Source organism: Mustela nivalis (genome assembly GCF_964662115.1).
Source record: "Mustela nivalis genome assembly, chromosome: 16".
Taxonomy (NCBI): Eukaryota; Metazoa; Chordata; class Mammalia; order Carnivora; family Mustelidae; genus Mustela; species Mustela nivalis.
The window spans coordinates 52100713-52172801 of record NC_139035.1 but is presented as its reverse complement, the minus strand read 5'-3'; the positions used below and the strand labels follow the sequence as shown (position 1 = coordinate 52172801).

Genomic DNA, 72089 nt, shown 5'->3' with positions numbered 1-72089 from the left:
GATCACATAAAGCACACAGTGTCCAGGCTGGTGTGCTCCCCGGGTCCCCTTTCTCATCCTCCAAGGCCAGCTCCACGTGGGCTTGCTTGCCCTGGGGATAAGCAGCTGGGAGATGGCCATGCAATTGTACAGGTCGGGATCAGGGACGTCCTATATTGGGCCACTGTACCTGCCAGGCCTCGTAGATGAGCAGTGGGGCAGCAAGGTCGCCGTGTGCATGTGTATATCTATACCTACATCTCTCTGTCTTCTATCTATCTCATAATAAAATGTCCCTCTCATTTTAAGTGAATATTATTTCTTGAATTATTTGTTTTAGCTAATATTAAAATATCTCTCCAATTCTATAAGGCCACTGTTTACATTGTGAAGATGTTTCATTTCACTTTTACGCTATTTGTGTTTTGGGATCACATGGTTGGATCTTGTTTGTAATCTAGTCTGACAATTTCAGATGTTTGGACTTTTTATCCATAAAATGTTAATTCATTTAATTAATAATGTGATTGGATTCATGGTGCCACTTTGTTATTCGGTTTGTCTTTCTTTCCCCTTAGATTATTTCATTTTTGTTAAGAAAAAATTTTGTATGTCTCATTTTATTTCCATTGTTGATTTTGTTGTTATATTTTTTGAGGTTTTTTTCCTTAGTTGTTATTCTATAACTAAATATGCATCTGAGTTTATTACAAACTGCTTTAAAAGAAAAAAAATGAACTCTAGAAAGGTACAGCAAATTTAATAGAGTTCTATTTCTTTGTTCCTCTTTTTTGTTAATATTATATATTTTATATCTTTGTCTTATTTTATTTTATTTTATTTTATTTTTTGAGAAAGAGAGTGTGGACAAGTGGGAGGGGCAGAGAGAGAGAAACTCAAACAGGCTCCATGCCCAGCACAGAGCCCAACTTGGAGCTCCATCCCACAAACCCAAGATCATCAACTCAGCTAAAACTGAGAGTTTTATGCTCAATTGACTGAGCCACCCAGGTTCCCCCCATCTGTATTTTTATTTTACATTATTACTAAACCTGGTTACTATGTAATAATTATTAATTTAAACAATCCTAGTTTCAAAATACATTAGGTGGTCCTTATTCTTTCCTATAAATTTGACTTAGTGCCATTTTTGTCCAGCCTGAAGACTTCGTTCGTTTTTAGGGCAGATCTGACACTAATGATTCCTCTCTCCCTCTCTCTCTCAATGAGAAAGTCTTCATTTCTCTCCCTTTCACTCTTTTCTTTTCTTTTTCATTGGATATAGAATTCATGTTGTTTGTATTTAGCCAATGTTTAAAGTGGATTCTCTCATGCATTTCCTTAAGAGTGGATCTTTATTTTTTTCTGAAAATTTAATTATTGCTTACTCAGAACCTTAGAATTGCCATGTGTTTTTGTTTGTTTGTTTGTTTGTTTGCCTTTTACTTTGATCAGAGTTCCATTTCCTTTCTGATCTGCTATTTTGCGTATCTCTGGCTTTATCTAAGTTTGGCGTATTTTTGCTCCATAGGAAATTCTTATACATTCTTTGTCCACAATCATTTATTTCCCAGATCATAGTTTTCTGTTTTGTTGTGCCTTAGTGCCCCTTGTTGATTCCTCCAAATTCTCCTTCTTTTGATGACTCACACAACAGTTCACTGATTCCTCAGGTTATGGAAACATATTATGCTATCTATGGGACTTCAGTGAAGCCCCATCTATTTTGACTGAGAGTTGCACCCGTAAATACAAAATTGACTCACATTCTCTGACATTTCTCAGGTTTTATTCATTAAGAACATATGCTCTGTAGAAGGTCATAATATTTAAGCCTAATAATATCCTGACATTATCCTTGGCTTTGCCCGTGTAAGTTTATGTTTGTCAAGTATGTTGTGTCTATAATAATTACTGTAACCTAAAAGTATAGCATTAAAAATTTCTTATTTGTAATTTTGTAGAGATATACGGATGAGTGTGGTTGTTTTTGGCTTCAAAATACGGGATTTTTCAATCTACTTGCCAAGTTATCATTGCAAAAATGATATAATTTATGCATATATTGGCTAGCAAATTTAAGAGGTTAGAGGATTCATAGTTCCTGACACAACTATCACTAATTCCTAAGATACTTTAGTAGCAGAAAGACATTTAATCATTGTTGGAAAGTAACTATGGATGGCATATTATGTTTGGCAGCTTCTTTTAAAAACTCATTTTGATTGTGTAATTTTCTTTTTGTTCTTAAATCATATATAAATGTAACTTAATTTAAATGTAACTTAATTTTTTTTTATTTTCTAATTTTTAGATGACATACTTCATCCATAGACCAAAAAAAAAAACAAACAAAAAAAAGTAATAATTATGGAGCAAAAATTGCATTTGGCATTATTGCTGACTAATTATGATGCCAACTGATTTGGAAATGGGATTGAAGCTAAAAGTAGCATTTGTAATGGCAGCCTTCATTTCTCCAGAGCCTTTAGCCAGAGTTATTTTATTTAACAAAAACATATATTGCCAGGTATTGAATAATGGAAGAAAGAAGAAGAGGCACAGATGGAAGAAGAGAAAAAGGATGAATAGGAGGAAGAGGAAAAGAAATGAACGTGATCTTCTACCCAAGAGCTTGAAAGCTGACACGTAGAGGGAAGAAAGGACATAGTAAACAGGCATGAATTAAAAGTCTCAATTATTATGCAAAATTTCTCTTTTCATTGACCATTAAATAAATACATTTAATTAAATAACTTGTAATTAAATATTGGTAGTGAGTTATTTGTGATTTGTGACAAGATGGCTTGTCAACTGTTTTAAATAATGAGTAATTTGACTTTTGCAAGTAGTTTTAAATTGATTAATAATATGCAGATAATTTACAACACCAACTTTAGCCATAATAATTCAACAAAATATTACATTTGTGGACAATGATAGAAATAATAAAATGCTACATTTGCCCTTAACTCATATTTACAAACTTAAACGACATTGTGTTTACGATTTAGACATATACGTACATATGTAAAATGATTATATATGGGCCAATAATAACAACAAAGATTCAAGCAAAATATTTCGCCATATCCTCTTTTTAAATCACTGGGTGCAATCTACTTTTCATTATGGTTATTAAAACAAATAAGTCAATAAAGAACATATATGTGATGATCTTTAAATTATATATGGGCATATACATATATATATTTGTACTGAATTGATCACTATGTTTATGAACACAGACAATTAGTGTAATTTTTCATTGCTGCTCAGCACTGTGTTCAGGGACACATTCTAAATAATTTCATATAGCTTCCATAATATTGCATGTTTCTGTAGACAATAAGAGTTTTAAAATGTGATTTTAAACCGCATTTTTAAATTCAATCACAATATTTTAAAGGTAACACTAAGTTTCAGCAAATCAAATCCAGCAGAGATTTACTGAATAATGCACAGAACATCAATTTAACAAATCTATGTTCAAATTTAAAATATTGACCTTAAACCATGTTAAACTATCTGTATTCCAAGCGTGCAGATGTGTGGACTCTGAATGGCCCAGCTCTACGTTAACATGATTCCTCTGGCAGGTGGAAAGAGATACATCATTCTTATTGAGATGGGGAGAAGAGGTGTTGGGGTATGCTCATGCAATCTTTCTTGGCCAGAGTCTCCCCAGTCTTAGGTCACAGCAGTTACTTGGGCTGGAAGAAGTAGCCAAATTCTGAAGACTGATGAACCAGAAAGTATTTGCAGTGGTGCATGAATGGTGTCCAGGCCTTACAACACTGATATGTTTGTATTTTGTTTTTACGTCTCCAATATATTGGTTTGAAGTTTTTATCTTACTGGGAGAAAAGGGTGTACTCACATATACCCCAAGATCAATTCTACAATTCTAGTATGTCAAAGTTTTCTTCAATTGTTGGCCCAGTCTCTGATGAAATTTAAGGCAAGAAGGTCAGTAACTGGCTATGGTCTCCACTAGTGTGTGTTCCTGTAAAAGTGTAATAATCACTCATGATCCCTTTGTTCATCCTTAGTATAGATTATCTTCACTTCAGTCCCATTTCAGATGACCTGGCTGTTTGCTTCCTGAATGACCCAGATGTGATTAAAAGGATTTGCTTTTTTATTCACTGTGGTCAATCAGCACTCCATTGGATTCTACTTTGTTCACAACTCCCACAAGGCATTTGGGTTGTCCTCTCTGACAATGATTCTGGGCTTAACCATGTGACTTGCTTTGGCTGTGAGGATGTGAAAAAAATCAGGCATAAGCAGAAACTTGAAATGAGCTTTAAAAGTACGGTTTATCTTCTGTAGCTTTGCTTGAAAAACTGAGACTAACATTGGAGTAAGCTGAAGTTCATGAGTCACTTTTTGAGAAGAACTGAAGTGATCCAGCCAGCAACCAGCCAGCAGCCATCCAACTATGAGATACACGAATGAGGAAACATTAGTTCATCCAACCACCAGCTGATTTTTCATTTTTTAAAAGGTTTTATTTATTTATTTGGCAGACAGAGATCACAAGTAGGTAGAGAGGCAGGCAGAGGGAGAGGAAGAAGTAGGCTCCCAGCTGAGCAGAGAGCCCAACATGGGGCTCAATCCCAGGACCCTGAGATCAGGATCTGAGCTGAAGGCAAAGGCTTTAACCCACTGAGCCACCCAGGCACCCCTGATCTTTCAGTTTTCCACAAAGAAAAGGCCTTTTAGAAATCAGCTAATGTGATCAAGAGCACAAGATATGAAGACAGAAAAAGTCCACTGTGTAGAAAATTTGTCCACCATATCTTAAATAGCATTCAATGGAAAAATTATAATTAAGCAAATCTAATAAAGAGGAAAATGTACATATACTCATTAGCAGTTAATCAAATATGAATTATTATTGCCATACAGATGGGATGTCTTTATGCCCATTAAGACTACATTAAAAACATGTGATAACACGTGTACATTGATATGTGATAACATGTGATAACACAAACATTGGTATGGATGGGAAAGTGAGCACATTCACACAAAATGGGGAAAATGCAAACAAACCATTTTGGAGAGCACTTTGGTAAATTTTATCAAAAACTCTTATTCACTTCAACAATGGATACATTGGAATGGAAAATATCAGTTCTGCCTCATAAAACATTGGATTATATTGGTTTATTTGTTTTGATAAATTTTATACTACTTATTATACTGAGATTCAGCATATAAAGGAATTTCAATCTTTCTAAAGAAATACTTTTAGAAGAATATTTAGGTCTGAGGCAACATTATTACAGTAATTAAAAATTATTAGAATTAAATGTTATTTATAAATAATTCATTCACTGATTTAGTCATTCTTTTCACTTTAAGCTTACAAGAATATAGTTCTAGAATATAATGTGAAATACAGTATGTGCTTCCTACCCTCACATGCTCAGTAGGTTAGTAGAAGAAAGAGAAAATAAACATTAGTTGATAAATGTTATTTTGTGAGAAATATCATATGCTGTGGGAGCACATGAAGATCCTATAACCCAGTTTGGGGGTTAAGGATAGGAAACACTTCCTAAGAAAATCACAACTGATTAAGTCCTGAAAATGCCAATGTTAGTGGAAAGAAAGAAATGAAGCAGGAGAAAAAAAGAGACCATTTCTGGAAAAGTGGACAGAATTTGAAATGATGTACATGTGAGAGTGGCATAATACATTCAGAGATCTAAGTGCAGTTAAGTGTGTAAGTGTGTAGTGTTAGGATGTGTACAGAGGTGTACCAAGTAGAATCAGGATGAAAGAATTTGTAAGTTATATAAAACAGTTTAGACTGCATTCTCAAGTTAATGGTTAGAGAGTTTGCAAAATAAGTAATCTGGCTGAAACAAGGAATTTTGGGACTCCAGGTTGAAAGTCTTAGTTAAAATGAGGACAGTTTTGGAAGGACAACTGTAAAAATGAAGAAAGATTAAGACTTGAAACTGTGGTTATTGTTGGGGCGCCTGGGTGGCACAATTGGTTAAGCGTCTACCTTCAGCTCAGGTCATGATCCCAGAGTCCTGGGATTGAGTCCCACACTGGGCTCCCTGCTGAACTTCTCCCTCTGCCCCACAACCTGTTCTCTTGCTCGTTCATTCTCTCTCAAATAAATAAATTTAATTTAATTTAAAAGAAACTGTGGTTATTGTTGACAAGATGCTTTGTATTTCCATATAGAACCACTACAAATGATAAGAGGATATGTCTAGTCTGTTAATAGAAATTGTCATATTACTGAATACTAGTACAATCATTGTAAGCGAGTTATTAACTTCTAAATTTATTTAAATCTTATAAATGCCGTACTTACTATTTCTTTTTCTTTTTCTTTTATTTATTTGACGGAGAGACAGCTAGCGGGGGAATACAAGCCAGGGGAGTGGGAGAGGGAGAAACAAGCTCCCCGCTGAGCAGAGAGCCAAATGAGGGGCTCAATCCCAGGACCTTAGGATGATGATCTGAGCTGAAGGCAGATGCTTAATGATTGAGCCACCCAGAAACCCCTGTACTTACTATTTCTTAAAAATACTTTTGAATGTTATTCCTTCTCTATAAATTATGTATTTATTTACATGTGCATAAGCATAAACTTTTTTTTTTAAGATTTTATGTATTATTTATTTGACAGAGAGAAACACAGCAAGAGAGAGAAAACACAAGCAGGGAGAGAGGGAGAGGGAGAAGCAGGCTTTCCACTGAGCAGGGAGCCTGATGCGGGGCTCGATCCCAGGACCCTGGGACCACGACCCAAGCCAAAGGCAGATGCTCAAGGACTGAGCCACCCAGGCGCCCCAGGCATTTACATTTTAGAGTGGTTCACAATAATATTCTATCATACGGTCTGGCAATTCTGATACATTGCAGCTAAATTTGCTGCTTGTTTTACCGCTTCTCCTTTGAACTGACTATACAGTGGTATATGACATGTTAGTTCCCTGTTTTGTTTTGTTTTGTTTTTCCATATAAAATCAAAGAATGGTTATAGGAGAATCAAGATATCAAATATTTAACTTTTAAATTGAAGAAGGGGACCAAAAAAGTGGGGAATTTCCATCACATGGAGAAAGCTTGCTTGAAAATTAAGCTAACAGAAGAAGACAGGGCCAAGTAATCAAGGAGACAGACACAGCAAGACAGGTGAAGAGTTTTAGAACCGTCCACTAAATTTAAAGCCCTCATTCAAGCCACATATCAAACAGATTCCATTCGTTTACTGGATGGTAATGTAAGTCAATACTGTCTTTCATTCTGAAGTAATTTGTGGGACATTCCATTCATCACTATTTTAAAGTGTATAAATAAAATGCTTCAATACACATTTATTCTAACATTCCTCATAACACACGTCATATCTTCACTTATTCAAACTACGTATTCTGTGCCTATCTTGAACGTCTCTAATAATTTGTCTTTTAATTAGTAATTGTGGACTGAATTCAATTTCAACATTTAAATAATTTTTCAAAAAAATTCTAACATCAGTACTCATCACCACGTGTCCTCCTTAATATCTCTTACCCAGTTACCCCAGCACAGGATGTTCTATTAACTAATGAATCACCGAACACTATATGAAAAATGAATGATATAGTATATGGTGGCTAACTGAACATAATAAAAAAAAGTTTAAAAAGTATAAAAATTATAAAGTCATGACTTACATTTTTAAATTAATTTTTACTTAAGGGGCTGCTGGGTATATAAATTTAATTTAGAAGGGAAAATCAGAAATGAATCATTATGCTGCTTAAGAAAGGGAAATCATTGAATCTGTTTTCTTAGCAAAGTGAACTTGATGTAGTTTTTAAGCAACAGGGCCCACATTTTAAGGATAGTGAGAACACATGACACTGTCTGTTGTGATTAATGAATTATAACAGGGCACCCAAATCATTAGGATTCTCCATGAAAAATCAACAGCATGACATGGCAGACAGGAAATTGATAAACAATGTTAACATTCTTTGTGTGGTGTTATTAATGGAAAATATAAAGTCATTTGAACTTGGAAAATTTTATAAAAATAACGTTCAGCAATAATATACACATAAATTCTCAATATGAGTATATTGATAGACTACACAAAGTAAAGAGAAATAAATGGAAAACTTCTAACTCTGGATTTTTAATCAGTTTCCTAAAACAGAAAGATCAGCAAAAATCATGTGCTTAGCACTGAGTGAAATTCTGTGTCTAAACTTAAGATGAATGCACTAAGTACCCTTGTATGTCTTTTTCTGATAGTACTTCAGAGTTAAATTTTGTTCCTTTCAGTAAAAAAAAAAATATGATTTATTTAAAAATGTTATTTATTACCTACTCCATGTAAGCCCTTACGTTAGATATAAGGTATAAAGATATTAATGGAAATTCTCTTAACTTGAAAGGATTTATAGAAAATCATCAGGTACAGTAATAGCAGTATGAACAAAGTGGCACAGGTGCACTTAGGAGGAACCCTTTTGTTAGTGGAGATACCGCAGAACATGCATTTTTGAAAAGCAGTCTGTAAGCCCACAATCATGAGGGTAAGTGCAGTCAATTTTGTAAACATCAGTAAATGCAATGTGTATATAAAGTAATTTAAATACACTATTTCACATATTTCTATATGAATAAGTTCTTCCTTACTTTGGTTCTTTTGGGGTGTATAATGTAATTCATGTTAATTTTGCTGTTCAGAACCTTCATGCCTTAACATCTCTTGATTTGTGTTTTAAAGTCATTAATTAATTCATATTGATTTAAACATAAATCAAACATATTTATGTTTGTTTTGTTTATATTCTGGTAACATGACTAAAAGCATTTAAATGAGATTGGTTAATATTGTATGGAAGTAGAAATATTTCAGTTGGATCTGAAGAATTAGTGGAAAATAAGTAGGAAAATACATTAGGCATTCTAGGAAAAACAAATGAGAACTAGAGAGGCAAGGAGAAAATTGCCAGGTGAATGGTGATATTTATTTATCTATTACCTATGATCTATATCTATCTATCTATCTATTCTATATTTTATGTATTTATTGGTTTTAGTAACAGAAACTCAGTCTAAAACATTTGAACAATAAAGAAAGCCACTGATTCTCATACATCAAAACTCATTGCTAGGCAGAGTTTCAGTGCAAATAAGTTTAGTGTCTCAATCCTGTTTTTATTGTCTTAATTCTGTTTTTATAAACGCATATTCTTTCTATATCTATGTCAGTTCCTCTCACAGACAGTAGAAGGACATGGGGGTCATTTTTACTTTTTCAATTTTTTCTCATAAGATGAAGGGAAAACTTTCCAAGGCATCCCTAGGAATCTGTCCTTGAAGTCATCAACCTATGTTAAATCACACACGTTTTTAAACAAATCATGGCATTGTTTATTTAACTCTCCTTAGTTCAAGACATCCTTGCCTTTGGGACAAGGTCATTTCTCTAAATCACACCTTGCTGTTACTACTCCATGGAAGAGGGTGAGCAAATTTGGAAGGCTAACTACAGTGTCTAACATAGTGTCTGTCTTCCAGGAATTTTAAGTAGCTGATTTTGATTAGAAAAGTTTCAATATAAACTTAATATCTCACTAAATTTCCATTTTAGATGAATTCAGTGAATTTATGCTATTACATATCTTACTCTTAATGATCTAACACATAGAATTAAAAATATGGAGGTTCAGGGGCACCTGGGTGGCTCAGTGGGTTAAGCCTTTGCCTTCGGCTCAGGTCATGATCTCAGGGTCCTGGGATTGAGTCCCGCATCGGGATCTCTGCTCAGCAGTGAGCCTGCTTCCCTCTCTCTCTGCCTGCCTCTCTGCCTACTCGTGATCTCTCTCTCTCTCTCTTTCGAATAAACAAATAAAATCTTAAAAAAAATATGGTGGTTCATGTAATAATTAAAAATCACGTTTTAAAGAACAATAAGGGAATGTTAATTAAATTATTTTAAAATACTATGAGAATATGAGAGTTGGAGTTTCCATTGTTGTGTTTCTTGAGAGTTCAATGACTGGTACTTGTGATTATGGCTCAGACAAAACTAGTTGTTCTTACAGTAATAGGTATATCAACCAGTTGTGGAAACTGTTGTGCAGGGGTGGCTCAGTTGGTGGGGCATCAGCTCAGGTCATGGTCGCAGGGTCCTGGGATCAAGCCCCATGTCTGGTTCCCTGCTCAGCAGGGAGTCTGCTTATCCCTCTCCCTCAGCCCGTCTTCCTCCTCCTGCACATGGCCATGCTCACTCTCTCAAATAAATAAATAAAATCTGTAAAAAAATAAATAAATAAAAAGAAGTTCTTGTGCATTTTTTACTTTTAACAAGAATAACATCTCAAAAATGGTTTAATTTCCATGCTTAAGCTCCACCCATATTTTCATTTTGATTAACTTTTGCATTATACTTATGAAAAAAAAAGGGTTAGTCTATATTTTCCATGTCTGTAGTCACTATCAAATTGACTTGGTATTCATATTCTTTAAATTGATACTGTCCAATGGTGCTATCATCAAGAAGAAAATGTTGACTAATCTGTGCTGCCCAATATAGTAACTACAAGATATTTGTCTACTGAGCACTAGCAAAGTGGCCAAGTTATCAGTGCAATTGGGAAGCATAATACATCATTTTATATAAATTAATATTTTTTAATTAATATTTTTAAAAATAGAGTCTCGAGTGGCTAGTGGCTACCATGCTAAACTAGCATAGGTTTGCATTGAAGAGGAGATGTTTGGAATACCAAGTAAAGTACCTTCAAGAATGCCTTATTAATATATTGGAAATGACATGTAAAACAATATTAATGATCTACATGTCATTGGAAGAAGTATAGGAATAACATGAATGAGAACAAGATTATATTATGCTTTTCATTATGAGCTATATTTTCTGACTATAACAAAACATGATGTCATTATGCTTACATTATAATAGTAACATATAACTAGCATCAATAATTAAATCCACAATGCTTGCTACAAGTACAATAAAATGCCATCTGCATCATTTTAAGATGTACACTTACTGTTTATTTATTTATTTATTTATATTTTTTAAAAAATGTAAAAAGATTTTATTTATTTATTTGACAGAGATCACAAATAGGCAGAGAGGGAGACAGAGAGAGAGGAAGGGAAGCAGGCTCCCTGCTGAGCCAAAAGCCCAATGTGGGGCTCAATCCCAGGACCCTGGGATCATGACCTGAGCCAAAGGCAGAGGCTTTAACCCACTGAGCCACCCAGGCACCCCTCACACTTACTATTTTAAAAATGTATTCTCTTTACAAACTCTTTTCGTGCATTGTGCATTTCATAACACTGGATTAACAGTCATTCCACATATAATGTACATTAATGTGAGAAACTAAAAAAAAATCCAAGTAACTTCAGTTCTCTGTGTATGTAGATACTCAACTGTTTGCTGGTGGTATTTATACTAATGTTGACTTAGTCCTATGTTGTTAATGTGCTCACAAACATCCACACATATATCTTAGAGTACTACATTCTATTTTCTAAAGACAAATCCTATTTGAATTCCAAATATTGATCTCTTGACAGATTTATAGCGTATGTTCGTTAATCATGTTCAATAATATCTAATTTTGTTTACAGTACTTTCACTATAAAACTTTATGGTGATTTTTACCTCTAGTATGACTATTAAACACAATTGAATTAAATGATTAAAAATTCAAAGCACCCACCAAACAGAATGGTTAACTGAGACTGGAACCCTGCTTTGATAGTTTTTTTTATGTCTTAGTTTCTTCATTCCTCTTTTTATTCTTCTCCATTCTTAAAATGTGTAGAGTGTTTTGTTTTCCATAAAAGAATACAGCATACCCAGCTATTTTTTTTTCTTATATAATGTAAACTACTTGACAATTAAAGCCAGTGTACGTAAGTGTCTTTCTGCATTCATTTAATATTGTGCATATCTTTGTTTCTGGATTGTGATGCTGATTCTATAAATCAACACAAATTTAGCAGCATGAAGGAACACATATTTATTACCTCACAGTTTTGGAAGTCATGAATCCAAGCAGGCATAGCTGGGTCCCAGGGTCTCACAAGGTGTCAGCAAGACCATAGTCATCGCAGTAAACTTCAGGGAAGAAACTGATCCCAACCTCCCCAGGCTCTAGAACAGAAGTGTCCATTTTCCTGCTATCTGAGAGCCAGGATCACCCTCCTCCTCCCGCGCCTGTCCACCTTCCTTGGTCTGTAGTGGGTCCTTTTTTCCATTTCAAAGACAGTAACAATGAGTCAAGTCATCATACTTCAAATGTCTCTGAGAGCCTCATGAGCCTCATCTTTCCTTTGCTTTCCACTCCCTCTGAACTCTGACTGACTCTTCCTTTTTTAAGGTCTCAACTGATTATACAGGGTTGACCTGGATCATCCTGGCTAATCTTCTGTTTTAAATTCACCTGATTAGGGACCTTAATTCCATCTGCCAAATCCTTCTACATGGGTGCCTGGATTAGTTTTTAATTGAATAAGGAAGGGATAGGAATATTAAAAGAACACTTTTAGTTGCCTACAGATATTTCTAATATCCATTCATAAGGGAAGGGGTGGGTTTTATGTAATAAATGCTGATCATTGACTAAAGTTGATTGCTTTGCACTTTAAAAGAAAAATATAGCTAATGGTGGCTACTCCATCAAAAATGGTAATACCTTAATAAGTCAGCAGACACAACTAATTATTATGTCATATCACAGCACCCTTGATATAAGTAGAAAAAGTCCTATTTTACTCTGATTTGGAACAAGGATAGAATTCAAAAACCTTGATTACCATAAAACTAAAGTTGGTTATGTAATTTGTTATTTTTGAGGGCCATTCTGTATGTGTCAGTATGCTAATTTCTAGGGATAAATCAAATACATCTCTACCCTCTAGGCACAGACAAGTGACTTTATGTATAAATTTAAATGGTCATGTTTTATTGAATCAGGACACACTAACTTATTGTTAATGACTTTAAACCTGCCCTTTGTATTAGCAGTTTCAACTATGCTGTCTGCTTCCCTTAGAGCATATATCTAATTGTCTTCATGTGGCAGAACTGATTTTCACCACTTGCTCAAATATACATTCTCCATAATTTAAATAAATAAATTCTAGCAAACCGTTAGTTTTTTTTTCTCTTCATGTTTACAAAATTTGGAAATGTGCTTTTTAAAATTGGCATATACAAGAGTTTTTAGTCTTCAGAATCAAAAGAGTGAGGAACCAGCTCATATGCACATAAAAGGATTATCTTATACACATACATAACCTTACATTTTCTTGATATTTCAGGGTTTTTTTTTTTTAAGGTGTTTGGCTCAAACCAAAGAAAAGATAAAAATTACTTTTAACATGTACTCTGAGATAAAGGAAATGTTATTGTAATAAACTCTAGGCAACACTGAGTTCTAGGTAATATGTATATTACTTATTTTGATGAAATTGTAGAGAGCGATATTACATAGTTAAAATAGATTACATTGTTAATTTTATATTTTCATTTTTATGAATAAAATTGAGAGGATGAGAATTTAATGTCAAGAGAATCATACATTTGAATTAAAAAGATTTTAAATTCTTTGCCCTTACTGAATTATTTTTTTAATATATGATTTTAAACAGGCTTTAAATTAATCACTTGACACTATATGATAAAAAACTATTATGTATTTTCTTATTGATGCTTTTTAGAAACTAAAATAAAATCTACATATGATGGGATTACAGTACTACTTTTAAAATTATCATGAACTTAGTGGTGACTAAATTCTATAAGAATCTTTGGAGAAATAGCCATAAAGCAGAATAAAATCTAAAACTTTTTTCTTTTGTTTTCTCAACATATCATTCTCAATCATTTTTCAATGCCTTACCAATATAGACTACGCCATATTGTTTGTGGTTGGCCAAGATTGTACACTCTGAATGTTAACTTATGCTAAGTTTTCTAGGCATGTTTCAAAGATATTAAGAGAATAATTATAACTCTTTCTTATCCTTGATCATATCAAGGATTTTGATTTTACAAGAGTAGCTCACTGGCATTCTAGTTTTTATGATCTGATAGAAATGGAAGGAGAAAAATTAATGGGACAAACTGAATGCAATAAGTGGGTTCTGGACCTCAAGCCCTAAACCTAAATGGACAATATCCTTAAGCTCCTAGATAATGTGTCAGATAAGAAAGGAGCCTTTTCTTGAGGCAAGAAAGAGTTAGAAGAAGGAGCTCAATATTGAAATAGTATTTAAATTTCACCAACCAGGGATGTATGTCATCTGTGAGATATCAAAGTTTGCGAGATATGAGCAGGACTACAGTGATAATGAACAATGTGTGGGAACTCAACATAAGGAAAATTTCAAAATTCTCTTTTAGTTGGGGCACCTGGGTGGCTAAGTCAGTTAAACATCTGTCTTCCGCTCAGGTCATGATCTCAGGGTCCCAAGATCAAGCCCCACATCAGGCTTCCTGCTTATTCCTGCAAATTTCTCTCTTGAATTATATCTGTCATGGTTAATAGGTTTTAGAAAATTAAGATTATGTCAAAATAATTGCAATCTATTAGTTACTTTGAAGTGTTTGTTAAATTACAGTCCCCATTCATAAAATAGTCATTGCCTGCTGATTGATGTTTACCTTTCTTTGTTTGACCAAATGGTTCTGATGCTAGTTATTCCTTGATGTGGCTTCAAAGATCAGGCTAGATTATTTTTTATTTCATTTCAAGTATAATAATATTATTTAATTTTTAAAAATAAGTAGAGTTCTTAAGATAAAAATTTGGGAATTTAAGTCAGAGAAGCTAACCTAAAATAGCTAATGATCAAAATTTGCAGCTGGAGTGTGTCCAAACCAAAAATACCTTCATTTGAAATAAGCACCAAACTTTGGATGTAACCTGTAGATCCTTCTCCAAATTGCCATGTGGAGCAGCAATTAGATATGCAAGTGGCAGAATTTCTAGAGACATGTCCCAAGATAAATGAGATACATGTAGAAGATTATGAGGAAGTAAAGACTACTGGCAGGTGTGCCCCCGTGAGAGACCCCTGGTAGTACCACACCTCAGGAATAGAAATAAGGGTGTCATTTTGAACCACTTAAAATCAATGTTTTATGAACTATCCAGAAGAGAGAAGATCCTCATGAAGAGGGCAATGAATGTGCTGTCTGATAGTTAGTAGCTGTAATTCACTGTAATGTACTTTGTAGAAATAAAAATAATATGATCAGTCTTGATCTTGAGTTCTGTGGAGCAAGACATGCATGATGTATAACTAAGAAGTGATTGTGGTGTATTAGAGCCTAGAAACTAAAAATTACTCCAGCCATGTTTTATTTGTATATTTGTTTTCTTTTATCTTAAATAGGGTATTCCACATACAGAAGCCACCCTTTATCTGGGCTTCATTTTCCAAAATTTTAGTTACCCACAGTCAACCGTGGCCTGGAAGCAGAAGATCCCCCCTGCAACCTATTGTTAGCAGGTCAGTAACAGTCTAACACGAAGTCACAAGACCCACATTATTAACCTTACTTCATCCTGTCATGTAGGCATTTTATCATCTCACATTATCACAGGAAGAAGGGCAAGTACAAGACAATAAGATAATTTGAGAAAGACTAGTTCACATAACTCTTATGACAGTATATTGTTATGATTGGCCTATTTTTAATTATCGTTTTTGATCTACTGTGCTTAATCTGTAAATGAAGCTGCATCATAGGTATGTATATATAGGGAAAAAAAAACATATATAATAGTAGGTTTGGTATCACCTTTGACTTCAGACATCTGCTGAGGGTCTTGGAACATATTCCCTAAGAATCTGCTGAAACTACTGTAGTCAGTGCAATGCTGTTTTGCAATGTTATCTTTGCAAGTTTTGACTATTTATTTCACTTTTCTGAAGCCCATTTTTCTGAAAGAAAATCAGCTTTGGAGCTGAATATGCCAGAACTTGAAATGACGTTGTTTACCTTACTTGTTCAATAGTTTTAGAGAAGTCTTATAAAACCTCTGGGCATCATTTCCCTTATCTGAGGAAAGCTAGCATCCAGCTCTCAAATACCTCAAATAAGTAGATCACAGATATGTAAGTTTCTTTGTAATGCTGTGGGTTCTTTGTCTCATACCCTAAATCTGGGTTAGTTTTTGATTGCTTTTAACAATAGGTCATAAAGGAGGGATGTTCTATGACTTCTTTTTGTTTGTTTGTTTGTTTGTTTTGTTCTCTGTGTGTGTATGTTTTGTTTTCCTTTTTCATTTCTTTCTTTTTTGTTGTTGTTGTTGTCTTGCTTTGTTTTGTATGTTTGTTTTTGTTCTATGAGTTTTGAGACTACATCACAAATGACAGAGCTTTCAAATGATCGTCTTGGTATTGTCAAGAAAGTCCCCTCTCTGAATATGCCAGCTCAGAACTCAGCAGCCATCCTGAGAGACATCCAAACCACATGAATCAGAAACATGTGTACTCCATGTGAGGGTCCGTAGTCAAAGGGACGAGACTGATACAAAGCGAAGGTCAAACAAAGCTTTATTTCACGCCAAGTATCGAGGATCAAACTGACTAGTCAGGGCCGTCTCTTACAAAGAGATGACCCTTCCCCACTTCACAGACTAACTTTTATAGAGCAAAGGCCATGTGGATGAGCCTGGCTACACACAGGTGGCCAATGAGATTACAATTTACCTTAGTAGATATTTGAACTAGCCTATCACCTTGGTTAGAATTGGCACCCAAAAGGCAGGGCCCACTCTCCCTGGTAGCTAGGGAGACAGTATGTGCGCTCCATTGATTGGATGTTCCCACCTGGCCTGACCTGACCTTGTATCTGGGCTTTGCAAGTAAGTTCCTCCAGAAGGGGCAGGGTCAATTTAAGTTTACTGCATAGGGTCAATCTAAGTTTACTGCATAAATGACAAAATGCTCCCCCTGGCCAAGTAGGCCCTTACACTCCAGACCAGAATCTAGCTGAGCCGATTCTTTAACCTTCTCAGCCTAGCTGGCAGACAGTTGATTGAAGGACCTGCCATCAAAGTGTATCAGCTAGTCTCGAGGATTTCAGCCATCAGCCATTCAGTTCTTCCCAGGGGACCCAGGAATTTTCTGAACATAATACAGTGGTTCTTTTTTTTGCCACTAAGATGTGACTAACTTATATCATTATCGTAAAAAGTACTAAATTTAAGGGAACAGATTTAACAAATTAAAAACACATTACAAATGTATTATGAAAATAAAATACATAAAATTTTATGAATAAACATAATAGAGTGGACAAATAAATATAAATTTTAAAATCTGAATTGTGTTCATTAATGAATGATTGGACCATAGGAGGCTATTTAAAAATTATGACAGTTTAGAAGGTGTCCGATTATTCCAACTGGAGTTATATTAGGCAGATAGCATTATCTTGTGCCAATTGCTTGTTAGTGCCATTTTCAGAAACAAACCCTAGACTAACTGGAGAAGTAAACAATATAGAATGTGTAGTAACTATGAACTGAGCTTCTCTCTTTATTCTGAATGTCATTTGTTTACCTCCTGGGGTGGGGTGGGGATAAAACTTAGCTCTTGTACTGAAAGTAGGCCAATATATTGGAAATAAAATTCAAGAACTAATGCCCAGGAACAAATTACATTCCACACTGAAAGTAAGGTATGCCAACAGAGAGCTGAGATGCATATTATTCAAGTGTGCAAAATGACTTCATGAGGATTTTATAAGAGATGAATACTAAATTGGCCAGACTACAACAGGCAAATCGTATGTTAGATCAGAAATAGACACTTTAGTTTCATGAGTCATTGGCTTGGAAAACTGTCTTAAAGGTATTAAGGAAGGAAAAGAAAAAGAAGAAAAAGCACAATAAAACATAGAATATCTATCACAAACTCTGTCAGCAGGGGTGAGAAAAGCATGATGCATGGAATCGTAGAAACAGGGAATTCAATTTATCAGGAAAAACTTTTCATACCTGGCACTTTTTTGACGCGAAAAATTGCAATAACAACATTTTCTCCCTGAATTAAGATCCCACCATCTATGAAAGATAACACAGTGATCAAATATTATACATGACATAGTTTTAGATGATGAAACTGATATTTTAAAGTTAAAACTTTTCCACAAAAAGTTATTTATCAATTATGTGATTAATTTCTCAAGTATAATATATTAAAACAAAACATTTAAACATATATCATTTTATCAATAGTGTTAAAGTTGAGTAATAAACTAACTGTACAGTTTAAAATACGCTTCTGTTAATTCGATACAGTGATCTGAAACTTAAAAAAAAACTTTAAAAAGTATATTAAAATCACGGTAAATATATATTTTCACTTCTACCACATTACAACCACAAAACTATATAGAATACAAATATACATATCTACAAAGTTATCATGTTTTCAAATTTATTTTATTTTCCAGTTTTATAGAGCTATAATTGAGAAATAAGGACAACATTGTGTTTTCATATAATGTTTTATATGATTTTAAGTGATTACCATCATCAAGCTCATTAATATAACATCTTCTCACATATAGTTACCATTTTGTGTGTGTGTGTGTGTGTGTGTGTGTGTGTGTGTGTGGTAATCTACTTTCTTAATACCCACACTTATAGTAAATTTTAAGTATAAAATGTATTTTAGGACCTCTTATAACTCAATAGGAAAAACCAGACATTTCTTCAAAGAAAGCAGATAAATAGCCAGCAGTATATTGTGGGTGTTCAATATCACTAATCATCAGGGAAATGCAAATGAAAACCACAATGAGATATCATTTAGCAAAGATGTAAAGAAAAGGGTACTCTTGTGCATTGTTTTGAAATTGTAAATTGGTAAAGTCATTAGCGAAAAGGGAATGGAATTCCTCAAAAAATTAAAAATAGAACCTTCCATATGACCCACAATCCCACTTCTGGGTATACATCTAACGGAAAGAAAATCAGTATCTTGAAGATATATCTGCACCCTCATGTTTATTGAAGCATTATTCACAATAACGAAGATATGGAAAACAGCCTAAATTGTCCTAATGACTTCGTCCTAATTGCATGGATAAAGAAATTGTGGTGTTTAGATATAAAGTTAGATTGTGAACAGTGAACTCATATGCAGGGAGCAGGGAATTTTCTTAGAAGAATGTAGATGACGGAACAATTCCTTCCAGTGTGAAAAGAAGTGAGATGAAGACATTCTTAGGGCAGGGAGAGTTGCTGACAGAACAAAAGGTATGTGAAGATAGATAGAACTATAAGAGTTTTTGAGGAAACTAAATAATGGTATATAGAAATGTGAGGGACAAATTTCAGATAAGTCAGTGGGAAGAAACCGCTTTAAAAAAATTTTAGAGGCACACCCTTATTTGCTAAGCTGAAGAGATTAAGTGTAATACTCAAAAGATTTGGAAACTCTGAAGCTGTGTACGGAAATAAAAATTATAAGTTTACACATTGTTAGAGTACTTGGACAGAATGCAGAAGAGTACTTCCCAGGTGGCTGGTGCTCCCCACAGTGAACTATGGAAGAAAATCTACTGGATGGGGAAAGAAAAATAACATGACTACTGTTCACCTATATAAAAATAAGAGCGAAATATTTTCTATTTTTTAATTTGTTCATTTTATGGGATTGACTTTTCTTTAAACAAAACATTTACAATATTATTTTTAACTAAAATGAGGTGGAAGCTTTTTGGTATTTGCCCATAGAGTTGAAAACCTATGTTCCTGCAAAAACCTGCATACAGATGTTGATAGTAGCTTTATTTATAAGAGACAAAACCTGGAAGAAACCAAGATATCCTTCATTCAATGAATGAATAAATAAACCATGATACATTCAGACAATGGACTATTATTCAGTGCTAAAACAGAAATGAGCCACCAAGCCATGAAAACACAAAGAAGAAACAAATTTTCATTACTTAAGTGGAAGAAGCCAGTCCAGAAAGACTACATGCCATGTAATTCCAATTATATGTCATTCTGGAAAAGTTAAAACTGTGGAGACAATAAAAAGATCAGCAATCCTAGGGGTTGGAGACAGGATACTAGGGAGAGAAGAATAGGCAGAGCACAGAGCACTTTTATGGCAGTGAAAATACTTTAGTACATTATAGGATGACACATGCTATTGGACATTTGTTCAAACCCATGGGATGAACAACAAGAATGTATCCTAATGTAAATGTCCAAAGACTGGGTGGTAATGCTGCCTACATGTAGGTTCATCAGTTCTAACAACTGCCCCACTCTGGTGGGCAATGCTGAGAATGGGGATGGCTATTTATGTATCTGTGTAGGGTTAGGGGTATATAGGAAATCTCTGTGCTTTTCTCTTAATTTTGCTCTGATCTTAAAAATGTTCTCTTTTTATTTTAGACAGAAAGTAGATTAATTTTGTCCAGGGTAGACATAAGAACTGGGATTTACGCACAAAATACTTTCATGATTTTCCCTCCTCTTCTTTTCAGACTTTATTTTTTAAAAAGTTTCAGGGCAGAAGTGGGTCGGTAGGTTAGACATATGACTTTGGCTCAGGTCAAGATCTCAGTGTCTTGGGATCAAGCCCTGTTCTGGGCTCCCCACTCAGTGGGGAGTCTGCTGCTCCTTTTCCCTGTGCTTCTTTCCCTCCGACCCTCAGCTCATCTCTCTCTCTCAAATACAATTTTAAAAAATAATTTTTTTCTTTTTTTTTTTTTTTAATTTTTTTTTCACTGATCAGAAGCTTACTAATTTTATTTTCTCTTTTTAAAATACTTTTCTTGTTAAATGTTTCAAAGTATTTTGAAACTTAAAAATGTACAAACGGAGGGTTGCTGGGGGAAGGGGGGTTGGGAGAAGGGGGGGTGGGGTGATGGACATTGGGGAGGGTATGTGCTTTGGTGAGTGCTGTGAAGTGTGTAAACCTGGCGATTCACAGACCTGTACCCCTGGGGATAAAAATACATGTTTATAACAAAATAAAAAATTTTAAAAAATGTTGTGTTTTTTTCATTGATAAATAAATGATTTCAGTTTTTTTGGTAAGCACGTTGTTGTGGCAAATAGCTCTTAATGTTGCAGGAACTTGCAGTGATTTCTGGAACAAGAACCGTGCCTCCTCGCCTGTCTCTTCAAGATAAAGATGTTATTATTATTATTTTTTTTAAATAATGGATGATAAAGCATTTACCCAAAAAATCTTGTGCTCCCAAGAGAATATTTTTAAAATGAGTGGAAATGTTTCAACATTATGTGATTTTCTTTCTAAAAATTAGTAGCTGACATTTCACTAAACTTACAGAACTTGTCGACAAACACAGTAGATTGAAATATTCCCAAATTAGGGACATCGGCAGTTGTGTAACAAACTTATTATAAATATTGTAACAACATTTTTTAGAAATTCAAAAACTAAATGATATCAGGAGAGAAGAGAATTGATTGCCTTAAAATAAATATAATCAGTCTAATAAGGGCAGTCAATGATGCATTTTTCAACTGTTTAACATTCAAATCTAGTTTTTTAGCTTTTTTTAGAGTCAGAGAGGTATTCTGTATGAGACTATAATAATGGATACATGACATTGTGCATTTATCCAAAGCCATAGAATTTTAGAGCAACAAAGAATGGCCCTTAAGGATGCAAATAAAAAAAACACTTTAGGAGATTGTGGATCTCAGGAAGAAAATAAAAATGTTATAAAGCAATCCAACTGTATTACATATATGAAATTGTTTCATGGAAGGGTGTGGGGGGGAATGTGCTTGCTTAAGTAACTTTGGAAATAAATGAAACCTGAAAGAGTTGAGGGAAAAGGAAATGATGGAAGAACTGTACTCTGGCTTCTGAAGTTATCTTGAGGGAGTCATCAGTTAACAAGTAGAATGCAGATACTTCTATACATAAATACTTCTATACATAATATAATAAACAATTAAGTAAGTGGATGGCAGATGATGGCAGATGATAAGAGTCACTCCTCTCCCTGTTCCAGTGAAAATTTACATATAACCAAAGAGAAGGAGAAACATTCCAAATAATTTATGTAGAAACCACACTCCAGGAAGAGGAGTGTGGCTCCTTTCTTTAAGTGTAAGTTAAAGCTGCACTTGGTGACTTTCTTTCCAAAGAGAACTGCAATAAGAAAAAACAAAAAAAAAAAAAAAAAAAAAAAAACCCACAACAAAACAGTACATTTCTAGGGGACAATTTGACAAACACTCTCTCCGCCAGGCGATCACAAGATCAACATTATTAAGTAAAGCTGATACTGTGTACTATTGATGTAATGAAAATGACACTATCTCTGTGGTCCTTCTCCCAAAAACACATAACCCCAGTCTAATCATGAGACGAGAAAAAAAATGCACAGCAGATACCAGTTGAGGAACATTCTACAGAATAGTGACTAATGTTCCTCTGAACTGTCATCAAGACAAGGGATGTCTGAGAAATGTTTCCCAGCCAGGAGGAGTGTATGGAGACATAATGCTAAATGCATGACATGGAATAGAAAGGTTACAGTAGGTAAAAAATAGGCATTCTGGACACAGGATGAACTTTAGTTAATGATACTATATCAATATCGGTTCACTATTTGTAACAAATGTATCAAACTAATTTAAAATATTAAAAGAGGAAACTGGGTCTACATATAAGGGAACATTCTTTACTACCTTTGGAATTTTTCTAAATCTAAAATTTTGCTGAAAGTAACATTTCATTTAAATACACTACATGGGGTGCCTGGGTGGCTCAGCGGGTTAAGCATCTGCCTTCAGCTCAGGGCATGATCCAAGGGTCTTAGGATGAAGCCCCACCTCCTTGCTCAGAGGGGAGCTTGCTTCTCCCTCTGCCCGCCTTCCACCAGTGCTCTTTCTTACTATCTCTCTCTCCTCTCAAATAAATAAATAAGACCTTTAACAAAAAGTTTAAAAATTGGAAAAAAAAAAACACATCCATACACAACTAGACAAAAATAAAAATAGAAATGAAGTTCCACTTATCATGAGTTTATATCCTATTTTTGGAGACAGGTTATCAACAGATATATATATCAACATATATATCAACCAGATATATATGCATATATATGATAAGTATTATGAGAAAATTAACAGATGTAAAAGAGAAAAGCCAGGATGCTATTTCAGGGAGTTTGATTAAAACAGACCACTTCAAAGAGGGAAAATCTAAATTAACTGAGTTGAAAATACTATCTCAGATATAAAGTAAGAAAGGAGCGTGTCACAGTGGGAATGATCAATCCTGTCAAATGCCACTGAGAAATTTAGAAAGGTGAAAATTTAGTACCAACTTCAGATTTTTGACACTGCTGGAAAGGACAGTCGTGCCCAGCCTGCTGACCCTCGCATGGTTCCCTAAGCGGGCCACGGGCCTGAACACTTTTTAATGTGAAGATAAAAATCCTTCACAGCTTGTGCCAAGCATATTGCTTTGTTTGGGAATCTCTTTCTGTGTTCTGGGTTTGATGTGCGTATCTTTGTTCTTCTTAAGAGTGTGTGTCCTAGGGCACCTGGCCAGCCTCAGTGCTCTATATGTTCCCAGCAGAGAGGGGATGGGGTTCTTCACCTTAAGCCCAAGAGGTCACTGGGGACCAAAGCTTACTATTGAAGTTGAGCTTTATCTGTCTTCTCTATGCAAGTAAAACATCGTTCCATCCAGGGCCTATGTGAGTCATGTCTTTTTGGTGACCTCAACATCTGCAAATCATACAATGAGTTGACTTCTTAGAATGGCAGTTGCTGCAGGTAGATATTGTTCTGCTCTTTGCTCTTCTTTGTACAGTGGGGCGCCTCTGTTAGAGGTGGGAGCCAGGGTCACGGCTTGACAGATGTAAGTATGTGACTCTGAAAAGAATGGTTAAAGCAGAGTACTGGGGACAATGACCCGGCTGGCAAGGGCTCTAGACAGACCTGGAGGTGAAATGTGTACAAAATCGTGAGGGGATAAGCTGAATCCCATAAAACCTACGCAACAAGGGCCATGTTTTTTACACATGAAGGTCTTTTTTCTGTCATAAGGCATGCTCGTTTGCAGTGTTGATTTCCAAGACACCAATGTGACTGTGTTGTCACAGTGCTATTAGGAATGTGAATACTTTTCTAAGTGGGATGGTAAGTCACTATAATTTTATTTTTGTTTGTTTGAGAGTAATATTTAGATTTAGTAACCTCAGGATATACAATGCATTTTGTGATTAAAAAAAGAAAAAAATAATAAAAGTGGATGTTTGCAGACCTGTTGGGAAAACTGTTGGATTGGTCAAGGAGAGCCGTCATTAGATCACAGTATGTTAATGCGAGTTGGGCTATAGAAATGTGAAGGGGACAGTAGCTCTTCGGAACCTAGATGGCTGATAAACTCAAACAAAGAAGTCAGAAAAATAATGATCCTTTTCAGCCATGCTAGTGTAAGAGGACTCTTTTACACTCCAAAGTATTGTTAGTTATAGAGGGGAAAGTCTTGCTCCATTTTAGACATGATTATGGTAAGTTTCCTTGGTAGCACCTAAGTGAAGGAGAGTGGGCATATATGGTTTTGAATTCTGGACAGAGATGTAGGTTTTTGAATGTTAGGCATATCAGTTGTTATTAATACACTGGGGAATGAGTTTGCCTCATAGAGGCAGTACAGTGAGAAGGGAAGATAGTTTGTTCTAGGAACACCATGACTGGGCCTTGGAAGAACAAGTGAGGTATTTGGGAGGAAGACCACAAAGAATGGAAATCAAGTGGAGAGAATATTTTAAAAAGTCAGTGAGAGGACAGTCATGAAAAGTGTTGCAAAAATCAAAAATAGTGCTAAAAAACCTGTGCTCGTGACTTAAAAAAATAGAGGTCATTAATGTCTCTGTTGAGAACTTGGGAGTGTGCCAAGATGTGAATTTAGTCTCTGTGTCTCTCTATTATCTATCTATCTGTCTGTCTATCTATCTATCTGTCATCTATCTATTATCTATCTGTCTGTCTGTCTATCTCTTGTCTATCCACCTACTAATCTATCATCTATCTTCTCTCTTCATCTATCATCTTTATGAGTGGGTTATAGTTGCAAATGCATGTTAGACTGACCTTCTCAGGGATCCAAATTATTAGCTTGCTCGAATCACCTACTTGTCCATCCTTGTCTTCCTTGCACAGTTGGATTAAAATCCATTTTAGAGTGACCACCGTATCTATGCAGTGTTGATATCTGCCTTCCACCCCACAACAATTTACATAACACTGAAGTTCAGAGCTTTGGCCTAGTTTTGTTATTATGTACACAGAGATTTAAAAACAGTACAGAGTGAAGCCATAATATCCTTATTAATAGTTTTATTATACTCACTGGATTCAATTACTTTTATATCCTTTACATTAACCGGATGATCTTCAGAACCCTCTAGATATTAATATATATGTTCAGACAACCCATGCATTGGAAAATAAAATGAAACAGTTCATGCAAAACATACTGCAGATACAAAATCCTGGAGATTATCACTAAGAAAATCGGTGAGCATTCTTTAATTATTTATTCCTTCTGATTTAGTATATTTATTTAAAGTTTGCTATGCACTTTTAATGTTAATTTAGAGTTAATTTTGTTTTAAATGGATTATTTAAATTTTCTTGCAAAACGTATGATGTAGCTATTACTATTGCCACCACTTGACAGAAAAGAAAAAGAAAGTAGAATAAGATTAAACCAGATGCCAATTACCTAGTCACCCTTGTTATCTCCTCCACACAAATTATGTTTTTAAAATTGCCATTCTTCTGGCTATTCATTTCTGGTTCTTATATTGAAATGCCTGTTTTTTGAACAATTGAACATTTTGCTTTCTACATATATGCAGATAATTTGCAAAAATGGCATGATAATAGTCAGAGAATATCTGCCGCCTAAGTGTGTTCCTGGTAACATATTGTAAATGTGTTGTGTATTATTTAAACAATCTTCCGCATGATATGTGGATTTAATAATTTTATACATTCCCCTCATTGTTTAAAAATCATAAAACTATGCTATAAACCTGAAATGGTCAATTTGTCTCAGTTCTATTTCTTTTATATTCAATCGCAGAGAAATAGTTCTAAGCCATCTGGCTGCTCAAAGAAAGTGAAAACTTGCGTTCTATTTTGTGTTCTCTTTTGATAGCAAGCTTTGCTTTTTGGTTTATGGAGCATATTGCAAAATTTCAAGCAATGGATAATTGCAAATTACTAGCAGCAGGTGCACAGGCTATTGACTTACTAGTTTTATAATATAAAAAATGCATTAAGAAAATGGCTAATTTATTATCATTGACTATTCTCTCCTATGAGTACTTATCATGACATTTTATGAGAGATAAAAGTTTCATTTTAACTTGTCATTTGTTTAACAAGCCAAAATATCCATGATGATTTCTAAGAATGAAGGAGACAACATATATGTATAATGTCGTTCCTGGAATATAGTAAAAACTCTAAGGAATGGAAGCTGCTATATTTATGTATTGATTCAAATGATCAAACTATTGTACCTGTTAAATACTAAACACACATACCATAACACAGTATAAATACTTACCTTTTTATTGGTTTTATCTCTTACTGCCATCACCAAAACTCATCAGGAAAAAGTTCATATCCTTTAAAATACATGTATGTAAACTTGAACAGAGAACAAATACTGAAATGCAAGAATGTTGTTTAGAATGGCAAACAATAGGATAAAGCAAATTCTCAATATTTTTTTCCCCCAATAATCAAAGTGAACGTTGGATTCTAGTGGGTTTAAGCAAATTGCAGCCGAAATCTGATTTGTGGGTGTGGGTGTCAGGGTTTCCTGTCCCACCAAAAAGCACTTTTTTGACACAGCAGTGTGTCTCAGAACTCCATTCAGTTTTAACAATATCTACACAAAGATTCCACAAGTAAAAGATCACTGCGACTGAACTGCCCCCCACCCCAATATACCTTCAGAAGCCAGTTCCAAGCCCAGGTTATTGGCTTGATTCTGACCGACTGGGTATAAATCAAAGGTTCCCACGAACCCTTTCCTTAATTCCACTAGCCTGCTAGAACAGTTTATGGAATTCAGAGAAACCTTTTACTTACTAGATCACTGGTTATAATTCCTTGTAGAGGTTATAATTCAGGAACACCTAAATGGAAGAGGGGCATAGGGCAACGTATGAGAGAAAGGCCTGGAGATCGGGGTCCTCTCCATTCTCCCCACATCTGCATGTGTTCACCAACATTGAAGCTCTCTTAACCCAGTCCTTTTGAGGTTTTTATGGGGGCTTCATTACAAATGCGTGATGGAATAGATCATTGGCTATTGGCAATTGATTCAACTTGCAGCCTTTCTCTCAACAGGAGATAGAGGCTGGGAATGAGACTGAATATTCCAACCCTGGAATCACACAGTTGGCTCTCCTGGCAAAGGGCTCCTGTTTTAAGTGGTTCCAACATCACAAAACACACCTCATTAACCTAACAAAAGAGACCGTCCAAGCTCTAATCACTTAGGAAATTCCTAGGGTTTAAGAGCTCCTACCAGAAAGGAAACCAAGACCAAATACATACTTTATATTATAGATTATAATACCACATAGTATATCCAGATTAGTTGCAATTGCTAATTTCCCATCTACAAATTCACCTTTTTCTTCCAGTTTTATTGAGAAATAATTAACATCTATCACTGTATAAGTTTAAGGTGTTCGGGTTGATGGTTTGACTTATATAGATTATGAAATGATGACCTTAATGGGTTTAGTTAAAATCCATCTTCTCATAAAGATACAGTAGGGAGAAAAGAGAAGAGAAAAGAAGAGAAGAGGGAAGGGAAAAGGGAAGGAAAGGAAGGAAAAAAATATATCCTTATGATGAGAAACAGGATTTACTGTCTTAGCAACTTTTCTCGCATATCATACAGTCCTGTTATCTATCACCCTCTTGTTGCACATTCCGTCTCTTGTACTTATAACTGGAATTTTGTATTTTTTTTTGATCCAACTCAATAAAGCCTATCAAAATAGAAGTAAGAAAAGTATACAAGAGAGATAACCCAGATATTCACTCCTATTTATGTTAACATATCATTAAGTATTTTATTCAATGTCAATATTTTACTGCACTTCTTCTAATTTTGTACCAAAATAAAGCATCACATCAGTACATTAACATGTATAAATAATTTCTATTTTTTTTTAAGATTTTATTTATTTATTTGACAGAAAGAGTCAAATAAATAAAGGCAAGCAGCAGAGGGGGAGACAGAAGCAGGCTTCTTGCTGAGCAGAGAGCCTGATGCGGGGCTTGATCCCAGGGCCTGCGGACCTTGACCTGAGCCGAAGGCAGTCGCTTAATAACTAAGCCACCCACGGGCCCCAATATAAATAATTTTTTAAAAATATATAAATAATTTAAAGTCCAGGGATGAAATTAACACTTTTCTCATAAAAGACAACCTAAAACCTCCTATTCTGTTAGGTTTAGTTATGTATCATCTAGCACCACTTCAGTGCTTAATTTACTATACTTTCAATACCATTATTGATCTTAGGTATAACGAGAGCTTACTCTGATCTTCGTCATCAGGCTTCACTATCATTTACCTTTTTTTTTTTCTTTCTAATATATTTGAGAATTACTTTTTGTCTAGTTCCACAAAAGTACTTTGGGGCTTAAATGAAAATGACACTGAACACTGATCCTATAAATTAATTACTACTAATACCATAGGGCCTTTTCCCTGGACATTGCAATTATTTTAACAGACTTGTAACTAATCCTTTGTGTATGTGTATGTGTGTGTGTGTCCTTTCTTTCTCCAATGGCTTCTCTTCTGATTCTGGAAAATAAAAAAAGAAATCCTTATGATGGTTTAGAGTATCAAGTGAGTACGGCAGGTCTGATTTCATTTCCTGCTGTTTCCTCTCTTGCTTACTCTGTTCTAGATAAAACAGTCTCCCTTGATGTTTAAATGTGTCCTAATCCAGCAATGTTTACACCTCAGTATTTCTCTGCTTGCATTCTCTTTTCTTTTCTTTTCTTTTTTTGTTTTGTTTTGTTTTTAAGATTTTATTTATTTATTTGACAGACAGAGATCACAAGTAGGCAGAGAGGCAGGCAGAGAGAGAGGGGGAAGCAGGCTTCCCGCTGAACAGAGAGCCAGATGCGGGGCTCCATCCCAGGACCCTGGGATCATGACCTGAGCTGAAGGCAGAGGCTTTAACCCACTGAGCCACCCAGGCACCCCTCTGCTTGCATTTTCTTTTGTAGCATTGTGACACTGAGGTCGTGTCCAATATTTGTTGTTAATAGTTCATCCATCTCTAACAGTATCTTCTCTACGATTCAGTTTTAGTTTCCTCCATGTAATAGTAATACCAAATAAAATGCTTATTTTACTTATGAATATGCTTATTTTCTGTCCTCACTAGAAGGAAAACTGCATGAGGGTAGCATTCTTTGTCTCTTTTATTCACCAGTGCTTACCTCTGTACCCAACAGGTAGTAGTCACTCTATTAATGGTTCTTAAATGAATGTGCACAGGAATGTTTGAGAGTAAAATCATGTCTGAATGAATGGATGGTGTCAGGTAAAAATAAAAGTAGCTAAGACATAATGTGCTAGTAGAATGTTTTGATTAAAGTAAGATTTAATAAAAATTCCTTTGAAATAAGATTATTATATATGATCTATAAAAGTGCTTTTGAAAGATTAAAAATATTTAAAATAATTCAGTTGTTAATTAATTTATCTATAATATAGCAAATATCGATGGACTCTATAAAAATTATATTTTCATTAGGAGTCAATTATATTCAAATAGCATATACTTAATAAACAATTACACATTAAACCTAGAACATTAGCCTATTTTTCAACATTAATGTAGGTCTAAGTTTCCATGATCAATAGACAAAAATGACTTCCTCTCTTTCTCTCTCTGTTGTCACTAGCTGAAGTTAGTCCTATTCTCAGCAGTTTTATGAAGAGACTCTGTTGGGGAGAAACTGAATTCTCCTAATAATTTCCCAGTAGAAATAAGGAACTCAGGCCTTCAGCCAATAGCCATGTGAGGGAATGGCTGGTCCCACTTCAGTCCTAGTGAAGTCTTTGGATGACTCACTGAAAAGTTTGCACCAAAACCAATGAACTAAACTGTTCCACTTAAAGACTACATAAGATAATACATTTTTTCAGCCACTAAACTTCAATAATTTGTTGTACAACAATGAGTGATTAATAAACCCTGTTATAGGTAGAAGCAGTATTATCCCTTTCTATAACAGGCTGAAGTTGAAAATAAAATCTTTCCAGTCTTGCATATAATTGAGATAAAAAATCACTTACATAAACTTGTTTTTGTTTTTTTTCCATAGGTGAAAAACAATTATACTTATTTTGTCCCTATTTCTGTTTTACATGAAACATATCATTTATCAGTGGAAAAATATACTTTCTCAGATGATTCTTGTAATGCTCTTCACGGGCCTGGAAGGACAGAGGACAAAACTAAGTCATAAAAATGCACGTGATCCTCCCTATTTTTGAATTATGTATTTGTGAATTCACTTACTTGCTAAAGTTTATTTTTAACCCCCAAATCAAAGCTTGTGGTATTTTTTTTTTTTTGGTCTTTTAATTTTTTATTTTTTATAAACATATATTTTTATCCCCAGGGGTACAGGTCTGTGAATCACCAGGTTTACACACTTCACAGCACTCACCAAAGCACATACCCTCCCCAATGTCCATAATCCCACCCCCTAAAGCTTGTGGTATTTTTGAGGTCATTCAAGGACATGTTCAGAGTGGTGAACGAAAGAGGAGGAAAAAAAAAAAACAGAAATGAGATGGTTCAACCAAAGATTGAGATTCTAACACATTTCAAGAAGATAAAGCTGTAAGCATGACAAGTAAGTTTGGGTTTTGAGTCTCCTAATTGTCTTGTGAAATCCTGGATCTGTCACGTCTCCGGCAGAGCAGTCCCCTCAGGGTTCTGAAGAGCAGGGTCGGGTAATATCCAGAGGACAGATTGCCAAGAGTATTCAGTTAGACTTATGTGTGGACAAGGGCTGGCTTCATTCATAGTTCAGTGAGTCAGTGTTGTTATTGTAGCTGTTAATATTATTCTTAAAATCTTCACTAAATTTGTGCTGTCTGTAAGACTGTGTTATTCCAAATGGTGACTAGTACGGCTCAGTACGCTTCTCAGTATTATAAAGCAAATAAACAAAAACATAACACAATTAGTTTTCATGCCCCTCCTCAAGGAAAATTTACATGACTCCTGTTTATCGGAACATTCCAAAGTGTATGTGATAATTCTTATATTTTTAAAAAAAGAGTAAAATTATTTGGGAGAAAACTAAAGTTTTTATACTTTTATTTAAATAGGTACCTCATAAATAGGCATTTCTATGATAACCAAACCCCCCAATTTTTCATATGGCAAAAGACATACATGTTTCTCATATAATGAACTGATTGTACTGGTGTTATAGTTCCTACTATGGATATTATCAGCATCAAATTATTTTAACAAAATAAAGGAAAAAAAAGAAACCATGTAGAATGATAACTCGTGGGGAATCACAGATTTAAAAGGCAAAAAAATAAAAAAAGAAAGGGGAAAAAAACCCCCAAAAATTAAAAAGCCAACAACTTACAAATTTAGCTGAGAAGTGAAAATCAGAGAGTAAACTGGCGTTTCTTCAAACTAAACCCCGTCCTTAATGCTAAAGCACCTTCATTTTCCATAGCACATTCAGACAGAGTTTCATAAAAAGGCATTTCAATTTAATTTAAATTGGCTGAAACAATCAGATAGCTTTTTCTCTCCTAAATGACTTGCTTTTGCAATGGATGTAAAAGCTATTAGCTTTTTTTTTCCTCCTAAAAGTAGGTATGAGGTATGAGGATTTTGTCTCTTGAGATACATTCTGATTATTAATAAAGAGGTTGTGAAAATTGAACATGACTTTCAGCCAACACAGTAACACAGATTTTGTTAAGTGACAAGTGACATTAAGAGCCCTTGAGAGACAGGTTTCTGTCAGAGGAAGGAGATTCATGTTGGTGTAAAGGGAATAAAATATTTCCATTAGAGAGAGGTTTAATTTCATTTCTTACCTAAGGATTAGAGTAGACTAAATAGAATTTGTTGTTCAAGAAATTGTTATGACATCTGACTTTGGTAAAGTCCTGTCTGACTTCTTGGACATAAAGAATACCATGATCCTTTTCCATTTTCCTCAAATTTTCAAGTTTCTTATTCAGTTTCTGGCTCTAGTCTCTGCCTTGTAATGATGACATAAATATTTCCATGTTGATTATCTATTTCCTTTCATTTCTGTTGCTGCAATATTATTAAACTCTACAAGAATGTGATGGCACATTCAGGTGTCATGCCTCAGACCTTTTCATTGCTCAAAAGTGCCATGTCCCTCAAATCTCCAGTTTAATCACCAACTTCTGTCTTTCAGTCTTTCTTATATCAGCTCCTTTTCTTTCTTCTCAAATGCCTGATGTTTCTGTTCTTGACACCAGGTTCTGTGTCCAACTAAATTACAGTAATACAGTTCATAATATAATATATAATCTCCAACTAAATATATATATATATATATATATATATATATAATAATCCAACTAAATTACAGTAATACAGTTCATAATGTCATCATGCATTTGCATCTGGAATTCTTTAATCCACCACATAATCCCTGATATTTTTGCATCAATAATGTCTTTTTATTTATTTATTTATTTATTTATTTTTTTAAAGATTTTATTTATTTATTTGACAGAGAGAGATCACAGTAGGAGAGAGGAAGGGAAGAGATCACAGAGAGAGGAAGGGAAGCAGGCACCCCGCTGAGCAGAGAGCCCGATGTGGGACTCGATCCCAGGACCCTGAGATCATGACCCGAGCCGAAGGCAGCGGTTTAACCCACTGAGCCACCCAGGCGCCCCACATCAATAATTTCTAACCATCAGGATTCTGTATTGTTGGTGTTGAGTTTTAGGAGAAAGTAGACAATTTGGTTAGTGGAACCTACTATATTTGACTTTTTCAAATTCTTTGAGCTTTTTCTTTTATTCAGGAATAGTTAAAGTCGTTCCTTATGTTATGCATCTTGAGATGATTCAATTCTCACTTCTGTGAAAATGCTCTAAAGTTGATAGCTCTAATTTTAATTTTCTAATGAATTTCCCATATATTGGATCCTCCCTCTCTCTCTCCTCTCTCTCTCTCTGTCTCTCTTCTTTTTAGATAGATAGATAACCAGCTAATTGATTAATTAAATCTAAAAATTAAAACCAAAACAAAACATCTACTCCCTTCTATAACCAATTTTTACTACACACAAACCAGTATATTTTCTTTTTTTAGATTTTTAAAAAAATTTATTTATTTGACGGAAAGAGATCACAAGCAGGCAGAGAGAGAGAGAGGGAGAAGCAGGACCCCCACTAAGTGGAGAGCCCAATGTTGGCCTCGATCCCAGGACCCTGAGACCATGACCAGAGCCAAAGGTAGAGGCTTAGCCAACTGAGTCATGCAGGCACCCACCAGTATATTTTCTATAAAACATTTAGACAAAATAATTCATTGGTCCATCCACTTATTTGTTCTTTTATATGATTATTTCCTTACTCAAAAATATTGGGCACTAACAAGCCAGTAACTGTCCTAGATAATATGACAGAAAGATTAATAAGACATACCTGTACTAAATGACTTAATAGTCTAGAAGATCTAGAGTTAGGTATTTAGAAAAGAATCATAGCAAGTTTAGTAATAACACCTCACCCAAAAATGTTGTATAATAGGAATAGATCACAGAATGCAATGTATAGAATAGAGAATGCAAAGTGGAAGTAAGTAAAAGAACACAATCAGAGGTGTGGATGTAGATAATATTTTTAGAATCTATTTGTGGAGAATTGGCTACATGTTAGCTAAGTGATCACCAGTTACCCTAAATAGACTCAAAATGTTATTTTTTTTTTTTTTGCTGTCATCTGTCATATTGTTTGAATCTTCTTGTGTGTTCCCCTAACACTTAGTGTACATCTCTGTAGTTACCACATCTAACTGTAATTATAGATTGATAGTACCTGTCTTTGTGTTCCATGAAACAGGTTATTGATGTTAATGAGAACTCATGGTTGACTTTATATCTCAGCATCTAATTCAATGATTTGAACACATTTTATGTTGTGTAAATGTTTGCTGAACAGAACCATTAATCATCCAAGTTTCTATATCCTAAAGAACATGGCTTCTAAGGTCAAGGTTACAATACCAATTGTTGGATGTTTGACTCAGTTCATTTCTAGCACTATATACTTGAGCAATTCTTTGAGCTGTCTTCCTCAGTTTCTTTACCTATGAACTGGAAAATGACATTCTTCTAGGATTATTGTGAAGATTAATTGATTTGAGCATTAACAGACCCTAACAATAGTCAGTGCTACATAAGATAGCTATTTTGTTATACACTTTCTTTGTAATTTTAAGTAACTTCTACTCTAGTTCACACACACTCACACACACAATCTATTTTCCCCTACGATAGTTTTCAACTGGATTTTGTACCAGCACTTCTCTCTTCTTTTTTTTTTTTTTAAAGATTTTATTTATTTATTTGACAGAGAGAAATCACAAGTAGGCAGAGAGGCAGGCAGAGAGATAGAGAGGGAAGCAGGCCCCCTGCTGAGAAGAGAGCCCGATGCAGGACTTGATCCCAGGACCCTGAGATCATGACCTGAGCCGAAGGCAGTGGCTTAACCCACTGAGCCACCCAGGCGCCCCAGCACTTCTCTCTTCTAATGTATCAGTCACACTACTATAAAAATTCATGACCTAAAACCAGATAGAACCAAATAATTTTCATCATGTGATTTTATATTGACAACAATTCCATCCCTTTCAATCTAGTACTCAAGGATCTCAATGAAGTATAACAAACTCCTTTTTTTCAAAAATTATTAATTTTTAACAAGCTTTATTGAATTTTAATTTATAGACCATATAATTCGCATACTTGAACTGTCCAGTTTGATGTGATTTTTAGTGTATTCATAAACAACTACAACCATCAGCACAGTCAATTTTAGAACATTTTCAACACCTCAAAAATAATCCTGCAACACTTAGGTATCTCTTCCCCACTCTTTCTCAGTCCCCACCTAGCCCTAAGCAAACACTAATCTACTTTCTATCCCCTATTCTTTCCTAAGAATGGAATCAAATAGTCTGTGGTCTTTTATGACTGAAACTGACTTCTATCAGCATACTGTTTTCAAGATTCATCTGTGTTGTAGCTCGTGTCAGTTGCTTTGTTACTTTTTATGGTTGAATAGATCTCTGTTGTAAAGATATACCACATTTTATTTATCCATTTATCCTTTGATTGACATTTTGGTTGTTTCCACCTTTTGGTTACTGCGAGTAATGCTGCTATGAACATTTATGTACAAGTTTCTGTATGGGAATATATTATTATTTCTCTTGATGATATATCTAGCAGTGGAATCGCTGGGCCATATGGTAACTCTAAAAGTTTGAGGAACTGCCCGACTGTTTCCCAAAGCTGATACATCATTTTGCATTCCAGCCAGCAGTGTATATGGGTTCTGATTTCTCTCATTCATTTCCAACGTTTGTTGTTATCTAGTTTTTTTTAGTTTAGTCATCCTACTAGATTTGAAGTGGTATCTCACTGTGCTTTTGATTTACATTTCCCCAATGACTAATGATGTGGAACATTTTTTTTTTATGCACTGGCCATTTGTTTATCTATCATGGTCTTTAGAGAAATGTCTATTCAGAACATTTGCTCATTTTTAATTGGATTTTTTTTCTTTATTACTGAGTTAAAAAGTTTTTATATATATTCTAGTTACTAGTCACTTATAGGATATACAATTAATATTAATATATGTTTTCTCTAATTATGCAGTGTTTTTTTCAGTTTCATTATGGTCCTTTGAAACACAAACCAACCAAACAAAAAGGTTAAAAATAATTTGGACCAAGTCCACGGTATCTATTATTTTCACAGCCAGGTAAATTTGTGGTAAAATAAAAAAATCACTTTAATACAGTAAACTTTAAAACAATTAAACTTAAAACAAAAAGAAAAAAAAAAGCCATTTGATCCCAGGGAATCCAAGTGGGATAAACTTACGTAGGCATTTGAAATTTGCATAAAGAACAATTAAAAACAACAGCAATGTCCTTCCTACCTCTGGTAGATAGTCATGTTCTACCTGTGGTCCAGGTATCTGTTCACATAGTAAGGGTGCCCGATGGCCCAACCGTGGACATTCCCACACAAAGAGCTGCCATATAAAAACGGTGACCACGAACAGTCAATATCTCTGTGACCCAGACAGAGGTTTAGATGTTGTGGAGGGGAATTATTTGGTTCTAACTGAGCCACTAAGGTGCCCCTAGAATGTCACTTTTTGTACTTGGTATGGAAGAGCAGATAAACAATACCTCAGGTGAAGACAAATTAGAGTAAGTACGACTTAGCCTACTATCATATTCCTTGGCTTTCCTTTCAGATTTACCATAAGTACCAAACTGAAATTCAGATCTCTGGTCTCGCCAAGGGAACAATCATTTGCTTTCTTTTTCTCACTCTATTCAGTAGCATGTTATTGATTTTTTAGAAACAAGATCTTGCTAGCGATCATGTACACTTCTCATAAATATGTATCTTTTAGAATTATTACTGTTAAAAATTGCTAAGTGTAAATAAATAATTACATTAAGCAGATTAAAAAGAAAGAGGACCTTTAAAGATTGTGATTGTTTTTAGTTCTACAATTGTTTGCACAATTAGTGTTAACAGTTCTTCTAGCAACTTGGCACTCCTCAAATATTCTCTGTTGCTTTTGTTTTGCCCTACAGTAAAGAGAAACCATAAACAATGAACAAGAAACAAGATTAAATCACGATATTTATGGCATTTGGATCAATAACTAGCACTCTTAAGACAGAAAAATCAACCATATAAAATAGTCTTTCTAACAAGATTGTATGTTGTTCTTGAAAACATAGTTTTTGATACATTAGGGACGCAATTAACAATAACTAAATGTCTAGTGTTACAGAAAACCCATGTAGAATAACAACAAAATTCTATAACTTATGTGTTTCAAAGGGGGATGGTGAATTTGGAAAAGCTGTCCATCATCAGTTATTCTAGTTACTTTGGATAATATTGTGCCTATTTTTATTTAAGGCAAACACTACTGGTGGTGAGTTGATCCATATACTTGGATGAGTTAGAAAATGCCTATATGACTCTATAGTAGTCTAGAAGTAGATTCTAATTGGATTAAATGCTAACTACAGACCTAGACAAAAAAAAATATAATACTATTGTTAATAGATAAGGTTTTTCTCGATGCACAGTTTCCTTTGTTCTCCTCATTTCACTAATATTATAATATACCTCTCTCATTTCAAAACATTTGGCCAACCAGGCCATTTTCCCTTGTCTTGTACCCTAAATCATGAAGGTTTTCTATTTCCTATAACAAATTAAATGTAAGTCAGGGTGCTATGATATTATTTCTCTCAGATCTATTTAGTAAGTATGATATTTCCTTGAGAAATGGCAAGCTTTGTTCCTGTTAAAAGACTTCTAGGTTAGAATGAAAGAAACGAGTATTTTGTGCACAAAAATCGAGTGTACAGATGAAACCATACCAACAAAAAGCTAGACCAAAGAATCACTAGTGAAAAGCAACAATAAAAATTATTTAAACACCATCTTAAAGACAAATCAACTAACTGGCTGGTCATGAAAACTTTTCCACTGGGCCAGGACCTAGCTTATTTTATATTTTCCCTTACCTTTCTTTCTTTTTGTCTGTGTAATTTAAACATTTAGTACTATTTCTCTGGCAAGTAGTTTGTTTCATTTTTATACACCTGGCTTCTTTTCATTCATTACATTGTATCTTAATGGTGGACACTGTGAGATGTTCTCCAATCACTCTGTTTGCATAGGGTGACTAAATATTTCTTTTGATTTTTGATTGACAGTATCTTTATTAATTTCATTTTTCTATTTTCAATTTTGCACTTACATGTCATTTGTTTATTATAGTCTTCTATTGTATGATGACTTTCACAAGCAAATTTATTGTTTCACAAATTTATTTGTGAAAGTCATCAATGTATACTAGTTATGAGGCATTAAGGATGATTTGTCTTCTTAGTTATTAAGGCATAACACATAAACTACCATACATGTATGTGTGTATGAAGCATGTGATATGTATGTTTATGTGTATGTCACATACATAAATGGTACATATACATATGTATATATATGCATGTGTGTGTCTGTGTGAGTGTGTATATGATGAAGACAGCCCCACATTTCACTGATGTGTTCAGAAAACAGATGATATCTTTTCATTACATTATTAATTTACTATCCTAAGCTAGAAGAAGGAAATACAGAAAGATATCCTTGTAATCTAGAAATGAGATGATATATCTGAAGCAATTAAAATGGAGATTGAAACCAACCATTGCAAGAGGTATTAGTTGAGATGATTATATCAAAGTCAGGATTTAGTTGTATGAAAGACACAATTTCCAGTCAGAGGGCATATCAGGGAATGATACTGAAATATCTAAAATCATCAAGGGAATAATGTTGGAAAATCATAAGAATAAGGTTTTATATTTCAATCTAATCTAACAAAAATGTAAAGCTGAATTAAGCCAACTGTTCGTAAGATTGTAGAAAAAATTTAAAATTGCCATATTGTTGATCTTTTTAGATGTAGGCATTTCAATGGGTGAATAGTGGCTGTTAAAAAAAAAACAACGGCTAGAAATATCCAACATGACAACTATTCTATACATATCTGTAAATCTTTTAGTCCTCAGACAACTTACATATTCACATAATCTCACTATTTCTATTCCTGAGTAGTAGATGTATCCCAGAAATATTATCCTACTGTTCTCTGGGTTCTCTGCACAAGGATGCCTTTCCATGTTACTAGTGACATCAGGGATTCATCAGTAGTCTGGATTTCCATCTGTGCAAGAGTCAAAGTAAAATGTGGACACGTACTATGAAGAGGAATGCAGAAGCAAGCGTTAACAGGTTCTACTAAAGCAGGCTGGTACAATCTATAGATAGATATTTAAGAAATAGTACCAGCCCAAATTATATATCCACTAGGAAATCAATAAACAAAATGTCATATGTTCACATAATGGAGCACTATATAAAAATAAAAAGGAATGAGTGCCAACACGTTTCTTTGAAGATTTTATTTATTTATTTATTTATTTATTATTTATTTATTTATCTGACAGAGGGAGACACACTGAGGGAGGGAACACAGGCAGGGGGAGTAGGAGAGGGGGAATCAGCTCCCTGCAGAGTGGGGAGCCTTATGCTGGGCTCCATCTCAGGACCCTGGGGTCATGACCTGAGCCAAAGGTGGCTGCTTAATGACTGAGACACCCTGTGTTGACACATTTAACAAAAAAGCCTTATGCTAAGTGAAAAATCCAGACATAGGAAACTATATATGATTCCATATGATAGAAAGAGAAGATATGAAATTATGGGTGATTAAGAGAAGTGAATGGCCATCTGGACCTTTCTAAAGGAACCGGTAAGAGTTGTGTAATAGAAGATCTTGTGTCTTGGGATGCTATGAAAGAGGAAGGTATTTGTGATTTTCCTCTGATGTTTTTTTAATGGCACTTATTGACAGTTTCTGTATGTCAGGTGAAATGTTACGGCACAATTGCTGATGCAAACATGATTATCTCCAGAGTTACAGCATAGTGGTTCCTTTTGATATTAGGAAATGATATATAATTCGTTCTCAAGCTGGTGCATTTTGGCTGCCTTCCACCTATTTCCAGAAGTAAAACGTGCCTAGTGAGTATGTGCTGGTATCAATTATCGTCCTAAATGCATTAAAGAATGTGATATCACTGCTTTCTCCCTGACCCAAGGGGAGTCTTCATTGTAGCGCTATAAAAATATTGGGAGTGGGTCCCAGAAAAAACTTAGTGTGATATACAGCTTATATATTGAGTTATTTGTCTATGATTCTTTTTTTTTTTTTTTTAAGTGATAGAACAGCACCGGTATACATTAATGGAGTGAACTTCACAATATATGTAAGTCAAATCACTATGCTGTAGACCTTAAACTGACGCAGTGCTGTATGGCAATTATATCTCAATAAAACTGAAGGGGTGCCTGGGTGGCTCAGTCATTAAGCATCTGCCTTCAGCTCAGGTCATGATCTCAGCGTCCTGGGATCGAGCCTCACAACAGACTCCCGGCTCAGCGGGAAGTCTGTTTCTCCCTCTCCCATATCCCCTGCTTGTACTCCCTCTCTCACTGTCAAATAAATAAATAAAATCTTAAAAAAAAACCTGAAAAATTATACCAAAAATTGGATGGAGATAATCAACATATGGTGTTTTAAAAATATTTTTTAAAACAGTATGTTTTAAAAATATGTTGTTCATTAAATTGAAAAATACAATGACTTTATGATAATTGTTCTTATATATTTTCAATTTTTATTGGATAATAGAAATTATCGTGAAGATTTTTTTTCAAGCAAACATGTTCACAATCTCGAATATGTTAAACCATTTTCCAAAATAAAACATGTCCCAAATACTAGCATTTACATATCTGGATATGTGAGGAAGTTTTCCTTACAACTTTGTTCCATCCAAGCAGAACCTTTTCCACCAGGAGATAAGAGTCTCAATGGACCATTCGCTGTGAGTGTTACCAGGGCCCTTCAAGATCCTTGAAGTCAGGAAATAGCAGCCTGGAAGAGGAATCAGCATTGACAGGGGCAACTGACTGATCATCAGGAGTTAGGAATGCAGTAAAGACATGGGGACTGGGGGCGCCTGGGTGACTCAGTGGGTTAAAGCCTCTGCCTTTGGCTCAGGTCATGATCTCAGGGTCCTGGGATCAAGCCCCGCATCGGGCTCTCTGCTTGGCAGGGAGCCTGCTTCCTCCTCTCTCTCTGCCTGCCTCTCTGCATGCTTGTGATCTCTGTCTGTCAAATAAGTAAATAAAAAATCTTTAAAAAAAAAAAAAAGACATGGGGACTGGAGGATTGTTTAGCTTGCAGGCTATTACCTGGGTACTTCTTAGTACTTCCTTGTCCAGCTTTTACTGTAAATGCCCAAGTACAGCAACTCCAGACTAAGATGGCCATGGTGATCAGGTGCTCAAACTCAGTGATGAAACTACGAGATAGATTTTGCGTGCTTGTGCTTATTAATTTGGTTGGGAAAATATTGACGTATAAAACTATGACCACCCACCATATAAGATTGATGAATTTGCCTATATGAATTGTTTTTAAAACTCCCTAAACAACATCATATAAAATACAAAAATGTTTATGCCTTTGTTTTTATAACTTTGCATCTTAGTGTATTTTTTAAAATTTGGCTAGAACTAAGAATCAGAGTCTAATTAATTCAGTGGCCTCAATTAATATCTGCAAACACGGTCCATTTATGTGAAAAAAATTTGACCTTGGCAGCAGATTTTCTTTAATTGTTGAAAGTAATTATATATTCCTAAAATGGATCAGTATTTATGTAAACTTTTTAAATTGTTTTGAGAACAATTGGTTTAGAAGATAAAGTTGTGCACAAGTATCTGTGGGCCAAGGGGGAAGTGCTGGCTACTTTATCTTAAAAAGAACATATGTGATACATTGAAAGATCAAAGAAAGTAGAGTTAGATCACTCCCATGGCTGCCAGTATTTTTCAAGATCTTAACAGGTGCTAATCCATCCTCCAGGGTTGCTGGTCACCTGTGCCAATCTCAGTATGGGCTTTTAAAATTTAATACATTATACTGATCACCCATTATAATTGAGAGTTCTGGAAGCTTAATTCCTTGAAGATGTTTGCTCAGATTAATCAAGTAAATGTTTACTATTTGCTTCTAACCATCCTACTTAGAAACATACTATTTCTGAGAAAAAAATTGTCAGACCTCCAAATTTATTCCTCCATATCTCTACATATCACCTATAAATTATAATCAATGTCTTATTTTCCATTTATAGTTATTTAAACCTTCCTTTAAAACTCAATTTATTCTTGCTCATTTGTGCTATTTATTGTTGCCATAAATAGAAGCCTAATGTAGAAAAACTGTACATACAGATGTGAAATTTTAACAATAAAATAGTACAGTGCTATACATGATTATATAGTTAATATACTATTTGGTTGAATGTAGCAATTAGCTTTTATCAAGGCATGTAAATATTGCATGTTTTATGGCCAAACCATAAATTGCTACAGCTATTTAAATGGATCAGGTCAGTGATATATATATATTTTTAATGATTTTTGTTTATTTATTTGACAGAGAGAAATCACAAGTAGATGGAGAGGCAGGCAGAGAGAGAGAGGGGGAAGCAGGCTCCCTGCTGAGCAGAGAGCCCGATGCGGGACTCGATCCCAGGACTCTGAGATCATGACCTGAGCCGAAGGCAGCGGCTTAACCCACTGAGCCACCCAGGCGCCCCAGGTCAGTGATATTAAAATGAAATCCATCCCATTAAATTTCATTTAGAGAGAAAAAAAAATTTCTGAAACAGAGTTTGCATGTGTTATAAATCCTGCTATTTCTGTATTATTGGCAAATTTTGAGTTAACATCTCTTATAAAAGCTATATTCTGTCTATGACTTGTGGTCTGAAGGAAATTTAGCTAATAATTTTACTCTCTATCATAGTAAATTCCGCCTGTAATAAAATAAATAAAGAAAACACATTCCTGGGGATAAGGTGCTGTAGTTTATGACTAAGCACCAAAATGTTTCACTTCTGCGACCCTGAATGAAGGAGACATTTGAATACTTAAGTCAATATCATTTATAGAGAAAAACCAACCCATACAAATAATGAATTGAATGAGTAACATATCTGACTATGAAAGACAATTTTTTATTTTTCCAATTTTCTATGTAGGTTTTATATCTCTTGTATTGTTCACCTGCATGTCTCATAAATATTCCTGATTTGTGGTCTTCCACGATTCATGACCTATCACGGATGAGATCATCTGAATATATACTTGTTATTACTACTGATGCTTATCATAACAGGAACCCATTGATCAAATAAAAATAATCTGCAATAACAAGATGTTGCCTTTTTCTCATTAAAATAATACAAAAAATAGAAATGTCATTTCTTAGCTATTCTGTTCGAAAAAAGATATGACAAATAATGCGACATGATTTCAGAAATATAAAAACAGAGGATGACCACAGAGAGCCCTGTGTAACATAGTAAGGGCTTGATTGTGTGAACTGGAAAGACACTGGAAAGGCATAGCCATACAAGTCACAAGGGAAGATTTTTATTATTGCAGAATTACTCTGGATGATGTGTTAACAACGAAAGACAGAGGAGCACAGCAGAATGAGAAAGATAATTTAGAAGGCTATTGATAAAATTCAAGGAGATAAAGCCATGGTCAAAGATAATGACCATAGATGATAGTATTAGGTACATTTCATTTCAAGACCTCTGTGAAGGTTTACAACCTGAACATGTGCCAGGGTAGAGTGGTCCCTAACTTCAAAGAGGAAGCCTTTTGAAGAAATTATGTTATTGTTTCTGGTTTTCCTATTTGTATGTTTGCTTTCTGGCAAGGGTAAAAAGAGGGCTTCAGGCTGGATATATACCTTGAGAAGCATCAAAATAAGGTAGTTTTTTAGTCATGAGACTGAAAGAAATCACCCACAGTGTCAATGTAGATTAAGAAATTGTTCAAGGAAGAAAAGTTGGACATCCTTTAATAGCTTTACTGAAATATCTTTGTCATATAAAAACTGTATATTTATGGTGTAGAACTTGATGAAATGATATATGTATATGCTGTCAAACATCACCACAAGCAAGCTAACATGTTTATCACCATTACATAGTGTCCACTGTGAGCGTGTGGTGAGAAGACTTAATTTAAGACCTATCTTCTCAAGTTTCAAATATACAATATAGTATTGTTAACTATTTTCATCATGCTATACTTTAGATTTCTAGAATTTACTCATCCTGCATAAATGAATTTTTGTACACTTTACATAAGTAATGTATATTTCTGCCAACAATGTATAATTTTTCTTTTTTTGACATAATACAGTATTTATTCATGATTTTTTTTAATTTTTTATTTTTTATAAACATATATTTTTATCCCCAGGGGTACAGGTGAACATTTTGTAATAGATAGGATCAATATTAGTTCTTCATAGTTTGCAACACAGTTTTACTAACTAAAAGTAGTACCTAGTCTTATTTTTTTAAAGGTTAAGAAAACCAGAACACTCCAACATTATTTGGTCATTTTTCCTAGTCCTGTTACTTTGGAGAACCTAGAGTTTTATGAATATCTAATTTATGATAGTAATGAAACTGTTAGATAGAAAATCTTAATTTTATTAGAAATATATGCAGGATCAGTAATCTTAAAAGTAGAGTCTAGACTCTAACCCTGAACAGCATGCACCAGCAGCAATCTAGACTTCTATTCAGGTACAGATAACATCTTTTTGGCAAGTTTTAATGGCTTGGTAGAGCAACAGATATTGGATAAATAAATGTTTAGGTTCATTTTATTAGGTATTGGAGTTTTTAAGTAACTATAGCAAAGGAATGCTCAATATGTGCATAAACATTCAGTTTGATGCTTCAGATTTTGGCATACATTTTTTTCCCCCAGAATGCTCTGTTAAGTGACTGTTATATACATCTTAAACTTACTTGAGAAATAAGTATTTGATAGGTCTGTATTAACATTTTATAAATAATAATTAAATAAATGTGTCTATATTAGCAAGAGCATATCTTCTGGTAGCAACAGAATGGTATAATTGAAACCAGAAATATACTGTATTCCACCTTTCTTTTTGTATCTTCTCTACCTCACCTATAAAAAAATTTTCTTTTGGAGGGTAAAAAGAAGACCAGGGAGAATATAATAATCTATTGTGCAATTTTGAGCCATTCTTATTTGTTCCATGTCATGATGAATACAAGAAGGCAAGACTCACAGAAGACAAAAATAGCACAAAGCAATATTCAAAGCACAATGATTCACTTTTTGCGCCTTTCGCAGAATAAATAAAGAGCAGAGTTGTATCCCCGACAATCATTCAAGGCTTAATTATTGTGTCTTTTACTTATTCTAGGAACTGGAAAGCAAATATATTTGCTAGGAATGAGGGTGTGTATGTGTCATACACGAAGAAATTTTAGGGTTTTGTTATTAGGGTGCTTCCTTTGGATAAAGAAAAAAAGATTATCAGTGGAAAATACAATACTTCTTAAACTGCAACAAAAATTTTTATGAATTAAATTTGTTAACCTAAAATGGCACTACTAATTGTTATCACTGCTTGTATTTGTCTATAAATATATAGAAGATTAGTACCAAGAATACAGAAAAGAAAAGATAGGATTGACTCATAGAGGTAATTGACTGGCTAAGTCACAACAAACATGGATGTGTAAAGAGTTGATAAATTACAAATAATTGGATGGGATTGATTAATATCACAGGAAAAGTGAAATCCAGAGAAAGATAACCCAGGCAAATAAGTTTTAACTAATCATGCCTGGTTCTGATAGGAAAGAGAAGTTGAGGCCTTTGAGATAGTTATGAGACTATATATTTAGCATATATGTATATACTTATAGCATATATATATATACTTAGTATATATATATTTATAGCATATATATATACACTTAGTATAGCATATATATATACTTAGTCTCATAATTAGCATAACATATATACTATATAAGAATACACTGTATATAATGCCGTCTATTTTCTTCTATTGGAAATTCTTGTACTTTTTTTGGTTTGGCAATGGAAAGTATAGGAATTATGTATTTCTTCTAAAATATTAGAAGAATCCCTGGCATTGTAGATTTAGTGCCAAGTTTCCCAAAGTGAGTTCTGCATATAGAGCATTAGGTGCACTGAATCCAGGTCTTTGGATAAATAACATCTCTCATTCGACCTTCACACTTTTGAGATGGGTGCCACCTACATTTAATTCTGACTCTAGCTTTCAGTAATTATTTTGTTTAAATATAGTTTTATAAGAAATGGAAGAATTGATACAGAAACATCTGTAAATAAAGTACAGATATGCCAAATTGCCAAATATATTTTTCAAAAGTGATTTATCAGTTTTGAAGACACATTTTCAGAAGAAACTACCATCAAAGCACTGTAAGAAGGCAATTTTCTTTGAGGGAAGGTTACCAAATGAGTAAATGAAAAAAATGGGTAAAACCAAAAGAAAACAGAATAGATACAGCAGAAACAAAGGGGAAGGAATAGACTCAAAAAATAATTACAAAAATGAAAAATTACGGTCATTTGCCTTGTTCACTTTTAAAAATGTTGGATTTTCTATGCTCATTTTTAAAATAAGAGCTGCAAAGTTTTTTTTTATTTAACTCCTCTTTAGCTCATCTCAGTTTTATGTGAGAAGGTTCATCTAACTTTTATCTTTTCTTTTATGTGTGCACTTTCCGCAAAACATAAACTGCTTTGACTTATGCATTATTCTTTTAGGATATCAAGGGAGTGTTTTTTTGACTTTTTGACATGCCGTTTCATTGGCTTGAAATAGTTCATGTGTTCACAATGTAAGCAGAATGCAAGCAGAAAGTCTGTCACAGAGCTGTCCTCCCTACAGGACTCTGACAGAACCAGGCTTCAGGGAAGCGACATGGGCCACAATGCTACAGTAGTCCTCAGACGCATTTCATTCAGTCAGTCAGAAAACACCCGTTAAATACCTGCCACATCAGTGGGTATTTCTGTAAGCCAACAAAACTCTTTTCATGCACCTTACATTCTAGTGCTGGCAAACAATGAAATTTTTCTAAGTTAATCTTGCTTAATTAAACTTTTTTTTAAAGATTTTATTTATTTATTTGACAGAGAGAAATCAAAAGTAGATGGAGAGGCAGGCAGAGAGAGAGAGGGAGGGAAGCAGGCTCCCTGCCGAGCAGAGAGCCCGATGCGGGACTCAATCCCAGGACCCTGAGATCATGACCTGAGCCGAAGGCAGCGGCTTAACCCACTGAGCCACCCAGGTGCCCCTAATCTTGCTTAATTAGAAAGCAATATGTGTTATGGAGAAAAATGGGACGAAGACACAGGACAAAATTCAGTAAAAGGATTGTGCTTTTAAAAAGAGTTGTCAAGGTGGGGTGCCAGTGGCTCAGTGGGTTAAAAAGAGTTGTCAAGGTAAGCCACTTGGAGGAGGTTGACCTTGAAACAAAGACTGGAAAAGGGTGAAGAAGAAAGTGGTGTGCACCCCATTCAGAGACAACATGAAATGAAAGAGCTCTGAAGCAAGTAATTGGTATTGACACACCCTAAGCACTGCTAATCAAAAAGTAGGATAAATAACATGGACTGCCTATAACTAATGGACATTTATCATGTAATTGCATTTCCCCAAATCCGGTAGAAAAGATATAAATGGTAAATCCATGCAATTTATAAGACTAGAAAGGTAGTAATTTACAAAATAAAAATTTCTTCCTACTCTAATCAGATTACATATTAGTAAATAGAAATCACAGACATGTATTTGCCCACTAAGTAAGATTTTTGGTTGATCTAAACGTATTAATTAGATGAGATCATCTCTCAGGTTAAACCAAATGGTGATGATTTTTTTTTTTCATGATAAAACATTTTTCTTTTTTAAAATGTTTTCTATGGGAATATTTTATGTGTGGTTTTTCCTTTTAATTTTTACATAAAGAGAAAGGGTCGTTGATACTCAGACTTTGTTTAGAAAATTTGGAAACTGTGTTTTATTAAGGTGAAGAGTATAATTTGAAGAGATTCCAAGGGGGTAATAGTCATCAACAAAACCTTTTCCACATTTAGTAACATACTAAAGGACAAATCAGTCTTGGTGATGAATATTTTACCAAAAAGTTATATCACAGGAGACAGTGTGGGGATCAGAGTTGAACCATCATCTTACAAGGACCAACTCAAATATCATCTTTTCTGTAGAGATAAATCCACTTAAAAATAAACTTATGCTTAACTCAGTTTGTGGAGCACTTGGGACTCTCTCATGGACATCTTATCTCCTTCCTTGAATTTGGCTTATTTATGTCATCTCTACTTATAGAATGTCGCATTATTTAGAACATATTAAAAGGAACAATTTTAATGTTAAAATATTGAAAAAAGATAGTAATTAGAAGATGCTGAGATAGAAGAATGATGTGCAAAGAAATAATGAGTTTCAGAAAGAATATTCAAAAACACCTTAATACATTTCTAAATCTAAATCAATATTAGTGCAATATTAATATAATGCCATATTAATGATAACAAAATCATGACTTTTATATTTTTTGGAGGTTGTACCTCGTAGGCTAAGACAGAAATATGAAAAAACAAGATAAATTTTATCAATATATAATGCTTTCTTATATATACAAAATTCAGATTCTAAAAAAATATTATAGCTCACAAGATACTTTTGCTGTTGGATTTGTTTAAATACTTTTAAAAATCTTTATTTTTATCTGTATTAGAAATAAACTTTTGGAAATGATAAATTTGGAATTTTACAAATTATAATACTAACAAAATTGAAATAAAATATATCACAACCAGTTTATAATAAGGTAAACAGAAACCATGAGAAACTGTTTGAAAGTATAATGTTATAAAAAGAGCCATGTTTAGGAACACATGCCAATGACAAAAGTAGATGAACAGATGCTTGTGAAAATGAACAAAGGTAGAAACTTGACTTAAATTGGAGTCAGGAAGCCAGGAAGGGAGAGCTCTCACACAAGTACCTCTCCTCTTGACTTACACGACCAGCAGAGGAAGGAAGATTTCCATGTGCCTCAATAATAATAAACTGCCCACCACTTGCTGCTGGTGAGAAGCTTGAACTCTCATTCTCCTCCAAAGAACTTACACTCAAAACTGCCCTCAGTTTCCTCCCAAAACTTCACAAAAGTTCTCGCCTCCCTTTTGTTTCTTTGGAATTGTCTATGGTTCGCTATAGTTTACCTGTTTTGAATTGCAATTCCCCCACTATTCTCAAATAAACTCACCTTTGTTTAATTATTACCATTGGTTTTATTTCAACTTGGTATGTTTAACATCCAAAACAAGAATAGCAACTGCTTTGTCAAGAGGATCCCCAACAAGGTGAAAACAACTCTCTGTGACATCCTACCTTGGGGGCTAAAAATGTCCACCACTTTCACCTACAATGACAGGACCATCAGGGAGCTGTTCAAGCCCAGCTTGAAGCAGTTTCCAGCCTTGTTCAGTTATCAGACCTCCCTGCACTGGTACACACGTAAAGGCCTGGTTGAGATGGAGCTCACCGGGACCAAGAGCACCATGAATGACCTGATATCTGAGTACCAACAGTACCAGGACACCACAGCCAAAGAGGACAGTGAGTTTGAGGAGATGGTTGTGGAGGTGGTCTTCAGCTGTCTGGTACCTGGCACTACAGGGGAGCCATGTGAACTCTATTCCATCACAACCTGTTCTCCAACATCCAGGTCTCACTGTGCGTACATTTGCTCCTGTCTTGACATCACATGCTTACCGCCACCACTAAAGCATTTTCATGGTGGAAAAGAAATATTTTTAAATTTTAAATTGGACTCTTTTACGTAATTTTTTACATTGTTTTTAAATGATCATGAAATACAGAATGGAATCAGATACCCTAAGTTATGTGCATTGATAATCTCAGACTGATAAAGAGTTGAGAGGGAAAAAAAGTTAAGTTAGTCTTTCCAAACATAGCTTTTTTTCTTTTATTCACTATTCACTAAGATATATATATATATATTTTTTTTAGTTGCAATATAATGCCCCCAAATTTAGAAGAAATATAGCAAGGAGAAATTATACCAGTTTTATATTGTGACTCTGTATGAGTGTCTCAGGATCTAAATATTTTCTTTGACCTCTTTATTTCAGGTACTTCACAGAAATGATCATCCGCCCCTCTCTACACCAAAGCATGAAAGCAGATTGCCTTAAATAGAAAGGTTGATTGCTTCCTGGAGCCGTTCCTCCCTAGGAGACATGTCCTTTGAAAATGTTCTGCATTAGAAAATATATTTCATCACATAGCATTCAGATTCATTTTAAAATGAGTAAACAGGAAAACAGTTTCATGAAGGAAAGAGAATTTGTTGAAATTGTTATCCCCAAGTCATTTTTATATTCTGATTAAAAGCACAGCAATTTAATATGAAATTCTCTGAAAATATTATATCACTTTTGAAAATAGGGGTAACAGAGTTTAAGGTTTAAGAAATGTCTTTTAGGGAGACAGCATTTATGTTGAATATTGAAATGTTTACACCATTCTGAGCTGTCTAAATACTTCTTCCTAGCAAGCTTGCAACTTATGGTCCATCATTTTAAGTCTTTTTTGCTTTCAGTAACCATTTACTTGCTTTACTGTGACATTATAGATTGAATTTTAACACTCACATTTTTCCTTTTAACACAATAGCTACTTAGTGTCAAACACTAATTTCAGAACTTAAAAGCTATGGGATTCGGACCAATCTATTTAACTTCTTTATATGTAAATTTGAAATAATAATACATTTCTTAAAAGATAATGGAGATTCAATGAAAACTTTGCATAAAAAACATATATATAGTGTCTTAAGCCCAACTGATGCTTGGTGAATATGAGTTCTGATAATATTTGTTGAATAAGTGGAGGTTTTCCATGCTTCCCTATAGCTTCCCTATAGTGAGGTCATGCATATTCCTAATGAGAATGGGAAAAATAAATGTCATCAGTGCTTCTGGATCCTGATAGTAATGGGTACCCCTACTTGTGGGGAGAGATGTCTTCAGGGAGGAGATTTATATACTATATACTATATACCTATATACTTAGGGCTATATTATATACTATAGTCCTTTAAAGATGATATTGCCAAGTCTAATTCATGCACATTTTTCATGGAAATAGCTCCACTATAATGTGTGTATCTATAAACATTATTTTGCTTTGTCCATCAGCATATTTATTGAGTTCCCTGCATGTGTCAGTAAACTTTGCCCATGGCCCTCTTACTCAGGAAGGAATATCTTTACCAAAAAATTATCCCTAAATAAATTACTTATTATAGATGATATATCTACACACATCAACTTATCACAGAAAATGAAGGAAATTTACTGGATGTTTAACTGGGTTCATAAACTAGGAAGTTTGAAACAGACATTTAAGTAATTTAAATTAAAGTATACACAAAATTGCATTTTCAAATGAATGGTAAAAATGGTCTTGGTTTTATTTTACCTAAAGAGTTTTCTATTTTAATATGAAAAAGTGATGCATTTATAGAGAATGATGCATTTAACTTATTCTGCAAAGTGTACTTTCCATTTACTTAAGATATGCTACATGTTTCAGGACTTATTCTCGAAAAACTTCGAAAGACAGTTTGAAATATTGCCTTTATTAATGTTCTGTGAGATTTTGAGGGCTTATATAGACACTTAAAAATTGGAGTTGGCTATCCTTAAGGAAGAACAGATGTTTTGACATATGTCCAGATGAGTACTCTGAACTAGAAATTCAAATCTCCTTCTGGAAAACTTTTTGTGCTAACATATGGTAGACAATGAATCTTAAAAACCATTGGCTGTGGACTTGACAGCAAAATAGGATTAGTTACGATTTATTTACAGAGATTAACCAAATTGAGCACAGAAATGAATGGAATTGGCTATATTCCTTTGATCTTCACATGATTGGCAAAAATTCCTTCAATCTTTCCAAAAAATTCCTTAAACTCTCTGAAATTTACATGAAATATAATATTTTTAGACATATTTCATATCTGTCTTTGTTAAATCATGTGGAACACTTTCCATGCCTACAAGATCATTAACAGTCCTAAAAGGAATATAAATTTGTAGTCCCCAAATTGTAGAAAGAAATGCTCAAACTTGAGTCTTTTTATTCTTTTCTCTATTATCATATAAAATGATGGATTCAAAGCAGAACAATATCCATATTTAAATGGCATCAAACAAAATCATATCCTTTCTCTATTGCTGATGATAATTACATATGGAAATATCTCTCCATTTTTGTAGATTTACATTCATATAATTTAAAAGTTTAAAATAAGAAGTGCATATTTTTCAGCTATTATTTTAAACAAGCCCAAACATAGAATAATTTATGCATTTAAACAAGATGTACGGCATGGTTTTTATTTTCTTTCTTGGACATGTATCATGTGTACATGATAAAAATAGCAGTCTCTATGTTTCCTTCTGTTTAAATGCCATTTTCTTTCCTTCCTTTCATACCCTCCCTCCTTCCTTTCTTTCTTTTTTTCCTTTTTAAAATTTTTTTTATATGTTGTCTTCTCTTTGGACATCAAATCTGTTTTGTAAAGGTTCAGAAACACAAAATATATTTTCAGCACTCTCTCTACAAAATTACCTCAGATTTGATTTACAACAATTGCAACAGGGGAAGGTATTTAATAGATGTCTCATATACTTAGAAGTTGAAATTAGGGTTAAAATGTGAGTAATGAGCTCTGTTTAGCTCATGTACTTATCGGAGAAAGGGTACCTCATGATAGTAACTAGTCTGGCAAGAACAATAATGGGCTTACATTATCCAAATTTCCATATGGTCTTAGAATTAATCTTTGGAGGGATACAGTTGAAACCTTAATTCCATTCTTCCCTACGAAGCTTTAAAATATTACATTCTATTTCACGCTTAGAATTAAGGAAATACATATAAAGCTGTTTTAACTACACCCAAGGTCTTCTAAGAGATAACTATAATAAAGAATATTGTACTCATTAATGTTCTGTATATTCTAACCTAGATATTTTGCCCACAGGCATATTTTCTCTAGGCAAGGATTCTCAATTTCTTAAGAGTGCACACTCAGTGTTTCCTAGTGCAGAATATAAAGATTACTTAAAAAGTCGTTTTTATCTAAGACTAATTGTTGCCTTGATCACAACTGCAAGCAAAGATGTGTTTCTTTTTTTATTGCACAATTGATCAATACGCCTAATCCACATAAAGTGGCGAGGCATATTTTTTCTGAATAAATATGCTGAGGTGGTTCTCAAATCTCTGCTGTCCCCTTGAGAATCACTTTTCTAGATACATCCTATTAATCTTCAATATCGTTTGTGGGCTTTTCAGCTTGTTATTGCCTATGACTAATCTTTGGCCAAGCAGTAAAAATAAGAATGTGTTTACATTATTCACCTAAATTATAAATTTGCCTTTTCAGGTATTTCAGGTAGTTTAGAGTTTCATAGGATTTATATATACCTGCTAAATATGAATTTTCAAACTCCTTAAAATTTGTGTGGGATAGTGAAAACAATGTATAAGAAACACATCTGGACTGGAATGTTTCTACCTCTTTGTTTCTGTATTCTTAGGTGACTTGAATAACCTCTCTGAACTCTTTCCTTATCCATAAGAAGGAAATAGCATCATATCCATATTTAAATGGCATCAAACAAAATCATATCCTTTCTCTATTGCTGATGAAATCTACCTCTTTGTTTCTGTATTCTTAGGTGACTTGAATAAACTCTCTGAACTGTTTCCTTATCCATAAGAAGGAAATAGCATCATACACTCCTCAATATTCAGAAGATACTGTTTTGTGTTCTGTTTCTGTTTCAAAGTCAGTATCTCCTTAGAAATTGAAACATTAACCCTCTGACACTCTTGGTCTGAAAAAAAGTCCCTGGCAACCTGAACTAAGATCTGTTCACATTGTCTTTTAATTATATACCTTGGGATTACACAAATAATTTAGGGGCAATGTTAATGAGTTTTCACACAAGATAAATTAAGCAAAAGGCAAGGTATCCAAGCCAGACAAGTTGATGATCTGTAAAGCTGCTTTAAGGATCTGAGTGAAAGGTACTTGAATCAATATGACACCAAATAGAAATATGGATTTGCCCAATAAATGAAGATCTCTGGAAATAGTAAAAATGATAATAAATATGTGGGGTTTTTTTCTTATGTAGGCTTGCTTTAAGAGGAATTTGACTCTTTAAAGACAAAATAGTAAACATAAATTTAATAAATAAATAAATTATATAAATAAAATATAGAATTGAAAGAACAGAGGAATAGAAGGGAGCACTTGATTTATTGTGTTAAAAAGGAATTTCTTTGTGTGTTAAAAAGTAATTTAACACTATTTTTTAAAACTGTAAATAATCAAACAACAGTGATGCAAAGAAAGCTGGAGTCACTATATTAACATAAGAAAACATAAAATTCAGAACAAGAAATATAGTCAGAAATAAAGTAATCAGTTGAGAGAAAAGATTAAAAAATTAATAGAGAAATGCTCAATTAGAATTGGACATGTTAATATTCTTCTCTGTGAAATAACATACAGTAATTGACACTTTCAAATGCACCCAAGAAGCAAAAACAAGATATACACTAAAAAACAAACAAAAAAACCCACTTTTGGAATATTTACCAAAATAGAACATTCTCTGGGCCATCAAATAAACATCAGTAAATTTGAAAGAATTGAAGGTAGTCAAAATATTTTTCTGACCACAATGGAAACTTCATATGGAAAACAACAATAGAAAGATATCTGGAAAATGCCAACTATTTGGAAATTAAACAATTATTTTTAAATAACTTATGAATTCAATGGAGATTCATAAGGGAAATTCGAAAATATTCTGAATTGAATAAAAACGAAAACTTACCATATTGCAATGTGGATCATAGGTAATGCAGTACTTGAAGGGATTTTATAACATTAAATACTTCTATTGAAGTATGGTCTCAAATCAATTATCATTCATGTTAAGCAATGATTAAAAAAAGAGAGAGAAAATTAAATCCAAACAAGTAAAAGAGAGGATATAACTAAAATTTTAAAAAAAAGATGAAATAGAAAGAAATTATAGGAAATAATCAGGTAAAAGAAGAACTAAAAAGCACTGGAATGGTAAATATGTCAAAAAATATAGAATACATTTATACATATATTTCATCTCTTAATTTTACTAAAAGACATAAGATTATATATAGCAATAATTATAGTACTGTTTTTGGTTTTATAACATATATAGATGTGATTTTTAAATTCAATTTATTTAAACTAAAAAAAAAAAAAGAAGAAAGAAAGAAAGCTGTTCACCCATCTTTACCACACTCCACACCTCCTCCTGATGACCACCAATAGGTTTTCTACATCTATGAACTTGTATATGCATATATTATTATCTATATTGAAAGTATATTATACATGTGTTTAGATTCTAGATATATGGGATATTATAAGGCATTTGTCTTTCTTTGTCTTATTTCACTCACTATAGTACTATGCAAGAGAATGAAAGAGGAAAATAAATATAGAGCAATAGCAGAGCAAAGTTGCAATATTACATTCGAATTAAGTCAGTCATAATGTGAAGTAGATCATAACATACCAAGATACATGTTGTAAATCCTAGAAGGAATATAAGATCAACAGAAGACTTAAAACAATATACTAGAAAATATTTGTGGGACATCTTAACCCATCATTGGGTTAAGCCTCTGCCTTCAGCCTACGTCATGGTCTCAAGGTCCTGGGATCCGAATCAAACCCCGCATCTGGCTCTTTGCTCAGCAGGAAGCCTGCTTCTCCCTCTCTCTCTGCCTGCCTACTTGTGATCTCTCTCTCTCTCTCTGTCAAATAAATAAATACAATCTTTAAAAAAAATTTTGTTTTACCTGAAAGGAGTTGGTAATGGAAAAATGAAGGAGCAACAAAGAGAAGAGTCTTATCAAAAATAAATGGCAAATATATATATATATATATAATATATATATATATATTATAGTAGTAAACCCAATGGTATGAGCAATTAAGTCAAATATAAGTGAACTAATCACTATAATTAACTTCAGAAATTGTAACTTTGGATTAAAGAGCAAGACTCAAGTATATTCAGTAGAAAGAGAGACATTTTTATATTTAAAGGTATAAATTAAGGTTTATCCATATATCAATATTTTCTTTCTCAATATGTTAAATCTACTTAATCTTCTCAGTTTTGACAGATAATTTTTAAGTGATAACACATTTCATGAGTTCTTTGCATATAAAATCTAGGAATTGTGTTCGCAGCCGCCGCCGCGCCGCCGTCGCTCACCAACGCCAGCGCCGCCTCTCGCTCGCCGAGCTCCAGCCGAAGGAGAAGGGGGGTAAGTAAGGAGGTTTCTGTACCATGGCTCGTACAAAGCAAACTGCCCGCAAATCGACCGGGGGTAAAGCTCCAAGGAAGCAACTGGCTACAAAAGCCGCTCGCAAGAGTGCGCCCTCTACCGGAGGGGTGAAGAAACCTCATCGTTACAGGCCTGGTACTGTGGCACTCCGTGAAATTAGACGTTATCAGAAGTCCACTGAACTTCTGATCCGCAAACTTCCTTTCCAGCGTCTGGTGCGAGAAATTGCTCAGGACTTCAAAACAGACCTGCGCTTCCAGAGTGCAGCTATTGGTGCTTTGCAGGAGGCAAGTGAGGCCTATCTGGTGGGCCTCTTTGAAGACACCAACCTGTGTGCTATCCATGCCAAACGTGTCACAATTATGCCAAAAGACATCCAGCTAGCGCGCCGCATACGTGGAGAACGTGCTTAAGAATCCACATGATGGAAAACATTTCATTCTTTAAAAAAAAAAAAAAAAAAATTCTCTTCTTCCTGTTATTGGTAGTTCTGAATGTTAGATATTTTTTTTCCATGGGGTCAAAAGGTACCTAAGTATATGATTGCAAGTGGAAAACTAGGGGACAGAAATCAGGTATTGGCAGTTTTTCCATTTTCATTTGTGTGTGAATTTTTAATATAAATGCGGGGACATATAAAGCATTAATGCAAGTCAAAATGTTTCAGTGAACACGTTTCAGCAGTTCAACTTTATAACAATTATAAATAAACCTGTTAAATTTTTCTGGACAATGCCAGCATTTGGATTTTTTTAAAACAAGTAAATTTCTTATTGACGGCAACTAAATGGTGTTTGTAGCATTTTTATCATACAGTAGATCCATCCATTCGCTATACTTTTCTAACTGAGTTGTCCTACATGCAAGTACATGTTTTTAATGTTGTCTGTCTTCTGTGCTGTTCCTGTAAGTTTGCTATTAAAATACATTAAACTATAAAAAAAAAAAATCTAGGTTACTAGGGAATTATAAAAAAATGAAAGTCTACTGGGGCGCCTGGGTGGCTCAGGGGGTTAAGCCTCTACCTTCAGCTCGGGTCATGATCCCAGGATCTTGGGATGGAGCCCCACATCAGGCTCTCTGCTCAGCAGGGAGCTTGCTTCCCCCCTGCTCTGCTTGCCTCTCTGCCTATTTGTGATCTCTGTCTGTTAAATAAATAAACAAAATCTTAAAAAAAAAAAAAAAAGCCTACCAAATAATAGCCTGTACAACATCAACAGTGACCTTAATGTAAACTATGGATTTTTAATGATTATCGTTTGTCATCATAGGTTCATCAGTTGTAATAAATGTACCACTGATGTGGAATGTTCATAATGAGGGAGGTTGTACATGTGTGGAGACAGGGGGTATATAGGAATTATTTGTATTTTCTCCTTAATTTTGCCATGAACTTAAAACTGCTCTTAAAAGTAAAGTATATATATTATTTTATGCACATAAGTACATATGGATGGCACATAAAATAACATAATGTAAAATAAAGTACATGCACATATTTTATATGTATACACAAATATTTTTTTTAAAAGATTTTATTTATTTATTTGACAGAGTCACAGTGAGAGAGGGAACACAAGCAAGGGGAGTGGGAGAGGGAGAAGCAGGCTTCCCTCTGAGCAAGGAGCGTGATGTGAGGCTCCATCCCATGACCCTGGGATCATGACCTGAGTCGAAGGCAGCTGCTTAATGGCTGAGACACCCAGGTGACCCACAAACAAATTTTTTTGTATAAAAAAGAAAGTTGTCTAGTGTGAGGGTAAGCCTTCCTAGGATAAAAGTAAGAGCTGGACATCAGCAACAGCTATAATTAAGAAACATTTTGCTTTCAGACTTCTGTTGTTTGTGTATACATATAGATTCTAGATGTTTCGAAGATAGCCATGAACTGACGATATTAATGAAGAATAAGAATAAAAATGTCTGATGATGCAAGAGCCAGAGTCATTTTAACGCAGATTTCTGTGACTGATAATACTGAAGACTGGTGGCAATATTCGTTACAATCATTTATGTAAAACGGTAACAAAGTAAAACAAGGTGGCTTAAAAAATATATTGTTAACAGAGTTGTGTGACTAAAAGTTTACATATGGATGAAACAGGATTGTTTGAGCAAAGTGACTGTTAGAAACTCATTTTTAAAAAGAAAATAGCCTAACTAGGATTGCAGTCTATGTAAATTAGGTTTATGGGTTTAACTTGGGGTAAATGGGAGATTGCAAGTTGGAAGCACAGCTTGCTTATTACACACAAAAAGCACATGTCTAAATGCCTTTTTATTTGTTTTTGCTTCATACAAGATTCAAGTTGTGCAAGAGTATCTGAAATGGAACAATTGTGAAATACAAGATTTATCTCTAAGTAGTTATTTCTTAGGAGAGGAATATGAAATAATTTAGGAATGAAACACAGTGACATATGTATCTCTTTTAATAATGCAATTCTGTCTATTCAAGATGTTAGGCAACATGTTTACCTGTTAGCAAATATGGCAACCATTTGAGGCAGGAAAACAAAAAGTTACTATATTGATAATTCTTAAATGCAATTGGAGTTTCTTAAATCATAAAGCATCAGTTTCAGCCAACATGGCAGGATGATGTTGGTGTATTAATACCTGACAATAAGTGTCCTAAAGCACTGAGAAATTTCCTTTTACATGAAAATAAGTCTATCATGAGTTTTGACAGCATTAATTGTTTTATAAAACTACAGACTTATATAATTTTATGGTTAAAGATGCTTCCCTAATTTCTCAGTTAAAGACTCCAAGGCCCACATAATTTAAGGTCAGACAAAATCTCAAAGTCAAATAGCAAGTAGGGAGAATTGAAACACATATATCCTGACCTCTTCTAGGGCTGGGGGAGGAGAAATTCTTCCTTTCTCCCACAACAGTAAAATAGGTTTCTTCCTGTTGGGAATGTAAGGCATGTCCCTTCTTGTTGGAGTCTGCAATTGTTCTAAGAGGCTGGGCACGAGAACATGCCCTCTGTTTTCAATAAGGTTTCCTTTCTTCAGTGTCACAATTGATACACAGTTTCTAATAAGAAAACCCACCAAAAAGAGGAAGAAAAAGATAATGAAAGAAAATACTTGCCATTCACTTACATTAATAAAAGCATTTCTTTCTAATCACCTGATGTTTGAAATTAATTATTTAAAAAATAGAAGCTGTGAGTAATAAACTCCCCCCCCCCAAATTCCCCAACAATTGTTGCTGAGGTGTATCTTGCAATCAAAATAAGAACTGCAAGGGTCTGTCCAACTATGACACTGGCTCCAAATGTGGAAATGTCTGTAGGAGTTGACTTAGGGCCCAGGTGAGTGCCCCAGGCATCACAAGCAAGTAGCATCACTATTTTTTTTAATTTATTTTCAGCATAACAGTATTCATTATTTTTGCACCACACCCAGTGCTCCATGCATCTGTGCCCTCTATAATACCCATGACCTGGTACCCCAACCTCTCACCCCCCGCCCCTTCAAAACTCTCAGATTGTTTTTCAGAGTCCATAGTCTCTCATGGTTCATGGTCGCCAAACCATGGAAAGAACCAAGATGCCCTTCAACGGACGAATGGATAAGGAAGATGTGGTCCATATACACTATGGAGTATTATGCCTCCATCAGAAAGCACGAATCCCAACTTTTGTAGCAACATGGAAGAGTAAGATGAGTAACAACAATGTCACAAAAAATGGGAAGACAGAATTTAAATAATCTATTATAAGATGCCTGCACCACACCTTAAGGTTAAATTAGACTACGTTACTGTATATGTTTTTTCCCCCTACTATTGTATCTTTTCCTTTATTGGATAATGTTTTATTTTCCAGAAGTGTGAGTGTTTGTGTGTGTGTGTTTCTAAATGGTTAAAGCTATTGGCTTAGGTATTAATCTTGCTTTTCTCTTCTTCAGAATCTCCCGGAAGATTCCATTCCCTATTACATGGAAAGCACATTTTTAAAAGATTCTGTATGTTTGACAATATATGTTTTTAAACATTATTATAATTAAAAGGAAAACATGAAAAAATAAACAGAAAAATAAACAATATGTAAAGATAGGTAGGAAGTTAATCTTATTAAATGTCCAATTAAAATGAGAAGTCAGAGAAAGGAAGTAAAATAAACAAGAAACAATCACAAATAGACAATATTAATAAAATGGTGAATTTTAATTTAGACATACCAATAACTTCAGTTTAAATGTGAATGTTCTAAACAAGTTAAAGTCAGAGATTACAGATTGGATTATAAAAATCACAGGAACCAACTAAAGGTTGGTTAGAAGACAGACACTTGAAGGGGCACCTGGGTGGCTCAGTGGGTTAAGCCTCTGCCTTCAGTTCAGGTCATGATCTCAGGGTCATGGAATCAAGCCCCACATCAGGCTCTCTGCTTGGTGGGGAACCTGTTTCTGCTCTCTCTCTGCCTGCCTTTCTGCCTACTTGAGATCTCGCTCTGTCAAATAAATAAATAAAATCATTGAAGAAAGAAAAGAAGACAGACACTTGAAATATAGACTCAAGTTAATATGTGCAGAATAGAGAAAGATATACAAGGTAAGCACTGTTCAAAGCGAAACATATACTTTTATTGACTTCAGAAAAAGGAGGCTAATATAATAGAAGAATATCAGAAATAAACAGGAATATTATTTAATGGTAAAGAGGTAAATTTTCCAAGAAGATATAATGTTCTTAAAGCTGTATGTGCCCAATTTTTGTTTTTTGTCTGTGTCAAAACACATGAGGCAAAAACTGTCAGAACCGGAAAGAGAAATAGGCAAATGTTAAAGACATCAATGTCACCTCTCAGTAACTGATACATTAAGGGGGCAGAATATATCTATATCAGTAAAGATATAGATGATCTGAATAGTACTATCAATAAACTTGAACTACTTGCTACTTACAAAAGACTCCATCCAGTAGCAGAATACATATTATTCTTAAGTAAACACGTATCATATCAAGAGACCACAATCTGAGCCATAAAACAAACCTTAGCAAATTAAAAAAAAATTAGGCAAAGTATGTCTGTAGACCATGGAACAATTAAACTAAAAATCAGTAATATAATATGGTGGGGCATTCTCATGTCATTGGAAATTGAACAATATACTTCTTTTAAAAATTCCATGGGTCAAAGAGGACATATCGAAGGAATTTTTTTTTAAAGATTTTATTTATTTAATTGACAGAGAGAGATCACAAGTAGGCAGAGAGGCAGGCAGAGAGAGAGAGAGGAGAAAGCAGACTCCCTGCTGAGCAGAGAGCCCGATGCGGGGCTCAATCCCAGGACCCTGAGATCATGACCTGATCCAAAGGCAGCGGCTTAACCCACTGAGCCACCCAGGCGCCCCATGAAGGAATTTTTTTAAATCCTATGATCTAGCAATCTCACTCCCTGATACCCATGCAAAAGCATTGAAAACTTATGTCTCCGAAACCCCTGTGCATGGATAGTTACAGCAGTTTTATTCATAATTTCCAAAACTTGGAGGCAACCAAGATGTCCTTTTGTAGGTACATGGTAAATACACTGTGTTATATCCAGACAATGGAATACTATTCAGTACTAGAAAGAAATTACCTCTTAAGTCATGGAAAGAAATAGAGGAATCTTAAATGCATATTACTAAGAGAAATAGGTCAATCCAAAAGGCTATATATTGTATGGTTCCAACTACACGACATTTTGGAAAAGGTAAAACTGTAAAGACAGTAAAACAATTTGTGGTTATAGAGGGGGAGGGATGACTAGGTGGACACACAGGACTTTTAGGGCAGTGAAAATATTCCGCATGATATCATAGTGATAGATACATGTCATTCCACATTTGTCAAACAGTGAGGAACAAAGGGAACATCTTTGGTCAATTTGTAGCTTCTCTTTTCAAGCTCTGGACAGTGGTTTTCACAGATGAAAGGTTTCAAATTCCTCATCTTAAATATGGTTGAGTTTAATGACTTGTTTCCAGAGTACAGAGTATGGAAATGAGAAGAGAGGTCAAAAGCATATCTAATTTGGGGTACCTGGGTGATGCAGTCAGTTGGACATCCACTTTTGATTTCAGCTCCAGTTGTGATCTCAGAGTCGTGATCTCAGGGTCATGAGTTGGAGCACTGAATAGAAACCTGGTTTGAGTTCTGAGCTCAGTGCACAATCTGCTTGAGACTCTCTCTTCTCCCTCTGCCCCTTCTGCTCATGCTCTCTCTCTCTAACTTCTTTAAAAAAGTACAGTGAACTTTAGAATGAATAACCATTGCAAACACTATCTCAACCAGTTGATAGAGTTTAATACCAATGGAGTTAAGTCATATCCAATATCATGTACCTTTGATATGATGTAATGAGGATAGCACTTCACCTTTGTGATAGTCTACCTCCCCCAAATTATAGTCTTTGTCTAATCATAAGGGAAAAAAATAAAGCAAACCCAAGATGAGAGATATTCTATAAAATATCTAACCAGTATACCTTAAAACCATCAAAGTAATCAAAAACAAAGAAAATCTAGGAAGCTGTCACAAACTAGAAGAGGTTAATCAGATATGAAATTGGTGAATAAATATATTAAGTTAATAAATGATTTAAATGTACTGTGGTAAAAGGATCCTGGACAAGAGAAAGAACATTAAAAAAATCTAGTGCAATAGAAATAAATTGTGTTGTTACTTAAAAATAAATAGTAATAATAACAAATAGGATAATGAATATAAAAGTGTAATATATCACATATATGCATATATGTCATATATGCATATTTCAGATACAGAAGATAAAAGTAGTAAATCACTGTCACTTGTTTCAACATAACACTTATTAAGAATATAAATTGAATGGAATATACAACCCAATATACATTTTAAAGAATAAAATTCTAAATATTATTTTAAAGAATAATATTTTAAAGAATATATTTTAAAGAATATATTTTAAAGAATAATGTAACCCAATATATATCATATATTTAAAAGTGTGATATAATTTATATAAATTTCAAGACATAAAATTTACTTAACAGAGATAGATGATAGTTGGATAGATCAATTAATGCAAAAGCAACTTGCTGAACAATGAGTTTAGGGAAACTTAGTCTTTTTCAACTTTATTAAAATACAAGTGAAAAATATAATAAAAATACGTATTTAAAGGGTACAATGTGAAGATTTGAGGTAGAGTGAAAAGATTTCCACCATTGAGTAAATGAGCACATCATTATTTCCTTACTTCCTCTTTTTTTTTTTTTTTTTGTGAGAACATTTAACATTTCCTCTAAAAGCAAATTTCAGTCATTTGGATGTCAACCTAATGTGTCATCTTTTTCCATGTGAAGATTGGGTGTCATCCACATGCCCCTCACTTTCCTTATATGTGACCTGCCTAATTCTTTTTCATTTGTTTTGTAGCTCGGATGCATCTTCCTTCAGAAAACCAATCTTGATATCCAGGTTAAATGTCCATACATTTAATTCATGTTGCATCCAGCACTTTCATTATGATACTACTGATTATGCTATAAAGATACTGTTGGTAAAATGATCTACACTGATCCTCACTAAAATGTAATCACAATGGGTGGAGAGACTGAGTTTATATGTTCAGAATTTAGCAAATTCCTCATATAAAGGCTTCAACAGTGTACAGATTAAGGATTAATATCAAGATTGATTTGTTCTTCTAACAAAATATTAAGAAGGTATTAAGAAGAAAACATTAAAATTTTTAATAAGTAGAAAAGAATTTTCTACAGATGATGTAGTTGTAATGTTTTGAAGTACAGCTAGAATTTTTTTTAAAAAAGAGCAATAAGATCTGGAAGACACTCATTGTGGAAAAAATGACATCAGTAAAAGCAGAGGTGAAGTATTTGGGAAATAGAATTTTTTGTATTGTTTTCTAAATTACTTCTACATGATGGAAAATAAGTGATGGAATTGAGCCAGATACAAGACTTCATATAACATAAAAATATAATTTTATACCTCTTTTTCTAAAAATGTAGAAGGTTACTCTCATGTAATAACCTGTTTTCACTTCTTTAATTTTCTGTGAAGGAAGTAATGTTCAAAATGGAGGGGATTTCTCTAGCTACATAGTCTGTTAATTAAAGATGATTAACCACGAAGACTGCATTCATTTGGTCTTTGTCCATGGATATCATAAAGCACTGTTTTTTAAAATTAGTATATTATATACACTTATAAATTATGTTTCCACAAAAACACATCAACAGCATTTATATTAATAATGCTTCTTCTAGAGGACAGTGGTTTGCTGTTACACTACATTACTTTATCATGATTATTCATGTTCCATTTTCCCCTAAGGGCAATACAAAATGAAATAGCAAATATTTGGTAAAACAACAACAACAACAACAAAAAAAAACTGTGTTAAAAATAAATGTCAAAATATCTACATCTATTGTGCATTGTTTTGATTTTTGTAATGATTTCATGGTTTAATATAAATGTCACATTATCAATTATACATGTCAAGTATGTGTATTTTATTATATGCTAATTGTTAATCAGTGACACTTTGAAAAAAGACTATATATATTTCACTCACTAAAATTTTAGTCAAATCAAATAATAGCAAATCCTAATTTTTGTCATTATTGAAATTCTCCATTTAAGATATGCTTTATTACTTATGACTGTGGTATTTTAAAGTAATCAATCCAACCAGCTACATATTTAGTTAAGCCAACCATCATACTACACCTTTTATGTGCATATAATTTTATTACATTTAAAATAAATTTATTTTTCTTAACTACTTATCTTTTTCTCCTTCATTGGGATCTGTTCTTTTCATATCTGTGATCATTTAGCGCTTATCATTCATAATTATTCCACTTCCATTTGGTTCATTTTTCTCCTCCTAGGGTCTCTTCCAGTGTTTCAATTTCCTTTGATTCTTTCTGTAGATACAGTGGCTTCTGAAATAATGTTGCCTGACTAATTAGAGCACCAGGTGTTTGGCTAAATAGCCAAGATAAGTTCCATTCTCCATACTTTGTTTACTGCCTCCATGCCTGGTCAAATACAGACTTTTAATTTCCTGGACTTGAAGAGTCAGCCAGCTACCCTTTAAACTGAAAAGATGCCAAGATCTAAAAATGCTAATACTACGGGTTCAATGACAGTGAGTGGGGCTAGAGATAGCAGAATAAACTGTTTTGGGAGGCCAAAAGGCAAGCATATCATTAATTACTTATAATCTGGACCTATGCTTGGTTATATTTACATTGCCACCAGATTATGAATCCCTACAGATTCAATTCTATGATTTATTCTGGTTTTAATCATGACAAATATGACCCATGTACAAATTGGAATTGATTATATGAGTCAGAATATTTTTTTTCAAAGTCTAGTCCACCTTTGAAAGCCCAGCCCCATTTTTCATTTCTGGCATATAACATTGATAAATACCAATTACTATGCTAGGCAATGGTAGCAGAAAGTCGTACAAAATGTGTGCCTGGCTAGAAAAATTTCACAGTGCTTTGTAGGGTACAGATTAACAAGTGCAATCCAGTGTTTTATTTGTTAATTAGTATGAATGCATAGCTGGTAGACTTGTTAAACAGGATACTTAATAGCATCAGTGTTTAATATGAGTATGTATAATAAAAATTATGTAAAATACTTTCATTTTACATAAAAGCCTTAAGATTGAAATAACTCAGTATCCACCAACTATAAAATTAATATTGTCATATATATATATATAAGTGAATATGTTACAAGGAGAACACATGAACTATACTACATACAATATGATTGAATCTTACAAATATAATATTGATAAAAAGCCAGACTCAAAGAATATTAATCATATTATTCAAATTATATGAAATTTATAATTAGAAAACACTCAGTTTAAAGTCAGAATATTTTTAAAATTTTGTTTAAATTTTACTTAGTTAACCTACAGTGCAATATTTGTTTCTGGAGTAGAATTCAGTGATTCATCACTTACATCCAACCCCCAGCGCTCATCACAAAAACTGCCTCCTTCACCCATCCGTTTCATCCCCCAACCCCTTTCCTCCATCAACTTCTAGTTTGTTCTCTATTGCTAAGAGTCTCGTATGGTTTATTTCCCTGTATGAAATATATATTCATACATTTTCCTTAAACTCCACATGAGTGAGATCATATATTATTTGTCTTTCTCTGCCTTTTTTTACTTAGCCTAATACTTTCTAGTTCCATCCATGTCATTGCAAATGGCAAGGTTTCATTCTTTTTTTATGGCCGAGCAATATTCCATTATATATTATCACATCTTCTTTATCCATTCATCAGCTGATGAGCATTTGGGCTCTCTTGATTGTTTGGCTATTACTTATAATTCTGCCTTAAATAATGGGGTGCATGTACTCCTTTGAATCTGTATTTTTGTATCCTTTGGATAAATACCTTGCCATGCAATTGCTGGCTTTTAGAGTAGTTCTATTTTTAACTTTCTGAGGAACTTCCATACTGTTCTCCAGAGGTACTGCATCAATTTGCATTCCCACCAACAGTGCAAGAGGTTTCCCCTTCTCTGCATCCTCACCAACACCTGTTATTTCTTGTGTTGTTAATTTTAGACATTTTAACAGGTATGAGGTGGTATCTCATCATGGTTTAAATTTGTATTTCCCTGATGATGAATGATGTTGAGCATCTTCTCATGTCTACTAGCTATCTAGATGTCTATATGGGAAAAGTGTCCACTCACATCTTCTGCACAATTCTTAACTGGATTATTTGTTGTTTTGGGGTGCTGAGTTTGATTAAACTCTTTATAGATTCTGGATACTAACTCTTTATAAGATATGTCATTTGCAAGTATCTTCTCCCATTCTGTGGGCTGCCTTTTAGTTTTGTTGACTGTAGCCTTAACTGTGGAATCTTTTTATCTTGATGAAGTCCCAATTGTTTATTTTTGCTTTGTTTCCCTTGCCTTTGGTGATGTGTCTAGTAAGAAGTTCCTGTGGCCAAGGTCAAAGAGATTCCTGCCTGTGTTCTTCTCTAGGATTTTGATGGATTCCGGTCTCCTATTAAGGTCCTTTATCCATTTTGAGTCTATTTTTGTGTGTGGTGTAAGAATATGGTCCAATTTCATTCTTTCTATGTCGCTGTTCAGTTTACCCAACACCATCTGTTAAAGATAATGTCTTTTTCCCATTGGACAGTCTTTCCTGCTTTGTCAAAGTTTAGTTGACCATAGAGTTGTGGGTCCAATTCTGGGTTCTCTATTCTGTTCCATTGCTCTGTGTGTCTATTTTTGTGGCAGTACCAGACTGTCTTGATGAAAGTCATACTAAATTATTCTTGGGGGGTAAATAGGAGAAAATAATTAAAATGGGAAAGAGCAGTGTTTTCTAGGGTATTGTTAATGGTCTCTGTATTAGTTTTCTATTGTTATATAACAAATTACCACAAGCTTACAATAATGCACATTTATTAGTTAATAGTTTCTTGGATCAGGAGTCTGGCAGTTTAGCTGGATCCTCTACAATGAAAGGGTTGGCCAGGACCCATTGTCCTGGGTGGTGATTAGATTGGTCAGTTCACATTAGAGACAGTCTTTCATTTGAAAACCATTTAATATACTGGTTAGACTCTGTAGAAAAGTTTTTAGAAATCGTATCAACTATGTAAAATAAGCCGACGTGTTTTAAAAGCAAAGTGTTACTTAGCAGCCTGAAGGAATATTAATTATTGCCAAGATATTAAATTATATATCCATTTTGTTTTCAATGATCATAATTAAAGAAAAAGAGCAGGTGTAGTGTAACACACTAACTTTTCAGATTAATTTTAAACAAGTAAATGAGTCATGCTGCTAGTTATGCATAGTTGATCTCCACATAAAATTTTCTGTAAAATCTAAGTCTCATTAACCCAGGTATATTAGTTTTCTATTGCTATTTAACAAATTACTTCAAATTTAGCAATTTAAAACAACACTCATTTATTGTCTCACAGGTCTGTAGGGTAGAAGTCCAAAATGGTATGGCTAGTTTATTTACTTAGCCTCTCACAAGGCCAAAGTCAAGGTGGGCTGAGTTCTTTCCTGGAGTATTAAAGGAAAAATCCACTTCCAAATTAATTCATGTTTTTGGCCCATTTCAGTTCCTGTGGTTGTTGGACTAATATTCCTGTTTCTATGCTGGTTATTGGCCATGGGCTGGTTGTTGGCCATGGGCTGCTCTCCTCTAGAGGCTGCCTGTGTTCCTTCTCATGATGTCCTCTTCATCTTCAAGTGAAGAAAAGTACATCAAATCCTCTCATTCCACAAATCTCACTGACTTCCTGTCCTGTCCTTAAGAGCTCCTGGTCTTGCATTGGGTTCACACTGATAATCCAGGATCATCTCCTTATCATAAAGCTGGATAATTATTAACCTTAATTCAATCTTCAAAGTCTCTTTTGTCATGTAAGCTAACATAGAATAGGCATAAAAATGGGATACAGGTTATGGAAAGGCAAATTCATCTATCACAGAAGTGTATTAGCATTTGAATGGAAAATCTAGATCTTGCAATTAGAACTTTCTTATGTTAATAGACTATTTTATTCTAAAGCCATGATGGCTTATTTTATTTTAGTCTCTACAAGACATAAAAGATAAAGTCGTATTATAGGTGGAATAAATATTATTTTAATGTATTGATGCATTTTCTAGTCATAGAATAGAAAATGTACAACTGTACTTACTTTGTCCTACCAATTAAAACAGATAAAAAAGTAGTGAATGGTATCTTTACAGCTCACATTTACACTTTTAGAAATCAGAAAATAACATTTCTTAAACAGAGCAGGTATAAAAATATCTGCTTAGGGGCACCTGGTGGTTCAGTCAGTTAAGTGTCTGACTTAGGCTCAGGTCATGATGCCAGGGTCCTAGGATAGAACCCCAAATTGGGCTCCCTGATCAGCAAGGAGCCTGCTTTTTCCTCTTTCTCTGCCAATCCCTCTGCATGTGCTCTCTCTCTTTCAAATAAAAACTTGAAAAAAAAAATCTGCTTAAAGTTTCTACATGCTTCTTTTCTGTATTTCAAAATGCAAAATCTATCCCATATTACATTTCATGCATAGGTCAGAACATTATGCAAATAACTTCTCTAAGTAGTTCTGTTATTGTGGGTGTATACTATATGTTATGTCAGTTAAGCATATGGTATTAAATCTTAATACTTTAATATACTTTTGTATATAGTATTCCAGTTTAATCAGTTATTCTAGGGGCACCTGGGTGGCTCAGTGGGTTAAAGCCTCTGCCTTCAGCTCAGGTCATGATCCCAGGGTCCTGGGATCAAGCCCCGCATCGGGCTCTCTGCTCAGCAGGGAGCCTGCTTCCTCCTCTCTCTCTGCCTGTCTCTCTGCCTCCTTGTGATCTCTGTCTGTCAAATAAATAAATAAAATCTTAAAAAAAAAAATCAGTTATTCTAAATCACTGGTCTATCTACTAATTACAGCAATTTTCTTCTTTTTAAATATAAATAAGACACAATTTCAAATTTAAGAACAATTTTAATGTTAATATACTTAAAGAATATTTTAAGATAGTGATTAAATTGTGGAGATATTAATATTATTTGAGATATAACTGCCAAACTATTATCAAACTATTATTCACCATAACAAACCCATTAATAATGTACGAATTTCCAAATTCTCTGTATTCTTACCAATGACTTTAATTCCCTGTATTTTTTTTTTTTAATTACAGACAATCTAAAGGTGTGATGTATTGATCTATATTTCCAGTGTGGTTTTGATCTGTATTTCCTCAGCAGCTAATGATGTTGAGCATATTTTCATGTGATTATTAGACATGCATATATTTACTTTCAAGAAATGACTATTCAGATACTTTGCCAATTTTTAATTAGTTTTTCACCTTTTATTAATGAGTTGTAAGAAGTTTTTATATATTCTTGATACAATGCCTACATAAGACATATCATTTGCAAATATTTTCTTCTATTGAATGGGTTGTCTTTTCACTTTCTTGATGGTATGATTTGCAGCAAAAAAGTTTTTAATTATGGTGAACTTGAATTTGTATATTTTTTTCTTTAATAACTTGTGCCTTGGCTGTCATATCTAAGAACGCTGTATAATCCAAGGTTAAGAAAATATATTCTTGGGGCTCCTGGGTGGTTCAGAAATTAAGTGTCTGCCTTCAGTTTAGGTCATGACCGCAGGGTCCTGGCATTGAGCCCTGTGTTGTGTTTCCAGCTCAGTGGGAAGCCTGCTTCTCCTTCTCCCACTTTGCTGGCTTATGTTCCCTCTGTCATTATGTCTTTCTCTGTCAAATAAGTAAATAAAATCTTTAAAAAATATATGCCTCATTTTCTTCTAATATTTTATAATTTTGCTTATAATATTAAGATCTGTGCTCATTTTCCATTAATTATTGTGTATACTGTGAGATAGTGATCTGTATTCATTTGTGTGCATGTGGATATATGGTTGTCCCAGTGCTATTTGTTGACAAGCTGATCCTTTGCTTCCTGCATTTTTGGCACCTTTTCAAAAGTCAATTGATCATAAACATAGTTTGTTTGGGGACCATTTTTATTTCACTAATTTGTGTGTCTATATTTTTAACTCACCAATTTGGTGAGCTTTGTAGGAAATCCTGAAATCAGAAAGTATGAGTTCCCTAGCTTTGTTCTTTTTCAAGATTGGATTGGCTGAAGATCCTTGGGATTTCATACAATGAGAAGCAGATTTTCAATTTCTTTAAAAATGCTTTTTGGAACTTTGATATGGACAGTGTTTGCATCTGTAGATAAATTTGACTAGTTTAGTTTTGACCAAGGAATGTCTTTACATTTATTTAGATTTTTTAAATTTCATTTAAGAATGATTTTAAAGGAATTAAACTTCTTTTATATAATAAAATAATAAGAATAAAGAAATGTAAAGAAATAATCCCATTTACAATCACATCAAAACAGTAAAATACTTAGAAATAAATTTAACCAAAGATGTTAAACATCTGTACAATGAAAACTCTAAAACACTGATGAAAGAAATTATAAAAACACAAATAAGTGGAAAGGTATCCCGTGATCATAACTTGGAACAATTAATATTGTCAAAAATTTTCACACCTTCCAAAGTGATCTACAGATTCAATTTAATCCCTATTAAAATTTCAATAGCAATGTATGGTACAGACGGTAGCTACACTGTGGTGAGCACAGCATAATGTATAGACTTGTCAAATCACTATACTGTACACCTGAAACTAATGTAACATTGTATGTCACTTATATGTCAATAAAAGCAAATTCCAGTGAAATTTTTTCACAAACGTAGGAAAAACAATTCTAAAATTTGTGACATACCAGAAAAAGACCCTGATAGTCAAAACAATTTTAGAGAGAACTGAATTGGAGACATTACACTTCCTGGTTTCAAACTGTATTACAAAGCTATAGTAATAAAAACAATATGGTACCTTCATTAAAAAGAAGCACAGAGAACAATGGAACAGAACAGAGATCCCAGAAGTAAGGCCACACATATATGTCCTATTACTCTTTGACAGTGGTGCCAAGAACACACAATCGGGAAAGCATAAATTCTTCAATAAATGGTACTGAAAGAACTGG

General features: G+C 34.1%; 1 protein-coding gene and 1 long non-coding RNA gene across 2 annotated transcripts; one reads left to right on the top strand and one right to left on the bottom strand.

Moving 5' to 3' along the window:
• Nucleotides 1-26617: 26617 nt before the first annotated feature.
• LOC309850451 lies at nt 26618-33850 on the bottom strand. The gene is made up of 4 exons (XR_014304242.1): nt 33772-33850; nt 30391-30531; nt 27141-27187; nt 26618-26712 (listed from the first exon to the last, which is right to left on the bottom strand). It is a non-coding gene; the product is annotated as an uncharacterized lncRNA (long non-coding RNA).
• A 22463-nt stretch (nt 33851-56313) lies between these two features.
• On the top strand, nt 56314-57388 carry LOC309849580 (histone H3.3A). The gene has a single exon (XM_082702261.1). The coding sequence runs from the start codon at nt 56442-56444 to the stop codon at nt 56850-56852; it is 411 nt and encodes a 136-aa protein (XP_082558387.1). The 5' UTR covers nt 56314-56441; the 3' UTR covers nt 56853-57388.
• The last annotated feature ends 14701 nt before the right edge of the window (nt 57389-72089 follow it).

Coding starts and splice junctions, on each gene's coding strand:
- LOC309849580 (XM_082702261.1), top strand. CDS start 56,442: ATGGCTCGTACAAAGCAAACTGCCCGCAAATCGACCGGGGGTAAAGCT.